The 72,089-nt window shown below is 40.3% G+C and overlaps 3 protein-coding genes across 5 annotated transcripts in view; 1 reads left to right on the top strand and 2 right to left on the bottom strand.

Moving 5' to 3' along the window:
- Nucleotides 1–133: 133 nt before the first annotated feature.
- LOC114352798 (coiled-coil domain-containing protein 22) lies at nt 134–8,889 on the bottom strand. Its single transcript, XM_028304537.1, has 8 exons — nt 8,691–8,889; nt 8,394–8,565; nt 8,029–8,302; nt 7,669–7,934; nt 6,861–7,088; nt 6,432–6,571; nt 5,933–6,098; nt 134–384 (listed from the first exon to the last, which is right to left on the bottom strand). The coding sequence occupies exons 1-8, from the start codon at nt 8,738–8,740 to the stop codon at nt 157–159; spliced, it is 1,524 nt and encodes a 507-aa protein (XP_028160338.1). The 5' UTR covers nt 8,741–8,889; the 3' UTR covers nt 134–156.
- A 9,904-nt stretch (nt 8,890–18,793) lies between these two features.
- LOC114352794 (adenomatous polyposis coli protein) lies at nt 18,794–64,939 on the top strand. Its single transcript, XM_028304526.1, is given in 17 exon segments — nt 18,794–19,196; nt 40,859–41,233; nt 43,275–44,684; nt 44,768–46,718; nt 47,619–47,791; nt 47,861–47,873; nt 50,544–51,316; nt 51,985–52,079; nt 52,165–52,220; nt 52,301–52,566; nt 53,158–53,226; nt 53,308–53,387; nt 54,737–54,849; nt 56,194–56,408; nt 56,974–57,083; nt 58,256–61,008; nt 61,011–64,939. Coding segments are annotated over 16 exon segments (10,293 nt in total). The 5' UTR covers nt 18,794–19,196; nt 40,859–40,936; the 3' UTR covers nt 62,930–64,939.
- A 6,424-nt stretch (nt 64,940–71,363) lies between these two features.
- Nucleotides 71,364–72,089, bottom strand: part of LOC114352791 (zinc finger protein 883) — an 8,544-nt gene continuing 7,818 nt past the window's right edge. For all 3 annotated transcript variants that reach the window (XM_028304519.1, XM_028304518.1, XM_028304521.1), the window contains exon 9: nt 71,364–71,652. In XM_028304519.1, coding sequence (XP_028160320.1) covers nt 71,447–71,652 — 206 coding nt within the window. In that variant the 3' untranslated portion in view covers nt 71,364–71,446. The remainder of the gene's footprint in view (nt 71,653–72,089) is intronic.

Genomic DNA, 72,089 nt, shown 5'->3' with positions numbered 1-72,089 from the left:
GTGGCTACGCCCATGGTGATGGTACTTAAAAAAAATGTTTAGATGGTCATCACTCATCCATTATCATTTCCATAAGTTGGGCACGCTCTTTACGGGACACCCTGTATGATACATAAAGAAATATACACAAATGTTTAAATGTCTAATTGGATATATTTAAGTTAAAACAGACTCCTGTTGCATTTTTGTCAGATCAAGGTGAATTTTCTTTAGGGTGTCTTCAGCTTTCTTGGCCTTTTCTGTTTTAATATTATCTTCCAAATCCACTATTTCCCGTGCAATTGTACCAGTGTCGTTAACTAGCGATACAATTGTACTACATTCGGAATGTAATAAGGCTAACAGTTTGTATGCTTTCTTTGCTTGGTCATCTTTTTTCGCATCCTGAAAAATAGAAATGATTAACTAGTTAGTCACATTGGCGGATGTGGGGTTCGCACTCGAAATTGCATTCATTGGCGTATCTATACGCCCATGATTGCATTAAATCAAACTATTTCAATATTTTCTCGGCTTTACTCGAATTTATTTTAGCCGGCGCGCTGCCCATCAATCTTAATTTCGTTTTTTCATTTCTAACGATTAATAACTAGCATGCAAACCAAAACGGCGCGATGTCGCACCCACCCAAACCAGACCCAGATGTAACAACACCATTGATTGATAAAATAACTGAATAAATAAATAAAAAGAAAGTAAAGTAACATAAAAGTGTAGTAGCAAGTCTAAATGCTTAAGTGGCCCCGAGACGATCAATCGCGATTGTCAATTGACATTGATCGTTTACAAAAGGCATTGAAGCGATTGTCAATTGAATTTACGTAATTGAAGCAAATTGATGATAATTTTAATTGAAGCCCAATTGACAGGGTCATTGAAGCTAATATTGATCGTTTCGCTGAGCAATTGACAATCGTTTCCGTCAATTGGAACGTAAATACATTGACAATCGCAATTGATCGTCTCGGGCTGCTTCACAGTTACTAAATTCAAATATTTTTACATAAGTACATTTTTTTTTTTTTTTTTTCTCTGTGATCATTTGCAATCAGTCCCAAGACTATGAGCAAATCTGTTCCTTGATGCTGTCATGCGGAGTGGCTTCCCATTGGAAGCATCAACTCATCTGCTGCCCAGATCTACTGGCGATCCTCTAGCTCCAGGATATGATGACGTTTCAGTCGTCTCACATACTGGTCCATGGTAAGTTGGCGAGCAAGTTCGTTAGGATGATGGATTAACCGCTCTTTGTACTTAATTGCCATACTCCGAATTTCCTCCTTTATTGTTTTCATTTCAAGGTGCTCGTGGATTTCGTTGTTGGTAATGTACCATGGTACTTGTGCAATTGTTCTCAAGATCTTGTTTTGTTGGCGCTGGAGTATACTTATGTTAGAATCGCTTGCGCTGCCCCATAGTTGCAAACCATAAGTCCATATGGGCTTAAGGATAACTTTGTATATTAGGAGTTTGTTGTCCAAGGAGAGTCGCGAGTTCCTTCCTAGCATCCAGTATAGGCTGTTGTACTTCAGCTGAAGCTCCTGCTTCTTACATTTGATGTGGTGCCTCCAGGTTAGTCTACGATCAATGTGTAAGCCAAGATATCTAACATGGTCACTGTGGGGTAGAGTACATTGGCCCAACTTTACAGGTGGACAGTCTCCTCTTTTTAGGGCGAATGTCACCTGCACTGACTTAGCAGCACTAGCCTTGATTTTCCATTTTTGGAGCCATTCGTTTACATTGTTGAGGCTTTTCTGTAAGTTCTCTGATGCCAGTTCTGGATCTTTATTACTTGCTAATATAGCGGTGTCGTCTGCAAAAGTAGCTGTAGTTATCCCCGGCGTCAGCGGTAAGTCCGCTGTGAACAGCGTGTAGAGCATGGGGCCGAGAACAGAACCTTGTGGCACCCCGGCGTCAATCTCTTGGAACTCAGAGGTGGCGTCACCCTCTTTCACATAAAATATGCGATCTAACTTTTTTATATGTATAAACTGAGCTGAATATACTTTTTACTGACATTCCAACTCTACCTCCAAGCCCAATTTGTACCCTGCAATCGTATTGTAGGACCAAAAACGTTCGAATAGCAACAGATTCCCACCCGGTCGGAATAGAAGAAACAATGGGGTAAAGTTCCAAATTTATGCAAAATACCAGCGAGATAAATTATGCAAATTGTTGTTCTGCATGAAAATGGAGTAGTGGCAAGTTGGCGGGACATAGTACAATGAGGTACACCAGCTCACTACACAATGGAGGTACAAAATTGCTACTATGCTGCTGTAAATGCTTCAGTCTAGTTGCATACCAAGAGCTATTGCATAGTAAGCTTAGCTCGCATAGCTACTGTAATTTCCCATGGTGTTTTTAAGTATGATTTGCAAAAAACCATGAAAAACACCTATGCAACCGAAGTTATAACTTAGCTTAGAATAGGTGAACAATATTAACGAATTTTAACGTGGATTTGGTTTCTCACTAACAATTTATTAAGCTTTTATGTAGTGTAGGTAGGTATGTAACATGCATAAAATTAGGATTTTACATTAAAATAGGATTTAAAGATATTTTTAAATACTTAAATTATGAGTCTCGTATAATAATAAATAACGTGAATTATAGATAGAGTCCTATTTTGTTAAAATAACTCTTAACTGCATAAAATACTACGATGTTTGCAGTTTTGGCTCTCAGAGGGTTTTAGTATGTAAACTAGCGTTCTTATTTTAACTGTATTCTTTCGCATGCGCTACATTATGTGTTCATTATGATTTAAACGTTGCTAGAACTATGCTAATTGCCGTGTAAATTGATCATCGTGCTGGAATGAAGTTATTTTTTAACATCAAATTTAATATGGGAGTCTGATCGCATGTTCAGTCAGGCTATACAGTTTTGTTGCAAAATAACCTCTATTACACCGTCTTAAGATGCCACTGTGTTTATTTTGATGATGCTGTCGTTCATTAACATCACTTATTGCATTTGCAGTTTTTTGATCTAAAGTATCATTATTTATACATTTTCTGAGGTTTTAAAAATCAGGTTATTTTAAATATGAGACTTTATGTAAAACCACAACACATCAAAGTATAATTAATGTTTTTTGGCGATGGGGCAGCATGGTTCTGAATGGAGGCCACGTACCGGAAAGCGCAACGTAGGACTTCCACCCACAAGGTGGACCGACGACCTCATAAAGGTAGCGGGAAGGCACTGGATGCAGGCTGCCACCATCGGCCATTGTGGAAATCATTGGGGAGGCCTATCTTCAGCAGTGGTGAATGACGATTTGTAAGAACTATTTATTACGAGGGCTGCACTAAAAGTATCGGGAATGGAATATTTCCACTGTTCCAGTCATATTAAAATCTATTTAATTGCAAACTCCAGGGTTTTAAAAATCGTATACCATTTATTTATTTAAAAAAAGATTCTCNGCGATCTTCGAGGTAAGATTTAAATATGGGAAAGTATGAGTGAGAAATATTCTGCTTGATCTTACATAGTAGACCTTTATGCCAGACCTTGTCAAATGCCTGCTGGATATCCAAGAACGCTGAAGAGCAGTATTCTTTGTGTTCTAGGGACTTTCTTATGGCGTCACATACTCTGTGGGCTTGTTCTACTGTGCCATGGCGTTCTCTGAAGCCGAATTGGTGATCTGGTATCACTTTGCGCTCCAAGAGGCTTGGCATAATTCTGCGAAGTATTATCTTCTCCATTACCTTCGACAGAGTAGGCAACAGACTGATTGGTCGATATGATGTTTTTTCGGTTATCACTTTGCCAGGCTTGTATATCATGATGATTTCCGAGACCTTCCACGCACCCGGAAAGTACCCTATTCGTAGCATAGCGTTGAAGATGATGGTGATGAAGACAATAGCCTTTCTCGGCAGTTCCAGCAATACCTCTTTAGTTATAAGGTCGTAGCCAGGTGCTTTTTTACTATCCAGGCGTTTAATGGTTTTTATGACTTCCGCGGGGGAAACAGGTCTAGGGGGAAGGTCCATTTGGAAGTCTTGCTCTAGGATGTGGTCAGCGAATTGTTCCGGTGAGTCGTCTAGTGTTGCGTTTGGTTTGAAGACACTTTTTAGATGGTCCGCAAACAAGTCTGCTTTGTCTTGGTTTGTTCTGGCCCAGTCGTTTTCCCTTTTTATTGGGGTCCTTGGTACGTTAGGTCTGTCACAAGAGCGGGTAATTTTCCAGAGCGAGTAATTGGTGGCTTTAGTAGCTGATAAAGACTCCAATTTCGCTTGCATTGTTAAGTCATTAACATTCTTTATAGTTTCCTTCAATTCTGCTATTGCTTTATTAAGGACGGCTTTGTCTTGCGGATGACGGCTCTGCTGCCAAACTCTGCGTAGTCTGCGTTTCTCCTGGATCATGGTCTTTATTTCCAGTGGTACGTTTGTGGGCGGGTTTCTATGTTCAGCAGTGGGTGTGCATCTCCACGCGGCAACTTGTATGAGATTGGTAAATTGCACTACTGCTGTTTCAATCTCTTCCGCTTCTTTGAGTCTGATGTTTAGGTTTAGGTTTTCCTCAATGTAATCCCTGAAGGAGCTCCAATCAGAGTGCCGGTTGTATAACAATGGGGGTCTCTCGACTTCAATTATAGTTGAGCTGATAGTAAGTAAGACTGGGTTGTGATCAGATGACCCATCAGCACATGACTCGATCTTCATATACTGTTTGGAGAGTCCTTTTGTAAGAAAGAAGTCGAGTATGTCCGGGATTCGATTGTGATCAGCTGGCCAGTTGGTAGGTTCCGATGGGGCCACTATACTTAAGTGGTTTTTATCGATGCTCAGCTTTAGCTGTCTTCCCCTCGTTGTTATGAGTCTTGAGCCCCAATAGATGTGTTTGGAGTTCCAATCGCCTCCTGCTATGAAACGATTGCCTAGACTTGAGAAGAAGTGAGAGAACAGATCTGAGTCTATTCGATGTTTTGGTGGACAATATACAGATGAGACATTGAAGTATCCACATCTGTCCTGTATCGCAACTGTAGTGGCCTGTATTTGCTCGGTTTTATATTCAGGCATTAGGTAGTGCTTTATTTTGTCTCTAATAATTATAGCTGATCCTGCATGGCCTGTGCCGTCTGGGTGGTTTGTAATATATGTCTGAAACCCCTTGATTTTGACACTGGTCTTGTCCGTGCAATGTGCCTCTGATATTAGGACTATGTCTAGTTTGTGCTCAGCCATTAGCACCTCGAGCTCATCTTTATTGGGTGAGAGTCCATTTATGTTCCAAGTCGCCAGTCTTAGCCCAAGGCCTGCTAACCTTGTAGTTTGGTTATGAGCGTAGTCATGAGGCTCATAAGAGCACTCATTTGTTGTAAGATTAAGTCGAATTTCTCGTTTTGTTTGGTGAGGAGAGTTTCCAACACTGATTGATTTTGGTTAATGTTAAGTATAGAATTTTCTGTGGTTACTTTGTCTGGCTCGTTTCTAGTGACTTTGGCGTATGTGAGTGGTTCGTTTCCTTTACCAGTGGAGGAATGTTGATGGGCAATATTACTTCGAGAAGTTGTGTCTCGAATCGTGTTATCCTTTGCAGTAGTACGTCTATCAACTCTTCGAAGGCCATATTTGTTGATTTTTCTGGCAAGTATTTCTTTGTACACCTCACATCCTTTATAGTTTGCCGGGTGTGAGCCTTGGCACAGAGCACATTGGGCTGGTGTATTTCTATCGCGCTTTGGACAGTCTGAGGTTTTATGTGCTTGTGCGCATTTCACGCAACGAAAGGGTCTCATGCAATAATTTTTTGTGTGCCCATATTGCTGGCACCGTTGGCACTGTACGACTGAATTTTTCTTCTTGGGATCTTCTATGGTTACAGTTTGGTGGTAGATGTATTTAATTTCTTTAGCTGCCTTATTATACATAAGTACATAACAAAATAATGTTCTCACCCTGAACAATGTTTCATCTGCGATAGAGAAACATCTATCCAATTGACCTTCAAGTGAATTGATTTCTTTTTGAAGTTGCCTGGTATCTTCGAGAATCTTTTTTATTTCCATGTTTTGTTTATCAACATTACTAATTATTTCTAATATTCTCTTTGTATATATGGACCTGAAAAGGTAATCAAAAGACTAATTACTGATATAAGCGCGATAATACAATATAAGAAACCAAATAATATTGTAGCTCAATTATGTAATACTAGCTTTTGCTCGCGGCTTCACCCGCGTGAAATTTTGTTTGTCAGAGATTGTCATAAAAAATTAAAGCCTATATTATTATGTTATTCTGGGTTATAAACAATAATACTGTAAATTTTCATCAAAATCCGTTCAGTAGTTTTTGCGTGAAAGAGCAACAAACATTCAGACATCCATACAAACTTTCGCATTTATAATATTAGTAGGATGTGACTCCTTTGATGCTAATAGGTATGTTTTTTACCTTTTGTTTCCTCCTTTGCATTTTTCATAGCTTTTCTTTAACTGATTTCTTATCTCTTCATTGTGTTGATATTCATCTTTAATAGCTTTTGCTTCTTCCTTTAGATTCAACAACACTTTCTTGCATTTAGTTCTCTCTGACTGAAAATGATTGAATAATACATTTGAATTAGTTTCCTGTTGTTCCAGAAATTATTAGCTACAGCAAATTATGTGATAGGCATTGTATTCATAAGTGCCATAATATTGGTCTAGACTAAATAAAATATTTTTGATTTTGATTTCAGCCTGGCAATTTATCTACCCAAACTATTAAATGAAAGTGGGCATTGATTTGCTTTTTATGCAAAAAAGGAAGGACTAGATATTAAAAAAAAACAAACTTAAAGTAACTATTTAAATTATTTCAATTACAAAGCAAGTCTCTTACCTCTGATGTAGTCATACTCTTATTAATTTTGTCTATATCAACCTTCAGAGATAAATTCTTTGAAGTAAGTTCTTCACTCTTCTTATGCAGACTACAAATATTATTTTGAACTTTCTCTATAACATTATTAACAGAATCAGTATTTTCAATATCATTGATTCCAATACTTTCTAAAATATTTTGCACATTTTTCATTTCAGTTTCAACTTTCTCACATGATTTTTGAACCTGTAAGATGATTTAGGTATCATTGAATGGGACAGATGTGTTATGTACAGTGTATTAAAGTAAATACAAATAGATGATTTGCTTTAATATTCTCTTATGTATGATAAATTGAATCAATCCATTTTTAAGTTAAGGAATTTAGGGCCAATCACAGGGTTAATGCTAAAACCTCTCCTTGCTACTTGTGTGCGCCTCCGATAATTCACCTTAAAACTTTAACCTCTTACCTACGGGAGGCACCTATAGTTGCCAAGTCAAAAGTCACTTCTTAATACGGGTGGCATCTATTGTTATTTTGGCAAAGCCAATACTAAATCACGGTTTACGACAAAAATACAATAAAATTGCAAATTAAGTGTAAAATGCGCTTGTAATTATGAAATTACATTAGTTGCAGAATAGAATATTCCAAATTTCAATACCGTTAGTCTCATACTTTTTAAAATATTTTGATGTAAAGTGGAGCAAACAAATTTATAGGTTAAAATACCCCGTATTGAGAGGCGATTTTGGTTTCCAAGGGCCCGTAGGTAAAGGGTTAAATGATCAATATGAAATATGATACAAAAATTTAACTAACCTGTGAATATTCAACATCCATAACATTTCGATCACTTTCCAAAGTGTCTAGTTTTTGACGTAAAACAATAACTTCTTCCTGAAGTTCTTTGAGGCTTTTATGTATTTCATAATCTTCGACATTGGCTTCTTTTGAAGGGTCAGGATCAGTTTCCCGTAGTTCACATTTGGTTTCAGTGTTCAAATACTTTTCTTTAATTTTAAAAAGACTTTTCATTAAATGTTCTTCATTGACCTCTATATCACCATATTTTTTAATTTGTTGGTCTAAATAAAAAAATAAATTATAAATAAATTAGGTGATTTATCAGACAATAGTTAAATATTCTATGATATAAACAAAATTAAACATAAAACATACCTGAGGTATTATTGCAAGCTATGGAGTCTCCAATAGATTTTTGAGTATTAACATTACAACATGGTGGTATCCAAATAGTATTTAGCTCTTCATTAATTTTATTACTGATTTCTTGTAAAAATAATTGTTTCTTGTTAGTGGATGCAGTTCTGGTTGAAGTCTGTGTGCCTTCATTGGGTAATCTTTCTATTAGGAACATAAACACTTGCCTTAAATCAGCTTCATTGGAGTACAAGAATGTCTGATACCCAACCTCATTTTTGTATCCTAAGTCCTAGAAGTTGGAAAATATGTTTTGTATTCATTGAAAATATATTCTGTGCAGATGATTCAAAGGTCTTGGTGAGTCACTAATAATACATTACCTTGCAAATGGATGCAATTTGCGATGCAACTTCTATCCTGTGTGATATACCAGATGGTAATTTCGTTGGTATTTTTAAGTTATGATTTATTTCACTTAAACATCTTGAAGCAGATTCAATTATAATTTCAACAGGAAGTTCACATATACTTTTGTTTTCTTCCCCAATATTTCTGGAAGGTTAAAGCAGATAGGTACTTATTTCTATAAAGCTTGTACTAGCCACTGGTATTATCAAATAAATTAATATGGATATTATGGCGTATTTGTTCCAGAATATTAAAAATAACTAACTTACATGTTTAACTGACGAAGAAAATGGAGAATTATTGAATCGACTTCCTCCATAATGTTCAATGTTGTATTGCACAAATTTAAATAAATAAATCACATTAAAGTAGTACCAAACCACTGCTGGGACTGATAAAAATATTAAAAAGATTTTTTTAATGAAAAAATTCAATTGAAATGTTGACGTCTAAATTGCGCCTGACACATCATCACATTATTATTCGGGCTAGGCAGGAGATTTACAAAGAATGTTGAGGTGGGTTTTTTCTCTGGACCATATCTGGAATTAATAATTTCCCCAACCACAGTGTTCCCACTTTTTTCAATTTCTTCCTTTATCTCGCTTATAGGTGTTGTGTGATGTAGATTTCGAATGACAATACGGCAGAGTCGTTCTTCCTTTTTATTGAATGTGTGACCAATTAAGCCACTTTCACGGAATTTGGTGATGATCCTCTTGTAGGCCTCCGTATCTAAGGTGTTGATTCTCAGCTGGTTTCTGTTTGTGATCCGATATGTAAATGAGCTTTTATCTGCAACGGTCTCCACGAGTTCAGTTAATTTGTTGACGTCTTCTATACCATACAATATTATTGGTGGAGGCTTGCTAGGTTTTTTTTCCACTGTTTTCTTGGTTTCAGTCGGTTCTTCAGTTAGGTCAATTGGTAATTGGCTGAACATGTTGCTAGTAGTTATGCTCTCCGGAGAGTCGCTAACTTTTTTCCGTTTTGGATTTCTGCCTGGTACTCTCTGCCAAGATGGTGGGCTCACAGTACCTTGCTGGCTTGATGGGTGTTGCGTGGCTGTGTCTCTCAGTGGTTCTGCCACGGATTGTATTTCTGGGGGTTTACTTCCCATGGAATTGCTTCTAGGCCTAGTGATAAACAGACTGCGGTGAAAGGCCTGCTGAGTAAATTTTTTGCTGCCAGTAGCATTCACTGTAATGGAAGCCTGGTCGCCTACTTCCATTAAGTCTTCGGTAGCTAATTTCACACTCTCCGGCCCGGGTACCAGAGAGCGCCGGGGGTTAGCCGGTTCGCATGACATACTATCTCGCTCATTATTCGACATTTCCATAAAAAAAAGGGGGGGTTTGGGAGATAACACGTATACTACTTTCCCAAGGTAGTATTGCAGCTATTTTAGGGGGCTTTTAACTTCCCTAGGTCTGCTGAGGCCCTAACAGGTTAATTGACCGCTGCCTGTGACTCGGCGTTGTTACTCGTTTGGCACCACCCGGGGAACACGTGTAGGGTGGCCTAGGACAGGTGGTGACTCCTACGGACGCGAGCAACCTCATCCTCATGCGGTCCATCTAGAACTTACAGACGACAGCACATCAGACAACACATTTTTGTTGCAAAGTCGCCCCTTTCACAACCCCGTAAGATACCAGTGTTTACCTTGATTGATGTGCTGTTGTCTGTACCTTAACGAACCGCGGGGTAGCTATGTCTTAAATAACTACTAACGAATTTAATTCTGTTGTCCGCAGGCGGGGGCCGACGGCGTAGGCGCAGCTCGGTGAGCGCGCCCCGCTCCCCGCCCCCTCCCTGGCAAATAAACCAGTAAGTACTTACTATACTAATGATTTGTGGGATCCAGTAGGGAATTTAGTGCAATGATTTGTATGGCGGGAGGCGCCTGGATGCGAGCGGCGCAAGACCGGTCTTTGTGGAAATCCTTGGGGGAGGCCTTTGTCCAGCAGTGGACGTCTTTCGGCTAAACCAACGAACGATTTGTATGGAGACCCCTCCACTTTGGTATAGGTGAAGCGCGGCAGAAGAGAACTTGCCGTTCCCCCTCCCCCTGCTACCACAGGGGGGCTCCCGATGGCTACCGACGGAAATCCACTCAGGAGCACCCAAAAAACTACTGTTGCAAAAATGAGCCTTCTATACCAATCATCATCATCATACCAAAGTGGAGGGGTTCTTGCACTAAATTCCCTACTAATCGATTCCAACTTATCACCGTAAATGGGAAGACTCAGGGTCATCATCAACAAGTGGAGGCACTTTCCCATGGCCATAACGAACGGTTATAAACTGACTGAACGAAGGGAGAGAGGAAGGGGATCGTGTCTCCTCTGACAAGTTGCACTTGCGCCTCATTTTTTCACTACAAATTCTTTTAATTATTCGTCCATGTCCCTATGACACGACTCCCCTTCTAAGGCTACACTTGGCTGGACTTCAATGTTTTAGGCCCTGGATCAGGAAGTCGAAGCTTAACTTCGAACTCTTTCTAATGTTCTTCTGATTAATTTCGTTGCGGGTCCAATGGCAGTTTAACTTTCCTCCGGGACAAACTTGACCTTCACTGGTTGGGTTTTTATTGGCGGTCAAGCTGTAGAACCTGGCTACACAGGAGTTGCAGCGGTGGGAAAGAGAAGTAAGAATAGTCCCGTCTACACGTTCTTTAACTCTTCGTCAATGTCCCTATGACGCAACTCACCCTTCTAGGGCAGCACTCAGCTTGGCTTCATTTTTTTAGACCCTGGATCAGGTTGCAGCTGTCGACTGCTAGACATAGGTCTTGCCTTCAAAACTCCCCATTTCACCCTGTCCTCGGTTTGTCGCATTAAACTTACTCCAAGTGACGACTTGTGACCTTTCACAAGTCGTCACTATACCAAGCTGGAGGACGACCTAAATACCTAGCTTAGAAGCGTTTTCTGATCAAACCTCTTGGAATAGGTTCATAGGTTTTTTTTTGTTTTAAAAAGATTATTAGCAATTTGTTTTTATACAAATATTTGAGCGTCTCCTTTTCAAAATACCGGCCCATTTTTACCTAGTAAAATGAAATATAATTTTCCTCTAGGTAACTCTCAAGGGAGGTGTCGTCTGCGCTTCAAGTTATCCCGGCGAAGATCAAATGGAACCCACGCAGAGTTTTCGTTTAAAAGGTAAGATTCTTATATCTCTAGTAGTTGGGTATTCAATTTAGTAATCGCTTCGATAAATGCCTAACGCCCGTATTCACAAACGATGCTTACTTAAGTGAAGCACCAAATCGAACGCACAGCGTCAAATAGAGCTCTGTGATTGGTTCGTGTGTGACCCTGTGCGTCCAAGCGCACTGTGAGACCTCATAGTAATGTTTGTGAATACGGGCGTAACTTTCTAGAGTAGTACAAAACCGTAGACGTATGCCAAATAATATGACGTTCTGCGTCAAATCCATATTTTATTCATAGACCAGCTATCTCTATAAGAGTAGGCGCACATCGTTGATTTTTAGTTGGCCGATAGTTGTGCCCGATTTTAAATTGTATGAAGAATCGGCCAAATCGAATCGGCGTAGTGTGCGCACTCCCATACATGCCCATACTGATCAACTGCCCGACTAAACTATCGGCCGACGAAAAATCAACGGTGTGCGCCTACTCTAAAAAGACTAATAATTCACCAAGCCAATTTATTTTAACAACAGTGTCATTGTAATCTAATGAGAGAAACGTAAATTACAAGCAGGTTTAGTTAAACATGCGGGTAATTTTAATTCTAGGAACTTTAATGCCTATTCCCATTTACCATTTTATTTGTGAATCATCCTCAGGCCAGGTCGTAACACAATGCAATTAGAGGTTTTTAACATTTAACTAAACAAAATCCTACAATAATTAATAGGAGTAACTTTTGGCAGAAAGGTAGACTTGCCCTTTCCGTTAGCGTCAAAAGTTATTAAAAGCAAAAGGGAACAAAACTAAGCGTCATTAAACGCCCAAAACGCATCCTGGAAACCACGGGAACCTATGTTTCTACAACTCCAGAGTTTATTTCTTAAGCTATATTCGACTCTACTGCCTATGTGATAAAGCAGCTGTCTCGGTCTGTGTGGGTGGATCAATACGGGCAAGGCATGGGGTTCGATCCCGACTCACGCACACTAGTGGAAACATTTTCCCTTGGCGCGTGAATTTTATGGTTTTTGGTGCATTCGACTCGGGTTTGGAACTCGGGACGCCGACGTCTGGTATTCAAACTATGGCAATGATATTTTTGCATTGCATTTTATAGCCAGTGTATATTGAATATTGATGTTACCCAGGTCGAGAGTTATGGCTTATAAGCACCTTAAAACATTTTTGTCTTTAAATTGTTAATCTCGTAGTTTTAGGGCGTTTCTCAATCCTCCAGAACCATCCTTGGTAAATGTCTTGTCCGTGCACAACATATAAGGTGCATAGTTGATGTGATGTCCTAATGCGCTCATTAGGACTGTGAGCATTTTAACCCCGCTAGGTTAAAATGCTCACAGTCATTATAAGGGCTCACTTTTTCTGCTTACGCGTCTCAAATATGCAACCGCCATATTAATCGCCACGAGCTTCTTCTAGATACATGCTACATTATTCTGAAGAATAACCACAATATAATCTTAAGAACCCTAAATATTTTCTTATTCCACCTAAAACCTGTCGGAAACACGACTAATTGGCTAAACTTACACGCCCGCATTTCATTACAGATGTCACGCGAAGTAGCGCTCGTATCGTAATCAGCAGCGATGTGTCAAACGACGCGTATTACATGGACATTCGTAACCTAAAAAAAATGTATTAACTTAGGATAAACAAGTTTTAATTTATACAAGACGCAGTTCCGAAAAACATGTGGAAACACGAAAAATATATTTTTTTGCAATTCAGTTTTCATATTCATGTGACAAACTGGTATATTATCGGATACTTAGTTACAATTAAGTAACTATTTTTTAAACAAGTCATAATTAGCACCCTTTCATGTAGCCAGGAATTCATATCTGGCTGTAAAACTTTAACATCACTACGAATTTGTGCAGGTAAAAAGTCTTTAGAAGAAACAAAAGGTTTCATAATTCGAGATTGTGTTAAAACATGCAATATACGGGGTCGGGGGGACCCCGCGGCCCCGCTGGAGATAATTTTAATAACTTCACGGATAGTAAAAGGGAATATTATATCCCTATACTATATTCTTATCATCTACCTTTAAACCAGCGGAGATGAAATGACGCACAAGTAATGCGTGTAATGATATCGAAAGCTTGCGATAGGATCCTTTTATGGATACAGCCGAGGTAAATATTTCTTTCGTGCGCTGTAGCTAGAAGCCTTGAACTTCGTATAGTCATAAATAACTTGTGACATGGAATTCCATTGAGTTACAAGAATCGCAAGTTCATTTATCTATGTAAACCCTTTTTCGCAATTTAGCTCTAAGGCCCAGAACAGACGGTGAAACGCAACTGCAACGAAACTGCAACTGCTAGTTACTTTGAGTTGCATCTAAGTTTCTGCCATAGCGTCCGTTGAGAAACCACACATGACGCGACCAGTTTGAAACTTTCAGTTTCATTCATCAAAATTATCAGAAAGTTGCAGTTGCGTTTCACCGTCTGTTCTGGGCCTTACTCATTTTTATGGTTGTTTTGTCTATTAATGTTTATTTTTGTTTTCATTTTCAATTATTTTCCCAACATTCGACCTTTCAGCTGTCATATTTTCCCCAAAGATAAAACAAATACGCGTGACCCTTTTGCCGTATCCCCGGAGTCACGTGCTAGCTCTCCTGCTCAGACCCCATTGTGATTTGTTTCACGTGTCGATGCCACGAGGCCGCGACAAACGGTTCCCATATATCGAATGGGGTGCTAATGACAGGATCGATAACATAATACACATTATTCTCTTTTCATATTCATTTGCCAAGTTTATTCGTAAACTACAGAAGGTATTAGCGATTAAAAGGTGATAGAAAGGATACTCAAACGAAGAATCAAGCTTTGATTGAATTTCAGTCAATGTTAAACTTGAAATTGAATCTAGTGCATTCTCCTTATGGCCCGTATTCTAGAATGACGCTCAAGTATGAAATCCTCATAAATGTTATAAGCACTTACAGGGCAGATATGTACCATCCTAGACTCCCACTCAACACCAGGTGCAATTGTGGTCAAATACCTACTTTTTTTTATCTTTTTTTATGCATAAAAAAAGTTTGATTTCAATATTTAGACCAAACCTATTGAATAACATGGACTTAAATCGCCGATCGCCATTGCTAAAATTAACATGTCGTCTATGAATCAGTTCATACAATACAAGAATTAAAACTGACCGACAATTTCGCGGACTTCCTGTAGATTTAATGGAGTGGCCTAATAGATATGCATCTTGTATTCAATCAAGCAATGCGCTAGATACATTTGATTTGCCAACCAATAGTCTGCGACGTAATACTTGTCAGTCTTAACGTGCTCTTTTAAGGCATAATACTTCAGTATTTTATCATTTATGGGCCTTTAATATTGCTATTTGCAAACCATTTACTGTTTTGTACAAAATCAACAGCACGTCTAGACGCATTTATCCGACTGAATACAAAACGGCGATAAAATGAGTTACATGGCAGCTTGTATCTGTAAATTAGAAGCAATGAATACAGAATAAGTTAGAAACTGCAAGACCCCACCTCATAAATAATGCCCTCAGAAAGTGTCCCGTCAAATAATGTGTAACGAAGTTATCTGCACTGACGTTAATAACTCGGGGCGAAAGAATCAGAAGGGAGGGAACCTCAATAATCTTCGTGTAATCCCTGTCTCCTTTAAGATTGACTTTAACAAATCATGGAATTGATTAAGCTTTTCACGCCTTGCTTGTTGGGCTTAGTTAATTTGAAAAAAATCTATTTCTGGATGATTTGACAGAAAATATGACTAATTCCTCTATTCCAAGTAGATATCCTATGAATTGTATATTTTATGGATGATATCATCCTTGCTGAAAACACTTTGTGTCTGGCTGGACTGGATGAAAGTAATTTCGCTCTTTAATATTTAAAGTTCGATTCGTATCGAAATTGAGCCTTAGTTCTTTCCCTTTAAGGGCGTCCTGGAAATTCTTGCTTCGGATCGATACATCGGCATATTAAGCTTAACAATTATAGCTTGATTTTAGAGCTTCCACCGGTATTCTTAAAGTCCATTTTACGACTACTATACTACACGTGTGCAATGTTCACGTGAAATGGGCGAGTGCATACAACTTTATGCGGCTTCGGGTATTCTGCTCGATAGACCGGCGACTCGTATACTTGATAAGAAGGTAGGTCACATGTTAGGCGGAAAGATAATTGAATAACCCAGCTCAGAACTAAAATTTGATTATTAAAGATGGCAACTTGACTTTTAAGATAATTTCGGCGATAACTCGATTATGCGGAGTTTACGTTGGTGGTTATTTTGTCGTGTTTAATTTCTCCCAATCTTTGGGACTTAGGATATTACTTATTCAGTTTTTTACTGCGAGTAGAACGCAATCATGATATCAATACGTCCTCCTTTTGTTTATTCCTTGTTGCTTAAATCTGTAACTACTTATCCGATAATCTTCGTTCAAGTTCTTAAAGTTTGCGTATCATGAATAATTTCTTCCAGAATTTAAACATGCCCCCACTGGTTTCGAGTCCACTGCACCGTACGGTCATAATAATGACAAACGTCTCAATTCGGAAGCGTACGGATGTTCACGGTTATCGCCACCAACGTGAACTTAGATAGGAAACTGGAGACATACTACTGAATCATTCGAACTGAATTCTTGCACGAAAATACATCGTGTGTAGAATATATTTCTACTTTTTGTCTCACGCATAAAGATTCAGGAAAAATCGTGAAAAGAAAGTTTAAAGAAAGTTCAAAGTTAATATTTTTATACCCTTTTTTATCGATATCATCCATATTTATTTTGAGTGAATTACGTGCCATTCGCAACTGGGACAACACTAATTGCCTTTAAGTAGTCAAAGCAAAATATGAAGAATTCATAAAAAGGAAAGGCATAAACAGAATTATTTCACGTATTCGTATGCCATTAGGAATTCGAATTCTTTAAAGATAGGTTCTGCATCAACTGCACAAGTTATATCTCTTACCATCACGAGTTCACGACGTCCAGTTTTCGTCTTCCGTTCTTAATATTTTCGCAATTCGTATTCGTCGGTGACCGCTTCCTTCGTGGTTACGTGACCAGCGTACTTAATACTTGGACACTTGACTGATGCATGTACTCGATCATTTATAGATTGAAGACCAATTATGACGATGCTCTATCATACATANTTAAATTTCAATATTATTTACGAACAGCGCTATTCATAGTATAGCCTGACCAGGAACATAAAAACCCTCGCCATGTTGCGGAAAACTAATGGTACTAATTTCTTTTAATGGCAACAGTAACTGAAAACTTCATTGTCATGTCACCTTGCATGTCAGTCTATTGCTGTCAAAGTGTAAACAAACTTTATTTTAAATGTGCGCAATTGATTTTGTGAATTAAATTGCTAAAATCTTTTTATGGTCGTGAAAGAAAAGTGGTTTACAATTTGTTAAAGTGTTTGTCGAAGAGAAATACTAAGGGTTCGGACAATATTTTCATTGAATAATGTTTCCGACAAAGGTTGTCAAATTGACTGACATGTTTATCGCATAGTACAGTCCACTATGAAAATTAGCTGTGGTTTGTTTCAACTACCTATTTTAAAAAATTTTGTCACTTTCTAAGTGTTGAATTTTATGGAATTGGGAAAGAAGTACCGAGTTTGAAGCGTTCATGAGCAGACATTGCAGTTGAATATTCAAGTTCTGAATTTGATTATTGATGAATAATAAAATAAATCATACTAACTCGATTGATGGTTTCATTTAATTTATTTAAACCAGGTTACCTATAATAATATGTTTTCGTTAATTTATGAAAATATCAAATTAGCCCGTAATCCTGAATCCTGATACATAAAGTTAGCCTATTAATTTAACACAGGTACGACTGTACTCAGTGTTGCACTATCAAATGCAATTGACGCGCCTCTATGCCAGGGTTTTTATGTTCCTGGTCAGGCTATACATGTAATATTTAGTTACTAATTTACTAATGATGTCGATAGATGGCGTTTGACAGCTTTGCCTTCATGAATATTTACGAATCTCAAAAATGTTTGTCAGGCGCAAGAAGATTTTAAGCAATGACGATAGATGGCGCTTTTCAACGTCTTATGAAAATCCCAAATATTTTACAGGACCCTATTTTTTTCCAAAATAAAATTTAGCCTATGTTACTCGTGAGTAATGTAGCTTTCGAATGGTGAAAGAATTTTTAAAATCGGTCCAGTAGTTTTTGAGCCTATCCATTACAACTAAACAAACAAACAAACAAACAAACAAACAAACAAAGTTTTCCTCTTTATAATATTAGTGTAGATTATTTATAATCGAACCTTTTGTGTAACGTAATCCATTCGGATTGTTTATCTCTTTTGTGAAAATCGCTAGGATCTTTGTTAATTATTTTAATAAATACCTACCAATTCTATGTAAGACCACTTATGTACCTGGAGTTACGCAAATAAAAAAAATTGATTTGATTATCCTAAGTATAATTAACAGAAGGCTAACCTGGATTACCTTGAGCTTATTGATTCGAGCACAACAATCTAACGCCTACACATGTTTAATGATCAGATAATGTTCAGCGATAACTCGTGAGAACTGCATAAACAGCTAAAAACCTCCAAGAGAATAAGCTTCAGCCAAAAATGGGTATTTCCACAGTAATTGAAATCAAAACAAGTCAATTAGCAATAGCTTCTAAAGTGACTGTTAGGTTCATTTATAAATTGCTTCGTCATAAATGCTGGACTGCATTTGCCCAGCGGAGCGATGGCCGTGTTCATATTAGCAGCTATACTGGCGAGCTAACAAAGTGAGTTTAATGAAAGCGCCCGGTAACAGCTCTCCGCAGGAAACAACGCCCTCTGTGTCGTTTACACCCCCATTCACTTCACGGCGACCGCGCCTCATCCCTAACGTTCGTTCTGCCATCAACATTCCACCTAAAGTCACCCCAATGCGAAGCGCATACGGCTCAAATTTATCCAATCACCCGACCCATATGATGTTATCGAATCAACCGGCAATTGTTTGACGAAGGAAATCGACTCGATGGAAATTAAACCTTACGGAAAAGGGATTGAAGTCGACGTTTCAGTCGAGTCTGCGCGCAAATACGCAGCCTCCCCTAGGGTTGGCACGGTCGATCCTTCCAGTCGCCTCGCTGGCGTAGCCCGGGCACGTTCCTACACCCGATCGAACTAAAACAAAAATAAAACGGAACAAGAAATAAACCACCACCTCCTTCCTCGTGCAAGGAGACCGGTGGCGCTTAGCAAAATAATTTCGCGTCCTTAACTTAAGTGGTTAATTTCGTCGAAAAACTTTGTGTTAATTTTTAATGACAGAAATTCCTCTGTTCGTGGATACTGTCGGACTGTCCAGGAAGTGATATATCAACAATGGTGTTCCCAGTGGTTTTACTAGCATTTTAAGTTAAATTCCAACAGTGACGTATCACCGCTTCCGTTTTCACGAATTTTCTGCAAACGTTCGGATCGTGCTTAGTTTTCCGGCTTAGTAAATAGGTATTTACAGTATTATTATATTAACAGGAGGCTTTTATAAAGAGGTATTGTTTGGAAATTTTGATGTATTGGATATCGTCGTGTGTTCGCTTGTAGTTAGGTACGCAATATGCAAAACCGCTTTTGTCTTTGTGAGACAATCAAGCTTTGAACTGCAAGATCCTATGAGTGAACATTGCAGTTACAGTACAATGCACAATATAGAGGATTATGTAAAAGGAAAGGAGGCGGTCCTAAGAACGAACCTTGCTGAATTTCTTTACAAGATTTATTGGATCATTCCATTAACGACGGAAGCTAAATTTAATCTATTATCATTAGCTGCTGCTGTTATATGATAATCTATTATTGTGAAAGTTGCTTCCATTACTCATTCTGACGTAATGCCGTCATCCTTGATAACAAAACGTCTTAGAGGGGATGACGTCACGTGCAAATTCTTCAATTGTTTCAGTACATCAATTTAGTTATGGGTAGTCAGCACGATGCACACAATCAAGCTATTATTAGATATCCTGTTGGTCCCTAGGTTCTGAACGCTAGGCTAATCTGTTGCGGCCTTGAGATTATCTCATGGGTCACTGCCAACAGGTCTGCCGGACGTGTTAGTGTGTTCGTGATCTTCATCTGCATTCCTCCTGCCGTGCAGCCTGTGGAGGCGGGTTGTCAATACCGCCATGTTTACAGTCGCAATGCGCAAGTCTGCCAGTGGCACGGTGGCTCGACCCTGGCTTCTCGCCAGATTGTCAGCTGTTACGGGTTATTTTACATTCAAGCAACAATGACTTGATGACCGAAGGCAATGTTAAGTTGAACGCGATACTATTTTTTTATCTCTACTTTGATTTATCACTGTGTGATTGAGCTTATCAATGTGTAAACCTCGCTTCGAAGATAATGTTTTGTTTGTAAAATATATCCCGGCGTATTTTCCGGATTGCTTACTGTCAAAACATATTAATAAACACTGACACTTTCCTTCCTCTGCGGAAAGAAAATATCAAATGTACTATTCTTTATCACACTAGTGACAATTTAGTGTTATTGTTATTAATAAAACAATCAACATTTTAGTCTAAATACTCGTGAACTGCACTTACTACATTTCTTTGAATAACTTTTGGCAGTATCATATTCCTATACCTATTTGAAATTTGACAACCTCAAATATTACGTTGCTACTTGGGTATTTTACAAAAAAATTGTAAATTTTCTTTTTTAAAATAGACTTGTTAGTTTTTACAGTCTGCATTTTACCATTCTTATTTCAGTTTACATAGTACCTACAATTTTATAAAAGCCTTATCCAACTACATTTTACTCAAAGTTGCTTCATTTCCGACGATGGCACTTGTCGTTTCTGCCAACATGTTTATCTGGTAAACATTTTTGCTTCCTGAAATTGCATCACTCCGAAAATGGAACCGAGATAGGTTATTTGGGAAATGGGGTGGATCTTGCCACTGACACGCGCTCCCCAACAAAATTCCAGATTTATTCTTCGCTAAAAATGTTATCAGCTGAAATATGGTTTCTTCATCAACAATCTAGCCCACTTTTCATCAAAACTGTTGGCTTTTAATGAAATTTATTCTATGGCTGAAAATAAGCCTTTTGCAATCCTTACCATATTTCCCATGTGCATGTAATTTATCGCTTGAATACCATATCCGTCTTAATTATCAAGATGTCCAACTCTGTAATAGCTTGGCTGTCCATTAGCATGGTTGCATTTCCCTGCAATTTACTTGCAAGTTTGCAGCCTTCTTAACTTGTCTGCACTAGTTGGAGACCATCGCCTTCTAGACCATTCGTTACATCAATAAATTGTCTCATGTCCCTTAATACTTTACCAAGAAACCCTGCCCTGCCCAGCAATCGTTCGCTTGGCGCTGTGTTAAACCTGTTGGTTAATTCCGCGGTGAATTTCACCGCAACACTCGTATATTCTGGTGCGCATCAGCATTTCGCTCGAGTCGCAGCGTGGCGCCATGAATCGTTCGCCAGCAGACGACGTGACTAACGTGTCTGCACATTTTAAACTCCGTTTTGATACCTGTATTTTGCACGGGCACGGAACTCTTAATAGTTTATGCTTATTTTACTTTTAACGCTGGTCAAGCTTAGATTAACATTAAAATGGTATCGAAGCCCTCATCTCTTCGGAAAATTAATTTCCTGCCTCATTATAATTATTTTGGATGAACCATTCGGGATTTTAAATTAATCATAGATTTGCTTTCATAAGCAAACTGTATAATCTACTGTTAGAAATAATTGAATGGAACCCTAAACTTCCCCTACGCAATTTAATCTTAAATTATATTGTGAAACGTTTGAATATATTTTTTCAAAAGTAATAATCCTCTGTCCTTTATTTGCAACGAATATGTGGTGGTTGGTTGAATGTGATACTTACTGCAACTTTCCAGCTTTATTAAACCAATCGTGGTAATGCACGTCCATTAGACGCCACCCCAGGCGTCTGCTCGAATGCTTTACTAAATGGCTGCTTTTGCCTGTTTGGCTTGCGTGCGATTTATTGATTCAGACAATTCATACTGATCGAAATGTTCTTTTCGAAATGCTCACCCCTCATAGATTGGAGAATTTAGTGTCCCTCCCTAAATACACTTTTGATGGACACGTCTTTTGCCCAAAGCCGTATTGATTTGGGGCTATGTTTGTTTAAAAGCTTTGCTCTTTCTGTAGTAAGGATTAGCAGCTTCATTCAACAATTCACGACGCGACATTTTTCTAATAACTGCCGAATGAAAGGTATCATAAAAATTCAATATTTTCGGCGTCAATAGATTCTTCTTCGAGCTTGCGTGTGTCGCATACTCATCAAACATGCTCTGTTTCGTCTCATATCGAATGCAATCGGATCAGACGATCGATTCACGACGTATATCAATAATGTGGAACATTGTTGAACAAATCTAGCGTCGTGTTCTCTTACTGTCAGCCGGCATTCAGAGCGGAACTTTGTCGTGGCAACCTCGATGTGCGACAGACTTTACTACCACTCTCCGATTGCTTGTGGTAGATTGGTTTTGGTTTACTAATAAAGCTATATTTTTCTATTGTCTTCCATTTCCATCATCATCACTTTCCCTTCGCCAGTGAAGTTTCAAATAATGTTAACTTATACTGGTGGTCGATAAAAGTCAATTTTCGCTGACTGGTTTGAAACGTATTAGATATGCTAATGATTTGGTTTTAGATTTTGTAGTCTCATTAAGTTCTTTGAAACTAAGGTTATCATTACATCCAGATCAATTCCAATGGTCAGAAACTAATTAGGCGTGTCAAACAATTAAATAATGACATAATCTCAAGATTGACATATCAGATATTAAACACTTAGGTATGTTTGTGGTGAAATTAGGGTGAACGCACTACAAATCGATTGCGCGTCTATTACGATTCATTAATCGATGGAGGTGGACACTCGATTGCGCGCACGTCGTTGCAGCGTGCGATCATTATGCTGATTATGCGCTTTCTTGCGTGATGCGTCGCTGCACGCTCCGATGTGCTGTGCTGTTGTCTGCTATCACTGTGTTGTGTATTGACCTTTATTACAGCACTGAAGAAAGTTGGTATAGCCCTGTATTTTATGGGAATCGATTAAAAATTGATATTTTAAACTTCAAAGCTAATTGAAAACAAAATATTTTTTTAAACTGTATCAAATCAGAAAACTCGCCGCTAAGTTCTTAGAATGATATTATTAAACAAATAGAATATTGCAATGATTAGTATGCAGATAAACAAACATTATGAATTTGAATAATAAATGTAATTGAATTTCTAACTACAGCAAAAAAATTGAGATCTGATTTGCACTTGATTTCAAATCAGGCAAGTATCTACTCGCAACTGAACAANAACAACCATTGAAAGAAACGGAGATTTATTTTCTCATTTCTCAATCCCGTCAGAATCTATTTACGTCAAATTTTAACCAAATGCGGTTGAAATGAACTCATCGATCATCTTGCACCGAAACAATATCCCACCAGTGTCTGGTGTCGGTGTTGTGTGTCGACGCAGCGCGCGCGCCGCCTCAGTGCGTATGCGCCAGTCTCCGCAACACGCGGCCGCGCACACCGGCTCCGTCCCGCGCGTTTTCAAATACCGAACGCGTTCTTTTTTCAAATTTCAATTTCAAACTTTATAAACTTTTAGTTTTTGTTTTTATTATTATTTTAAACTATGTGCTGTTATCACCAGTGACAAATTAGTGCTTGTGAACTTTTTGCATTGCAAAAATAGGGGTTAATCGAATAAATTATCAGTTTATCGGCGGAATGCGTAGAAATCGTTTCGCACCACCGATTCGGCGCAAGAGCAGCATGGAGGACTGACCGTCCAGTGGGTACATCAGTCAATTTCAGGCCTCAGCGCCTTTGTTTTACGCAGACTGCACCAGCCTATTGGTACCGTTATAATTACGTTTGTTTGTATTTTTTCACTTTACGTTAAGCTGTAAAATCGACTGATTTATGAATGGAAACACGTAGCCTTCAGTGTTTAAAATAGTACCAATGAAACTGTTTTTTTAGCTAGATCGAATTTACTATCTATCGCCGATTTGATGATGATTCAATGTAAATACACAGAGCACAGTTACTGAATCTCTGCCAAAAGCTCTAAGAAACTAAGAAGGAGCTTTTGGGATTGATATAATTTCAGCACTTGTACATCTTCATGACGTAAATAAATTACCTAATCCACATGAAAGAAATGTTTGGTGTCATGGCCACATTCACTAATATTCGGGTAATTGTAGTTAATTGACCAATTATCAATTACCTGCACCTTACTTTTGTTGGTTACACTAAAATCTTCTGTTTCTGTAACGTCTATATTTTTGGGCAATATATTTACACCACAGAGACACCAGCTGTTCTCACAACTACTAAGTGGGAGACGCTTTTTTGGCACAAAACCTATTATTAGATCACCAATCTGTTTAGATATAATTAAATAGAATATTATAGCCTTATTTTGATGGACTGGACTACCGTATTAACCGTTATACAGGAGCTGCAGTGGTGAAAATACTCCTGTGCTTGTTTTCTATTTAATTTCATTTTCGTTTCAAATATCCATTGTCTAGTAATCAACGTAACTGTTAACTAACTTGACTTAACTAACACGAGTGTCGCTTAATGCACTCAGTTGTAGCACTTAAAGCAATTGTAAATCTCAGCACCTTTACTCAAAAGAAATCCGGAAACGTGCTCAAAGCTGTTCCAACAAGAAAAGACACTCCGTCAAATTAACTCGTCTGTTTTACTGCCGGATGTTTACTATAACTACTTTTACTGTATTGTTTATTTCCAACACTCCCCTTACATGACGCTTACGCCTTTAGGATAAAGTTGAAAATCGCATTCTTAAAACACCAGCTAATTCTGAAACTCCAAATCCATGGTCTTTAAGTCTAACGGAGAAGGTGTATAATGCATTTGTTTCACTAAAAATTTGTTCAGAAAAGTTCAGTTCCTAAACCCCGGGCAGTTAGTCAATTTTTTTAATCGATGCATTTCTAAATCGGTCAAGACGTGAACAGAGTTTTTGTTCGCTGCGATTTATTCTTGGACTAATTTTGATGGGTGGTCGTTATTTTAAACAGTGGTTGTCACAACAGTAACTAAGTTAGTAATTTGAACGTATGTTTAGAAATAACCTACTGGAGTTGTTTGAGACAGCATTGTGCTGTTAATAAGAAAGAGATGATCCGTTCTAAGTTATAAAATGCAAACGTAAATAAAAAACATTGTTATTAAAGACAGTCAGATTATCAGATATTTAGAAAACTTAGTATCACGATGACTAGATAACTTAAGCTTGTGTGGCACCCATATTAATGTACAATTACTAAGTTTCTTAAAATAGCTAGTACCTAAGCTACCAAATAAAATAGCTCTAAGTTCTGACAGATTAAAATAAAACATAATTTTAAACACATAAAAATAGCAAAAGAATTGATGAAGATATCTTATTATGAGACATCAGAAATGATCAAAGTAATCGATAGACAACAATACATCTTATAACACCTGCACGCTTCAAAGCCCGTTGTAAATAACGTTTTATTTATTGCTCGGTGACCGACCAACCGAGTTAAATGCAATTTATTACCACTTTTAACTTCCTAATTAGCTAATAATCTATTAATTTAATTTACATGTAGAAATGCCAAATGCAACTATAATTATTGGAAGTGCACACGCACTTATAATGAACTAGCGGCCGCCCGCGACTTCGCCCGCGTGGAATTTTGTCTGTCACAGAAAACTTTATCGCGCGCGTCTCTGTTTCAAAAAATTGGATTAAAACTATCCTATGTCCTTTCCCGGGACTCAAACTATCTCTATGCCAAATTTCATCAAAATCGGTTCAGTTGTTTAGGCGTGAAAGCAAGACAGACAGAGTTACATTCGCATTTATAATATTAGTATAGATTTTCTACGTACACATCATCAAAGAACATCAACTGCTGAATATAGGCCTCCCCCAATAATTGCACAATTTATTATCCTTATGCTTCTTACATTTCTTATATTCGGCGATGTTGTTAAACAGAATTCAGTTTTTTCGGCGTAGTACGAAAATAAACAAGCCTCTCGTCAAATTGCGAATTTTGCCGAACATGCGTTCTTTGTCAGTCATCATCATCAGATCATTTAGTCTCCAATGCAGGAGAACGACCTTCTCTCGCAGTATTTTTTTTTTATGTGATAGGAGGCAAACGAGCAGACGGATCACCTGATGGTAAGTGATTACCGTCGCCCATAGACACCCGCAGACCCAGGGGCGTTACAGGTGCGTTGCCGGCCTTTAAGATAAAGATGAAGTATGTGAATATACCTTTAGAGATCAGCATCACTTACAAATCTCAAGCTATTTAATGACGAAGCAATTTCAACGTTGCAAGTCCGAAATATCTCAGCGTTCCCACGTCTTTCTTCGGTTATTTTCACACATATTGCCATGTTACACATCTTTATAAATGCGAAAGTTAACTTGTATATTTATTAGTTTGCAATATCAATACATGTTTTCATTGAACTAATCTCATCTTTCTCACCTAGTACAGTCAGTAAATAGTTTGTGACACCCAAAGTGACCAAAAACCTTATTTCAGTTGTGAAAAAGACGTAGCAAACTTTTTGGCTACTTTGAGTGTACCTGAAAAGCAATTATCGTAGTATGTTAATGTGCCCGTTGTCCCCGATTCCTTGAAGGTGTGGCCGCGGAATACCAAACAAGCTGCGGGTTCAATGCCTGGCTCGTGCAAATATTTGTTAATCAACGTCACGATGCTTTGATCAAGCGATTGTCTTCGGTTGGAAAATCAAAGGCCTTTAGATCTTAAGTTGGTGTGAGATTACTAGCTTCTTACAGATAGTCTTTGAAGGGTGCCCTACGGCCCAAGATACGGTCTGAACTAATCTAAAACATTACTTCTTACCAAAAGCATTATGAATTTTCATATCTCTGAAACTTGATAAAAAAGAGAATCCCAAACAATCTCATCGCCCATTTCACCAGATTTTGTTTGCAGTTAAACCTACTTAACCTATTATTCTTCTCCAAGATCCTAAACACTTTCACATTCATAATACTCCTCAAAAGAATCCTTTGAAATATAAACTAACTTGGCAGGTCCTTATTCCCTTTGTGACTCATGTTATTCATTATCTTGAAAGCTTCGAATATTGAAAGATAAATATTGTATTCATTCCAAAATATATTCAAGTGAAATGTGACCTTTGAACTTTGCGCAACCTCCCGCAAATTCCAGAAGGCATTGTGATAAAATTCCATGACGGGACCGACATTTCGATGACACAACTTTATGTCCATTCCTTGAATACTGACACAATTAAGTTCACCTTTATTGCTGATAAAATAACAGCTGTTGAATTTTCGAAGGTTTTTGCAGAAATGTTTTCACAAAGTATTAATTACCAAAGGGCTGTTCTGCAACTCTTTCTAGTATGCTTTTATAGTTCTAATCAGGGTCATTGTAAGCTGCCACATGTTTTGATATCGCTCATTTACAAGTATTAACCACCAGAGGCAGCCATCAAACCTAGTTAACGTTACGTTATATTAATCATCATCATCATTTCAGCCATAGGACGTCCACTGCTGAACATAGAGCTCCCCCAATGATTTCCACAACGTTATATTTATAACAAGCCTGCAATATAAAGTTAACTTTGAATATAATGTGAGTTTTGAGTCACTAAGGCCATTTTAAAACCTTCTTTGACAATTATGATAATGGGTAGAATGAACTGTTTATTAAAGTGACAGGAGGGCGCGATGCATAGCAATTAAGCAATGTCTACACGGTAAACGCTGCAACGGTGTTACTTGATGAAGAATGTGTAAATAGTCACTACAAGAGCCTATCTCGGAATGCTCGCCACTGACGGGCATTTGGCTCGACCGTTACCGCGGAATCTTAGAGTAGGCGCACACCGTTGATTTTCAGTTGGCCGATAGTTGTACCCGATTTTAAATTGTATGAAGAATCGGCCAAATTGAATCGGCGTAGTGTGCGCACTCCCATACATGCCCATACTGATCAACTACCCGACTGAACTATCGGCCGACGAAAAATCAACGGTGTGCGCCTACTCTTAAGAGCACTATACTTTCCAGTCTTAAAAGTTTTCTAAAGCCAGTGATATCTTGATTTATTAGTGCATTTCTCTTTACATCACCCGGTGAAATCGACGTTTCTGTGTTGCAGCTGAAAGCCGCTAAGAAACCCGAGCAGATAGCATTAAGGTTAATATCTCGCAAACTATAGCAATAAGACTACGATAGGTAACGACCGGCATGCCGCTGTATGCGCACGCGTCTATGGTCTATTGTTGACATGACAGCGCAGTACAAACAAAACGAGATATTACTGTACTTGTCAGTTGTCAAGTGCGTGACTATAAAACTGTAAATGTATCTTCTAATGCACTCTCAATGGCAACAGACTAAAATACATTTTGTTCCTCTGTTCTAAATCTGTAGAATAAAAGTGCGAAATTTTGCAAAATGATAAGTAAAGCACACATTCCTCAAGGTAGACCTTGCAGTTGCATATCATTTGTGATATCACATGCTACTAAATATTTACAATTTACATAATACATATTTGATACTTATTTTATACAGCACATCTGTATTACTTCCTGTATTCAGAGTATTTAAAAAGTTTCCATTTCCTATTTTATTGTAACATCATAATTTTAAATTAAATTACTGTCATAAAACATATTATCATTTTGCCAATTACTAACAATCAAACATGAGAATTCCTGAATGTTTGAATTTTACCAGACGACTAGTCGCTATTTAAAATGTATGTAACATAGTAGAAAATTGTACCGTTTAGCAAAACCTTCAATATCTATTACGTGTAAATCACAATATAATGTATACTATGCATGCAAATGTATGGGAAGCCGTAACGTGAAGACTTATGACGTTCGCAAACCGTTTCAAGCTGAAAGGAAATATGCACTAGCTAGAGTCGTGTAGAGCGGAATATTTAATCGATACTATTATAAATGCGGACGTTATACTGTTTATAATACGGTTATGGTTACTAAGTAAATTATAATTATTGTCTCCAACGCTGCAACGTTACAATTTTCATTTTTTGGAAATTTATTATTAAGATATGGGATGTAAAAGCCTGAAATAAAGACTATTTATTATTATTATTATTATTTATTCGTTTTGTTATGAGTTTCCAAACAATTTTAATGAAAATTAGTCACAGGTATAATATGATAAAGTTTCGACAACATTCTGAATGAAATTACACCACACCATGTTACTGCAGATTCATAATTGGGTGTTAATGTTTGTTATTATGTCTGTTTCTAAATGAATGCAATTTTTTACTGGCATGGACTAACCAGGTATGATGATGGGGTGATCCACATAAAAATCATATCAAATCTACCTTGATGGGGAAAACAACGGACCGTAAAAATGGAGGTATAGTAGAAGGTGAAAGGGGGATGAAGTTAATGATCCTGAAAAGATAACAAGGAAAAAAGGTTACACGATGGCTAAAAAAGTGTATTGAAGAAAATGCAAGTGTTTTCGAAACTATTTCTAACAATGTTACATTCCAGGTTTAGTATAGGTACGTTTAGTTAAATAATTCCACAATTATATCATCATAGTGAAACACTTCAATTATGATAACTAAGTGAAATGCACAATGAGTTGTCTGTCTCAGTTTATGTGCGTGCCAAATGTTTCGTCAGACGCGGACTTTCTTCGTCGGTGGAAAGTAAACGCATCACGGTCTTGACCTACGTCTGAAAATATAGTAATTACCGACTTATTACCGGGGGCAATGACCGGCGGTAGGTAAACTTATTTAGATTATGACTCATGGGCCCGTAGTTACAATACGTGCTTAGTCTTGATTTTACCTTTACTGGATAATTTACACATTGGACTTGCTCTGTTTGAACTTTATGGCATTAATAATAGCTTTAGAATTAAATTGAACCTTATTGTTGATAAAATTAATAAAATTATGAAACAGCTTCACATGGCAGCTACGCTGGTGAGATAAGTTGCACTTCTCTATAACATAAGACACATTTTATTGTACCTCACTCACTATCTCGATGAATAAAATAATATTTGATACTCTAGTAGGTACAAAACTACACTCAAGATCAGATTCAAGATTGTGTACATAATTAATCTAAATATTCAAATGTGTCCTGTGATTAAATTTTTACCAATGCTGGAGTTTAAATCAAAATTTTAATTTGTTTTAACCTCAAACTGAACTAAGATATTGGCCTTAAATTAAATACCCTTCTCAAGATTGAATGATAGTGATACGGGTCATATTGCCTGGTCTCCGAGTTGTGGCAACTAGTGAGCAGCGTCAATTGCCCGTACTACAGTTAATTGTCTGTACACAATTAACAGGATAAGTAGGTACATTGCGGTTGGAGTAATGGTGATAACTAGCTCAATGCTATTGTACATAATTGTCATGTTTATATCTTGCGTTCCCGTACACTGCTATTTTCTATCACTCTGTTAAGGTTCACCCTCTGGTGTCAAGTTCCATAGGACAGGATTATCAGTTATTGCTCAGCAATTAACTATTTCTTGTTAATTAGGGCCGGAAGACGTAGTGTGGTCAGGCCTTACTAATAGATGGACCGACGATCTGGTGAAGATTGATGCGGGCACGTGATTTAGCTGAAACAAACGAATAAACTATTGCTATTACGGAATCTGAAAACAAGTCTCAACAAAGATTTTTTTATTATTTCCCTTCTCTTGCGAAGTTGCGCGTGTGGGTGATAATTGCACATTGAAGCAACCGAAACGCGCGTTTTCTACCAACGCTTGACATATACGAATTCGAGTCGTGAAACAAATTAGAGTCCATTAACCTTGACAGAAGCTACCCGAACAATACTGGAAACAGAAAAATTCAACATAATGTGACTTACAAACGTAGGTAATTTTGTCATTTTTGTCTCTTTATTTTCTTTTCTTGTCTTGTCTAAAAGCATTGAAACTTGCATTTTTCTCTATTATCTTGAAAAAATTGATTGCCTAAGGTGGTACCCACGACTCTTCGCTTGCCAGGCGACTGCTCTGACCTCTGAGAGAGCATTGCAATTTAAAAAAAAATCACGATTCTTTTTACTGATGTTACCGCTAAGTTTTCAGGATAATTATTGCCTAATTCAATTTTGTAACCATCCAATCTGTCCATTAATCAAGTGTGGCTCATATTCACGTTTTCATATCAAATAATAACGCTTATAAAGTCCATTAGAGCAGAACTTTTAAAAGCCCGCCAACAATCAGGCACAATCAGGCGCCGGTGAATCACGCGCAGGTGATCGCGGCAAATGGCGGCCGCGCGTCTGCCCTGCGCGTGCGCTGACTCATTATTATCTTAGTTGGACGGCTATAGATCACTAGAACACTTTTCTAGGACACACATATGATTATCCATATAGGAATTGAGCACAATAATGACCCTCTTGAGACTTCTCCATAATCTTCTTTATTCTTTACATAAATAACTGCAGAGTTCTCGAAAATCAATCACAGACTTCTAGGGAAGTGAAGAACGATATTTCTCTAGAACTAGCATAAAGATTTATCTGCAGGGAACTCAAAATCTATCAGTAAAGAGAAAAGCTGTGATCTGGCTCTCAAGTCTTAGATTACTCGAGTTTAAATAAAATGTACAATAATATCTTTTGGTTTATAAATATAAACCAATGTTATTATGCAAAAATAAAAGCAATTATTCTCAACAGTGACAAGACAAGATTAATATTATACATGAAGTGATAAATATTCTGTTTTAATAAATCAATCTTGCCTGTCGACAAGCTCATTGAAATCCAGTGTAAGAAAATAAATATTTAGTATCGTTACTTCTGCTTAGTAATGATTTAAAGAAGCAGTGATTACTGATAATATAATAATTTATTTCTTCTTATGTCTCATTGTCGTATAAGCTTGTAGCTGCTTATCATTCAGCAAAGTCGCCGCTTGTATCAGAATTCAGAAAGTAGCTGTGGCCAGTATATCGTCGATGTAAAGTGTGTCACGACTCAAGCCATCAGATTAGAGCAATTGTCTTGGCGCTGTTAGCGTGATAGATAAGCCGGGGGGACTGGAGTGATGGGAGGCCTAGATCTATCGCGGAATATCAGGTCTAACTAGCCCTATTTTAAATTGTGATTTAGATCTTTCTCCACAAGTCCAGAACATAAACCAACAGCTAGATTTTACCCTCAATATGAACAAAATGGTTACGTAAATATAAAGGAATGCTTACATTATCTCATCTGTCTGTACAGATGTTTAAGCAAAAATGATTCTGGTAATTTGTCAAATTCATAAAGTAAAAATTCTAAGAAGAATGTCTGACTCAATTCGTATAACAATGGTGATACTGTTCAGTCTTTTGCTCACAAACTCATTAATACTTCTACATAAATGGTAAACCACTCTCTTGAATGCATGTTTTGATGTTTGCACATTCGTCATGATACAGGTATTACTGGCATTGTTTAAAATACTCAGTGTTTTACTCGTATATACTTCTGTAAATATTCATGAACTACTGTAAAGAATTCATGTCTCGAACACAGAGATATGTCAATACTTTATTCACTGTAATTAGACCTTAATCCTAATAGAAACAATATCTTCTAAATTACTACTTTCATCATCGCTAGCACCATGATCTCGCCCAACATTGCTGCAACGCCTGTCTGTCCTGTGTCTGCCGACCTTTCCGATTACATCACGAGCCACTTACCTGGAGTGAGTCAGCCAGTCAGTGGGCGAGCGCGACCGGTTTCAGCTCGCTCTTTTTGTGCCAGGAATATGCACATGCACTCGAAATTGTGACATTGAAAAGTAGTTACAAACTTCAACGCTGCGAAAACACGTCCAGAAATTATCTGAAGAGTTGAAAACCCGTCTGTTATTTCTCTTATAACTCGGACTGTCAATTGTATGTCTGCGATTCTGAAACGAGTTAATTAAACAATTCATTAAATCAAACATTTCAGATGCTTGTGTTCACAACATCCAACAACATCACACGAACGTTCATTGGGGAACTTGAGATGCCTGTCTCAGATATTATCATTATCCGCTGCATTTTTTTATGCTGACATAATAACTTAACTTTCACTGATCGATATAACCAATTCTACGGAACGAATTGTTTTAGATCGCTCGCATTTGAAAAATTATAGCAATTTATTTCAATTGTCTGTAATCTTGCTTTGTCTAATTTAATGGGATAGAAAATAGTTTTATATGACATTAGCAGCTCTGTTACTACTTTCCTGTTTTACTTAAACTAACATTTAGCCCGAATAGCATAATAGCCCTTTAATCCGTTCCATTTAGTTAATGGCGTAACGTCAAAGTTCCTCTAATCTTGGCCACCCACACTGGGAATTTCATCTCCCATTTAAACGCTTTTGGTATCCTGCTGCAGCATTACATTGTTGTTGTCTGCCTACGCGGCTAATTTATATTCAACATTGAAATCTTCGATGCCATATTGGAAGCTTGCGCCGCCTGTTGTCTTTTTATTGATATTTGCATATCAATGTTACGACTGACAACCAATCGACAGGCTTTGTTTTGAAAATAAAAACGACTGTAAAGTACACTACTCTGTTATACCGCTGTCCGCTGAGCAATAGTGACTGATCAGCTTTTCATGCAATAAATTTTGTTTTCGTTCAGGTAGTCCATTAAGGCAATATCTTCAACCACTTCCGAAGGCCCGTCAGCCAGGTCACCGTTTCCTTCCTGACTTCACGCCTCATCATGATCACCATCAAAGCTCTTGACCTCTTCTAGCGGGAAATTGCCAAACACTTCCCCTCTACGAAACATGCGGAGTCACGGGTTGAAATCTTTAATAGCGCTAAGGTTAATTCGGTGGAAAATATCCTTGGGAAATGCCTTAGGTTACCTCCCATTGATGAGATAAGATTTACCATAGATTTGCATTTAAAAATTGTCTTCTGATTACATGGTTTTACAAATATTTGCTATTGCTTTAAGTAAACTGCAGTTTCTCATTACATTTACAGATAATGGAAACGTATGTTTTTGCAGTATGTTCGTAATGAATGGCATGTGTAAGTAATACGGAACCAATGTATTATGTTTGACAAAACTTCCTGTACCATGTATTCACAAGAGCAATGTAATTTATAAATTAAATGCAACCCTCGTGGGAATCGCGTGATGAACCGTCATTGTTGTATAAACTGAATATGCCAAAAAAATGATATTTATCAATGTAACGACTCATTGTGACTGCATAATGTATGTACTCCAGATTCAGAAGTCACCTGACGCAACCGAATGGAATCCAATGCTTGGTATTTGTCTATGCTTACGTAAGCACAAACTGATCTATGGCTCCGAACAACTGGCGAGAGGTCGTGATGTATATCACCACTCTCACTTTCCTATCGCATCTGCAAATTGCAATTATCTCGAGACGAACTCATTTATTCGTCTGCTAGCTTGCGTTTTACGTTTTTTGTTATGTATTGTTTTCTAATAGAGTTTTTTGCATCACATTTACGTTTTACAGCATCACTGTCATGTCGCGTTGATTAATGTTTATAATTGGCTCTCGCATTTTTTATCTTGACAATTTAATGTAAAAACAACTTAATAGAAATGATGAATTTATTTACTTTCGTTTTTTACCGGCATGTTATTTTGATATTAATCTGACATTAAAAGCTGTTTTTTTTTACAGTTAAAAACGCGAACGTGAGATAGTTCCTACATTGCTAGCATAGATTCTTGCGTGGGAAGTGTTTTTTATGCATTTGTTTTTAGTAGTAACCGTAGTACTATTTATTTGATGTCGTCAGTTGCGGAACCATTCATAAAGTTTCTGAAACAAAAACTGCTTCACGATGTGTAATGTTGACATGTTCAGAAACCAGAACAGTATTATTCAATATCTTTAGGTGGAAGTTCACGACAAAAACCCAAATAAAGTCATTACTCACGTGTATTACGTGTGCTCATTGTTGTTTTTAACTCAATTATGTATTGTGTGGCACATTCTGTTCCTTCATTTGTTTTCGTAACTCTATGTTATGTCTTATTAGGTAAGGCGTGTGACGTTAATTTTCCCTAGTACGCTCAGTTTTTACAACTCTTTTAATCTTACAACACGTTTGTTTTAATGGTCTCTGCGATATGCGTACGTTGTAATTATTCTAATGCACGTTGGCTCGTCACTGTATGAAGTCACTTTCTATTACATTTTTCGTTCCGCGGCGTTTTTTCCCTTTCGTGTCGCCTAGCTAATTAATAGTAATTGCATTCGTTACCATTTCCACAGCTGTTACGTAATTAGGTTCAACGATCTTATTGTTAGTGACACGCTCTTCATTCCTCATGTTTATCTCTTTGTTTTGTTCTCCCTTCGTTTGTTGTTATTTACTTTACGATCCTTATCAATATTTAGAAGGAATTTTTTGATGGTAGCATAATAAATAATTGCTCTATATTTTTGCTCGTGTTATCATGCACGAGCTTAAAATGTTACGTGAAATTTTATCATCGCATTCTTTTGCTTTCGGCCATCGATAGCCTCGTATCAAACTCGTAAAATTTAATTACTGCGCATACTCGGACCAACATATCATCGCCGTAACTCGTNTAATTCTTCTGACGCTAGTTACTGGTATAAGAGTCGTATACTTTTATTTATATCCAGGGCCATTCAGTTTTATTAGATTTTGTTAATCTACATTACATTATCTCTGACCATGTGGTATTTAGCACGTGCGAAACGATTTGTCACTCCAAATACCAACTTGTCGGTGGAATGTTCGTGTGTCGCGTCCCATTTCTCTCGGTCGGTATCAAGCTATTAATTATCTTGTCTTCTCTTTAAATCCAAACGATCATAACAATGTTAGTGATCTGATGGATTCGCAATCATTACCGCAGAATTATATACCAGTAAATCACTAAGTTTAATCTATTTGGACTAGAAGAATTTTGTAGCGTTTGAAAGGCTTCTAGCGTTGACGTCTAACGTTACGTCGTAATATTACTTACAATGTTTAGTAATTAATAAGTTAGAAGCGTTAATTTTATCGTTTTAGATTCAAATCTTATCCAACAGTTTTAACTAACTTTTAGTATCGATCGCAATTTCAATTACATAAAGCTAAGTGCGTTATACAAAACTTGATTGAAACTTTTGATCGGTTTTGGGCAGAAACTCTCTGAGAACATTAATGAGTTTTGAGCGTTGTTTTGTGCCAAATACGGCCCAATTTTTTTCGTAAATACTGCTAAATTCTCCAAAATTCGGTCACGTATCATATACTCCGTATCTTTTTTCAATTCCAATACAGTAGAAGATAATTTTTGTCGTGCACGGTGCATCCCGAGCGCCGCCAAGGCCGGCTGTCGCCAAGAATGCGATCGGTGCCGCATTGCAGCTCGATGCACTGACCCGCGCGGCATCATACGCGTATGCGGACGGCAAATGATGCAGCGAAATTTTCTCCCAGTAGATTCCATGACAACATTGTGGATTTTGTACGTCCAAATTCTTTTCTACAATTTTTATTGTTTGCAATTCGTGTCTATAAAATAACTGATGAACTTGATTGTGCGGTTTCTTTCATCTTTGAGAAACTATGCGTATTGTTTGCATGTAACATATCAATATTACAGTTTGAACCTGTTTTGCAAGGTCCTGAGAATTCAAGTTGTGTTCGTTCGTAGTAGGTAATTTAATTTAAAAAATACAGACAAGTATTATACCCCGGAGAACGAAAAAGAATAAAATTGTGTAATCAAATATTTTCATTGAATTTAACCGATTGAGTCCCAGGCGGCATTAATTAATGTCATAACAATTGATTATCTATTGTGTCTAGATTCGCGGAGCTTGAAGGATTAATCAATATTGACATGTATTCCAAAAAACAATTTGCATGACGGAGTTTCTTCTTCATCTAACAACACCAGCACGGTGCTCTATTATGTCACTCATTGTTACGATTGATTCACGCAAGCTTATACCATCACATCACCATGCAATTCACTTTCCCCTCACGAGCTATAAGTACAATGCCTGCTCAATCACAATGGTGACCTAACCGACAAGGTTCTTCTACACATGCGTGAAAGATACTTGAGCGAATCCGCGCGCGAAACGTCCATATGTAAAACATTATGTCCATGAATCTCTCAAAAACGAAACGTCCTGTTGGTGATCATTCCAATGGAGAAACGACTGTCAGAAAACGCTTGCAGAAAGCCATTTGTGCGGCACGGACACCAGCCAGCCCGAATGGATGTTTGCGCGAAAGACAAAGTCGGCAACAAAGCTTGCCTAAACTAAAAACTTATCAGTCTTTCGCGCAAGTGTCCGGATACGACCTGACAAGGTGCCCATGATCATTCTTCACTCCTGTCACTACATACTTCACGTGCAATAATTTGCTGTCGCCTTAAAGGTCTTCGTGTCAACATTATCCAAATCCTTGGTTAAGGACGTAATTATCTCCGAATATGGACAAGCTTTGTAAACAACTCGTGAATGTTTATTGCGTTAAATAATAGCGTTATTTATAAGTAAGGTCGATTTTAAACCAAGTTCAGCCATATTTAACAATTTCATTTCCATTTATAAGTCTATCCGTTTTAACTTTCCTTGGTTGGATGCCAAAGTGCAAGCTGCATTGTTTTCTGTTCTTTTATTCGAACTTAATTGATACCTATTTCATTTTACGCTGCAGAAAGTGCCTTATTGTTTCGCTTGTGAGACTGAAATTGGTTTTCTGTATTGGTTCGGCTTCGTTATTGAACGTCTATTTCTTTAATGTATTTATTTAACTGAATGAAATTTTCTATGATTGGCTGTGTATAGTGCCTATAAAATATGTAATAAACATATTTCGTCTTCTTACTGTCAAATTGCATCACACAACCCTTTTTTGTAATTACGTACTGGTGACAAATAAGTATGATCTTTTAGATGAGTCTCCGATGAAACATTTGTAAGCGATCAACAGATAAAGTGTAATAAAATGTTGAGATTTCTTTGAAGTTTATCGCTCCTAATTAACAAGATTACCCAATTCTTCTGCCCTTCACATAATTTCTCACAAATTGGACTTAACAAAGATGTTGTATTAACTAATATCGCATGGTGGCTGAGCACAATATGCCATCCATCACCATGACGCCGCGTCTCACTCCAGTTGCGCTGACAGCCGGGTGCTTCGCGAATTCCATGCACTTTCACTGTAAGTGCCGGCTTTGCTTTCGTACGGCTAATGGCTGGAGATGGCTTGTTTCTGCTTTTATAATGGCCGGTTTGGATTCGAGTAATTTTTGCCGCCACATCGGTAAAATCTTTAGTAGTAGGTAGTACAGTCAGCGTCAAAAAGTTTGTGGCACCCAAAGTGGGCAAAAAGTTGACAACACAAGCGTAACAAACGCCCGTATTCACAAACATTATTTAGAGGTCTCACAGTGCGCGTGGACGCACAGGGTCATACACGAACCAATCACAGAGCTCTATTCAACGCTGTGCGTTTGATTTGCTGCGTCACTTAAGCAAGCATCGTTTGTGAATACGGGTGTAAGACGTGTTGCGAACGTTTTGGCTACTTTGGATGTCATGAACTATTTGACGCTGACTATACCTACCGTTGTTTGGTCTCGCTTTTTATGCATCGATAAAAGTGTGCGTAATTTCTCAAATGTGTGTTGAGCTTCGTTTCTATCAGCCTTCATGCTTCATAACCAAAAGTATCTGGTAGTTAACCTATTTGTCTGGTGTTTGAAGCTCAGTGACGTCAGTACTTTGGTAGTGTCTGCCAGACAATGTTATGCTATCTACACCGCGGTCATGAAATCTGTTTTGTGTACTTATCTCTTAACTAGGTATTAATAAGTTAAGATATGAAAACACGACATAAGAGTCTTAATTTCTCTACCATGCTGTTTACTTTGGGATTATTGGAAATAACGATCCAGTGTTACATAAGTTCCTCTATCCACAGTAATCCTTATGAATCTCTACAGCGCCGAGGTTATCCATAATACCATAAAGCGATCACGTCCTGAACGGTTCAGTTAGCGCGTTCAAAAACATAACTCTATTTATACCGACGAACTTCCTGCACAACAAGGGTTTTGTCACCGCTCCAAAACCGTCCTCCCAACAAAAATGAGATATTACTCCGTTAGAAATAGTCCACGTAACCACATTTTTCTTATTCGAATTTAACAAGACAATCGCACGAAAGTCGAATACAAAGTAAAGCTGAAACATAATAAATCAAAAAGTTTTAGCAGCTGATAATTTTGACGATAAAAGCAGAAAAGACATGTGCCGTATATTCTTGTTCGCACGCGATATCTTTTTCTATGTGATACTATTTTGGCTTAACATGAACATTTTAGCGAAGCGCAGTAAAGCATAGTAAATCTAGTATAATTTTTCCAGATTATTTCTTTTAACGTTCTCTAGAAAACCGAATAGCGTGGGTAGCTAACTTAATCCCACACATCTGTCGTAATATAGTAGGGAAGCCGATGCAATACCCAAGCCCACTTAAAACTTCGTGGCAGCATAGTTGCACGCCATCCAACTGTCCGTAAAAGCTGTGAAAGCATCACTTACATACAGCCAACCGCGGCTGCGGTCAGGATGTCCTAAATCCGGAACGACCTACTGTGGACCTACGCCGCACCCGCGCCGCGGAGCGTACGTAAACGTAACCTTTTCATACCTACCTCATATTTGCGTAACAGTTCAATGACACTAACATCACTAACACTAGAGCCCGTCTAAGGCGACCTAATTGGTAGCGCCACACACGATTATTACACTCGATGAAGACGTTGCTGACTCATTTTCGTTGTCCCTAATTCATCTGTGCTATCTTTATCTAGCTCAATCTATTCTACGTTAATGACACAATCATTGCGGTCTACAAATGCAAACTAATTTCGCTGGAATATTGTTGTTAAATGAAAACTGTTCCGACGTTAAGAAGCTTCAAAGTCAAGAGCAAGAGGGCCATCGAAACGTCGTCAAAGTGCCCTCGCGATGCGGGTCAAGAGACCTGAAATAACTAGACGGAGCATAAAAGACGCGCCACCTTTGACTTTGCGGCACGTCCCGCGGCTAAGTTTACAAACTAACCCTTCTATATCTGATACCAGTCTATTTTATCTATATTATAAAAGAAAGTCGTGTTAGTTACTCCACTTATAACTCAAGATCGGCTGAACCGATTTAGCTGAAAATTGTCAGGGAGGTAGTTTAGAGCCAGGAGAAGGACATAGGATACTTTTTATCCCGTTATTTATTGCCATTAAGGCGGAACAAAGTTCGCCGGGTCAGCTAGTATCACATAAAAATACCTAACCTTGTACACGTCCAGTAAGTTATTATTTATATCAGACGCGTTTACGATGAGCGTCGTGTGTAATGATGTATTTCGGTCTTACTCTGCAATAGCCGGGTAACGTGTTCACCATGTGGCGCGGGTCTTAATTCCCCCAGTTATGCAACATGTGACATGTCTTTTGTACCAACTTTCGACTTGTTTTATTTACAATTGCTTTAAAACAAACTTTTCTCATGAATGCGTCAGCGCCGCTAACGTCTACTGCACTAACGTTTTCATTCATAAATTTCGGATAAGCGCCGTCTGCTTATTATTTTTTAAAAGCTCAGTAAAAATTTAAACTCATAATATTTCGCAATTTTTCACTAGCCACTGGCATTGTTCCAAAAGGAGAATAGTTACTGCGTGTAATAAATTTAAAATTCGTATCACCCGTAAGAACCCTTCGGCCGGTGTAACTAAATATAATTTTGTTTATTGCCGACCTATTTTTCAATGTATTCTAGAGCAAGATAATATAAAGCGATCTGGGGTTTATTTTCGCAACGCTTTAGGTTCTTACGGTTTGTTTGTTGCAAAAACAGCTGCGCTAGATCAAAACAGTTCACTGCAACGAATTGTGACGGTATCCAATACACCTACGTGCATATTGCCTACTTTGAGTACGGTTTGGCCTCCACTGCTAGCGTCTAATTTCACTCAATTCACAGTTAACCAGCTTCTAGCAACCAAAACACAAAACAATGCAAACAAATCGCCTATTTTAATAAAGCAATCAGTGCAACAAGATGAGTTCTCGGGATTATTACAAAGTGACGTACACAAGCAAAGACTCTGAGCGTCCCAAGATGTCCACACTGGACTGTGTCCTCGACAACGACACAGAGTTCAACGCGAACCAGTTCAAACTTTACGATGACTTCACCACCGATCTGCGGATGAACTTTAACCCCATCAGGAATAACTTCCAAGAGCTAGCTAGGAAGGAGGCCAGGAGGAGGATCGGCGACCCCAATGACTCCGGTGTGGACATGGAAAACGGGAACCCTCTTGATGACGTTACCGCCTCTAATGATAGCGATTTGGTAAGTCTAGTGTGTAATTAGGGACATATAACTGTATTACTCCAGAGTAGACAACGTACAGAAGAAATGTTTGGTTGTTTATTCTTGTAATATTTTTTCGCTTAGGCGCGAGCGATTGCTTACTAGTGATGGGTCCTGGTTGGAAATTACGTCATCCCTGATGACACACAACTTTGGTTGACCAGAACATTCGAATTTTGTTCTCTCCCTAAAACGTCGCCTCGGTACATCCATATGACCTATGCCAAGAGAGCCCATAATAATATAGTTTTTTCTCTGTAATTTCTTACTCTGTGGTAATAATATTTATTATAGCTACGAAGCTGTTAGGATTCTGTTCTACATTTAAATTGAGCTATTTAGATATTCGCTACGGTCATTTAACGTTCGAAATAATATTTATATCCAAGTGTAATCACTTTCGAAAGTTTCTTATTAAATAGTTAATTAACAACTGCCGCCATGTTTTTAACTGATAGCAATCTGCTTTACTAATAATTGTTTCTAGTTGTTTCGAAGTATGATTCTGTATCGATATTTTGATGAAATTGTACTGCTAGATTAAGCTTGTGTATTATGTAATGTACATAAGTACTAGCTTGTGTTTGCATTTCGAAGGACCAATTTGTTTGTGAAACATCATGTGCAATGCAACTCGTAGCGTTATGAGCCTATGTATATTCAGAGCTTAATTCAGGCGTCTCAACTCTCAAGTTTGGGGGCGTCAACCTTCGTGAAGGTGACGTGAAATGCAGATCTGATAAAACGAATGGGCATGACTAAAGTCCCCCAGACGGCCTATTGTTTGTGACCGCCGGCCATTGTCCATTCAGCACGGGAATCGGCTGTTTCCGAATAATTGTTCCACGTGAAGGAAATTAACGAATAAGTACCGATCGTTACATAAAATCGAATGCATTGGACTAAATGATAATATTGTAATTGAATAACTAAACGCTTATTTGGTTAACGAGATGTTTAACATTAGTCGGACTTGACTGATTCTGTTATCGTGTAAACAACTTGTCTCATTATTATTGTCTAGTGACAGACAATAGTGGTAATGACTTCTAATTTGTATACATAATTCGAGGTGCTTATTGTCACGTATTCATTATTTTTGTCTTGAGTCTCGTTAAAGCTGTGTGGCTATGTGCGATTAGGCAATCCCCCATCGGATCAATGAGGTAATAAAAACTTATCAGTTCTTGTCTGAGTTAGTTTGGAAAAAGTTTCAGCAGAATTTATAAGTTCAATTTCTACTCGTAGTAAAACAAAAGAGGCAATGTTAGTTTAATAGTTCATATAAGTTTAATAACATCGTCAAAATAATCGGTATAGTTCCCCTCGCAGCTTTAGCCTCGTTTAATCAATCCCATGTCACGGGCACATGTGTCATGCGGCTCACACATCCACGGGGACCGGCTAATGAACGGGGCGATGACTTACGTAATGTTCGTAACACATTGTACTACTGACTCATACAGAGCGTGCTTTTCTCGGCCTGCAATTAAAATAATTGTTAACCGTGAGCAAACTAAAATTATATTCAATTTTCCACTTACAGAATTAGAATTGAGTTTTGTAAGAATAGATGTAAATTATTTCCAAAAACGTTGCCTAGCCGTCGAAGAATGTATATGATTTCCTCCGATTCAGCTTTTTCCTGAAAACAATGACTCATTTGGTGACAATGTTGTCATATTAGAATGCACAGCTTGACACCGCTACAAGGTACTTGAATCATGATATTATGTAACGGCATATTTAAAAAACAAACCCAATCGCAACGAATACGCGGCAATTGGCACTGTGCACATTATCTGGACAATTATGAATTAATTTTGTTTTAACAGGCACAGAGACAGTAATAATAACATGCATGTGTTACCGGCCAGCCTTGACCGGGCGATTAACTACGCTTGCTCATTTCGGGCACTCGTCTCTAGTTGATTACCTCACGACACTCACAGTCCTTAACCTTGACTCCGTTGACCATAAACGACCAACCTTTAAATTGCTTTCTCCCCGCTTGTTGCAGTTGGAGAACGAAGTGATGGTTGATCCCTGGAGCAGTATGGACTCATCGAATTCGCCGTTAACTGACTCCGGACCCTCCGCCAGCGAAGACTGCACCCCATCCACCTCGAGCGAACCTCCCCGCGGGCCCCTGGATGCCTCTCCGCTGTCCCCTGATGCGCGCCGCTTACAGAACCCAAAAGATGCCAAACCCTCAACGAAACATGTCCCTCCAAAAAGTACAGACAAGGCGCGCTCTCGGGACCTCACCCTTGAGCTGGAGACCCTGGAGCCTGACCCTCTCCCACGCCGGCCGCACTTCCTCGACGAAGACTACCAGCCGCCGTCCAAATCGAACATCGAATGCCGCATTCCCAAACCGCACTTCCTCGACCATTCGCCCTCGCCCGACGAGTTTGACGAACGCAGCGACATAACCAATCCGAATTTCTTAGACGATGAAGTCGATGGCGATGATAATTTAGCACAAAAGAAAGTCGGCGCTCTCCCGAAGAGGCCGGCCAAACCTCAAACCTCTACTTATTCCTCTCACGAAGATCGCCCACATAGGACAAGTTATAGAAGCACCTTGCACTATGGGTTGGAGAGTGTGGCGCGTTCCAGTGAGCGTGACAAAAGGGCTTCCCAACTCTACCGGGGGACCTGGCCAGGGGAACGCGACGTCTGGACAGGTCACGATTCGTCGAGCGTTCGAAGCTTCTCCAGCAACGGCTCAAACGATTGTCCTAGACCGTCATCCAATTTAGACAATAAGATGGACTGCGTATTTTCACTGATTTCTCTTTTGAGTTTGTCGCCCGAAAACAACGCAGATTTGAGTGCACCCCTTTTAGACATGAGTCGGTCAGTAGAAAGCTGCATCGCGATGAGACAAGCCGGTTGTATACCGTTACTGGTGCAGCTGATTCATTCTAAGGTGGCAAGGGACACGCGAGACCGCGCCGCGAAAGCGTTAAGAAATATTATTCACACGCAAACAGATGACAAAGCGGGTAGACGAGAGGCGAGAGTTTGGCGATTACTAGAACAAGTTAGAGAATACTGTTACGTTTTAGAAGACGTCGTCGAAGCTAGGAAAGAGGGTAAGGAGGTTATAGAGGATGATGCGACGAAGCATCCGAGTCAAAGCGTGGCCGCTTTGATGAAGCTATCTTTCGATGAAGAACATAGGCATGTTGTGTGCCAGTTAGGCGGACTACAAGCACTCGCCGCCCTGGTGAGCGGCGACCAGGCGGCGCACGGGAGCAGAACTGATGATAACACGTGCCTGACGATGAGGAAATATGCCGGAATGACCTTGACCAACCTAACATTTGGCGACGGAAACAACAAATCGTTGCTCTGTTCGTTTAAGGACTTTATGTTGGCGTTGGTAGAACAACTTGAATCACCAAATGATGACATGCGACAGGTATGTAATGTTGAATAACACTTGTCATAATATTTTGTTTTGTATAATATCTTGCATATGATAATAATATTGTTTGTTTACAGGTTACAGCGGCAGTACTAAGGAATCTTTCATGGAGAGCAGACACCAACAGCAAGCAAGTGCTGCGAGAGGTGGGAGCTGTCAAAGGTTTGACCAAAGCTGCGATGACCTGTCAGAAGGAGGCGACTCTCAAATCGGTATTATCAGCTCTATGGAACTTGACAGCTCATTGTTCAATGAACAAAGTAGCATTATGTTCTGTCGACGGAGCCCTAGGGTTCCTAGTCGACATGCTCAGCTACAACTCCCCAACGAAAACGCTGGCGATCGTGGAGAATGCGGGGGGCATCATGAGGAATGTCTCCAGCCACATCGCGGTCAGAGAAGATTACAGACAAATTCTCCGGGAGAGAAATTGCCTTAGTGTCTTACTGCAGCATCTGAAGTCCCCGAGCTTGACGGTAGTTAGCAATTCGTGCGGCACTCTTTGGAATTTATCCGCCAGGTGCCCGCAGGACCAGGAGTTCCTCTGGGACCACGGAGCGGTCCCGATGCTCCGCAGCCTCATCCACTCCAAACACAAAATGATAGCCATGGGCTCGAGTGCCGCTTTGAAAAACCTACTGAATTCGAAGCCGGGGAAAACGCACATTATCTCCCTCGATACGACGGCGCGAAGTATGAACTTGCCCGCTCTGCCGACCCTCGGCGCGCGGAAACAGAAGGCGCTGGAACAGGAGCTAGATCAGAACTTAGCCGAGACTTGTGACAACATAGAACCGGCCACGTCCCCTTCCACCACCAATAGAGACGAGAAGAATCTGTTTACGGCGACAGAGAGACAGATCGCTATGAATCTCGAAAGACACAGAATGACATCTAGTTCACCGCTCATGGGCACGCTCACGTCACAAATATCTCTCAGCCACAGTGCACACTTAGCGAGTTATCTAAGCTGCAGTAATACACTGCTGAAAGGCGCTCTAGTTACGCGGTCCAGCGGAGGCAGCTCCAACAACGTTAACAGATCGGACAGCAAAGACTCCGTGACCAGCACTCATTCAGACTCCGTCTTTGAAAGGGTCATGCGAACGGGCAAAGTCCCCGTGCCAACGCCGAGAAGTAAAGACTTGATGAAGGTCGAGACGGGCAGCGAAGCGTTTAAGGTGTCTTCGAAGCCGCTCGCCAAAGACGGCAGCTTCCTTCGGTACCCCGCCCAGCCGCCCATCCCTCCGCCCAGAAGTACGACCGAGTTGAGACCCAACTTTACAGAATCTGGTTATGACGTCGACCAAGATTCTTGCGACCAACCAGTCGACTACAGCAGGAAGTACTCTGAGACGAAGGTGACCGAAGCGGAGCCTTTAGAAAAGCCAAAAACTTCAAAGAAGTATTGCAAGAAGGACAGTCCGAATACCTTTGGAGATTACCAGGAGACAGATCTGGACCAGCCCACGGACTATTCTCTGCGGTACGCGGAGCATCAGTCCGAGACCGGTTCGGACCTGTCGGAACCGCCGGAGCCTTCGGACACCATCAAACACTTCGCCACCGAGGGCACTCCTTACGAAACTCCAATCATATTCTCAACCGCGACATCTATGTCTGACCTTCGCGTGATCGGCAAAGACGGGAAGCCGAAAACTCCTAGTACAAAAGAAAACCCAGAGGCGATGACTCATTCAGATGAGAAGGACACATGTTCGATCGAAGACCCGCCTCGGCATGACAATGACTTAGCGGCCACCACTCCTCAGGCGTCAATGACCGAATCTGATCAGAAACGGGGAGTGTTTGATACGAAGTTCAGTTCAGGCATGATCAGTCCTGAGAAGCCCGTGAACTACTGCGATGAGGGCACTCCAGGGTATTTCTCTAGAGTGAGTTCGTTGAGTAGTGTGGGCGAGCCGACTGAAGAGGATTGCTTGGCTAAGAAGAACGCCATGGCCACCATTAATGTCGAGCCGAGTCCTGAAGAACCAAACATTAACAGCTCTGCTAAGGACAAAGAAGGTAAAGCATCATTTTTATATCACATTATTTAATTGGTATAAATGCAACAAATAAAAAACAGATTGATTTCAATCTTTCTGTTGCACAACAATGAATAACTATATTCCGCTCTCACTTGTGCATAACTATACTAATTGTTCGACATTTGCTGGAGTTAAATGTGAATTTAACTTCATTCGACTGTATGATTATAGTTACATATTAAATGTTACGATTTAATAAACTGCGTAACATTTAAATGGATGATAAACAATTTGGCCATTGATTAATATATATTATTAGTTATTAGATCAAGTTTAGTGCTGGGATTGACATTGCAGGCGTAATAAAAAATTGCAATAGAAATTCTTTACACTGGAAAGCACTTAGTCTTCTTGGCTGAATGAACCAATGTCACACGCTTATGAAATCCGATACCGTATCTGTGACGAAGAATACGGAATAGAATAAAAGCCGAGTTTTTTTTTATCCACAGCGAGAAAGCTCTTGACCTTCGCCTAATTCAAATTCATTTCTTCAGCAAGTAGGTTTATAAAAAGTCTTTTACACTAATAGAAATAGGCTAGTATCCTAAAAAAAATATTTTAGTCCGTCTTTTTTAATATCAAAAAATATTGGACACGTATATTTTTAATTGTCAATCAAATAAATAATTACAAAGTTACGGTGCATTGAAGTTCCTTGCAACGTCACGAAGTGCTGCACTTTTAAGCACTCATTGACGGGTCTCTTCTTTTGAACATTGGCGCGCTTTATCTCTATAAACTTTTATTAGTTTGAAAAAGTGAGAAATACGTGTTGAGTACTTTTTGATAAGTTAACTGACGGACTAATTAGAACTTGCTTTTTTACCCAGGAAACATCCCTATTGACTGTAAAGATGTCTTTATTATTCTCCAGGCTCAAAAGCGGTAACGTTCGCCCGCGAGCCGGTATCCGTAGCGGCGTCCGGTGGAGGCTCGCCGCGCTTCGTGCAGGAGACGCCGCTGATGTTCTCGCGGTCCAGCTCGCTTGGATCGCTGCCCGACTGTTCGCATGACGACCAGGGATCCGTGCTGTCGGAATTCAGGTGTGTAATTACTTCTGTTACCTTACTAATGTGTCATTCAGGAAAATAATTTGCTTAAACCATCTTTGTACAGTCAGCGTCACATGGTTAGTGATACACAAAATAGTCAAAAAGTTCGCAAAAGCATCTTTGCTACAATTGTAATAAGGTTGTGTTGTTAACTTTTTGGTCACTAACACACTCCTGTACGCGGCCATCATAGGACCAATCGTAGTGCAAATCCTTGGGGGTCTTTTTTACAATAGACATTCTATGATTGTAACGAACTCTTTCCCCGTTGAATCAACTCTCACTGATACATTGATGCAAAGACGATGATCGGTTTAAATATAGAAATTCAACAACTCACAGGTTTAAATATGTTTTAGATTCGATTCACAATACTCGCCTTGAACTTGCTTCCAAAGCTCAAACCCATGCAATAATAATTATGTAGGTCTTGTAAGTCTGATGCAAACTTTATAGTGGCTCGGAACATCGCACGAGTCGCTGCGCAATACATAATATTAGCCAGCAGGGCGAAGAAACCTGCGCGCACCTGCACTCTCAGCTGATAACCGAGCCGCCATTACGTTTGAATCGGAATGTACCAATTTGACATCTTTCTTTAATTCATTGTTCGTTCGTTTCAGCCAAATGACGTCCACTGCTGGACAAAAGTCTCCTCCAAGGTTTTCCACAATGCACGGTCATGCGCTGCCCGCATCCAAGCTCTTCTCGCGACCTTTACCAGATCTTCGGTCCACCTAGTAGGAGGCCTGCCCACGCTACGTCTTCCAGCCCGTGGTTGCCACTCGAGAACTTTCCTGCTCCAACGGCCATCGTCTCTACGAGCTGTGTGCCCCGCCCACGGCACTTGATTTTAGCAATTCTGCGAGCTATGTCGGTTACTTTGGTTCTCCTCATTTCTGATTCGATCACAGTCTACGATCAAAGTCAAAGTCAAAATTTCTTTATTTGTTTAGACTAATAAATAGTTCTTACAAATCGTCATATGCTCTTAAGGAGCCTCTACATGTCTCATAATCTTTTTACCCTACCAGCGCTTCGAGACCAACATTTGGCAAGTGCTGAGAAGAAGCGCCGCAACAAACTCAGTCACCACTGTCTGCCGGTTAATATAAATAAATAGAAATAGTAGTAGTAGGTACATTCGATTCAGGAGCAGTTCACTGAATTTACCATGCATTCTTGTATGGTGTATCATAAGAATGGGTATACAAGATTGCGTGGTATATTAAACAAGGTAGTGACGTGCTAATATCTAGACTTTACAAAATAGTGTAATAAACCAAACTTACTATGACATGTATACCTCTAAACTCAGTCTGAACTGAGTTACGAGCATTAGAAGTTTGATGATTTTCATACTAGATTTGCTTTTTGCGCGCAAAGTTTTGTAAGAAATTGCAACAAAATAGTGAGATTATATGTGTAAACAAACAATACCATCCATTAAGGGCTCCAGACATCAATGTGGAGCAAAATCAGCGCAATAAAAAAATAGCGCAATATTTTGTTGCAATTTCTTACAAAACTTGCGCGCAAAAAGCAAATCTAGTATGTAAAATCATCAAACTTCTAACGCTCGTAACTCAGTTCAGACTGAGTTTAGAGGTATACATGTCATAGTAAGTTTGGTTTATTACGCTATTTTGTAATCAAAAAACAAAGTTTAGTCAATGGCCGCGCGAAAAAAAAAAGACGCCACCTTCCATACAAAATCTGGTATTGCCATTTCTGTCTTGTCAGGGACCACTTTTTTTTTCAAAATCTTATGAAAGGGGAGGTCGATTTCTCGCCCACTGTGCGCCGTTTGCGTTGTGTTGACTCGACTCATCACGTCACGTCACTTGTTTATTACGATGTTTTCGCGGACCACTTGGAATGCCTCCAGGGACCACCGGTTAAAAACCACTGGTTTAGAGAGTAACCATTGCAACATTTTTAATTTGTACACCGCAAAGGTATATAACGACATGTTGATACCATTTTAAATGCTAACTTAACACTTATGTACACATGTTTGAACAAATAAATTTATCTTTATCTAACATCTAGTCCCGAAATAATTAAAATTGTACCGGACAACTGATATAAAACGCACATAATACTTTTAAGAGAAATCTGTAAAATGGTTGTGGCAATAGTTAGCTTAAGGTCCTGCTGCCCTGAGCCACAGACGAATGTCCAATTTCATGATAATAAATAACTCGCAGCTCCGTTTCAATGGCCCCGAAGGACGCCGTCGGGTTTTGAAAGATAGGCTCCGCCCACATAACCTACGGGTTGTCCCCATCACCTGCTCCCCTCAACTTTTATAAATCTTTTCATGTGTTAACACAACATGTAACGTAAACGTGAAATGATAAAATGTTGAGCAAATTCAGCCAAAATTGTATCTTGAATTTGTTCTGCTAAATATAACTCCATTTGTCACCAAAACTAAATGAGTAGCCTTGACAACTGATACTTTTTCAAAACCAAAGATCGAAGCTCGCAGATCTACACTCGCGAGCAAAAATATGGAATCACCCTATTTGTTTCGAGCGATCACAAAAACTAAATGACTAATAGAAGGCAAATAAAAATGGCACCATTTTAAAGGTAATATTATAAACTTTAAATTAATACCACAGATACATACATAGTCATTCAGTTTTTAAGTTCGCTCGGTACAAAACACAAGGGGGTGATTCCATATTTTTGCTCGTAAGTATAGTATGACAATGACATTGGCATATTTTGTCCACCAGAGCCGGGCCAAATGGCGTCGGTGTTCGAGGAGCGCGTATCCCGGTTCGTGGTGGAACACACGCCGGCCGCCTTCTCCGCCGCCACCAGCCTCAGCAGCCTCACCATCGACACCGAGCCCCGGGACAAGGTCAGCCCGCGAGCCGCTCGTGCGAGCCCCACGCTAGTGTCCCGGGTCGTGGCGGAACACACGCCGGCCGCCTTCTCCGCCGCCACCAGCCTCAGCAGCCTCACCATCGACACCGAGCCCCGGGACAAGGTCAGCCCGCGAGCCGCTCGTGCGAGCCCCACGCTAGTGTCCCGGGTCGTGGCGGAACACACGCCGGCCGCCTTCTCCGCCGCCACCAGCCTCAGCAGCCTCACCATCGACACCGAGCCCCGGGACAAGGTCAGCCCGCGAGCCGCTCGTGCGAGCCCCACGCTAGTGTCCCGGGTCGTGGCGGAACACACGCCGGCCGCCTTCTCCGCCGCCACCAGCCTCAGCAGCCTCACCATCGACACCGAGCCCCGGGACAAGGTCAGCCCGCGAGCCGCTCGTGCGAGCCCCACGCTAGTGTCCCGGGTCGTGGCGGAACACACGCCGGCCGCCTTCTCCGCCGCCACCAGCCTCAGCAGCCTCACCATCGACACCGAGCCCCGGGACAAGGTCAGCCCGCGAGCCGCTCGTGCGAGCCCCACGCTAGTGTCCCGGGTCGTGGCGGAACACACGCCGGCCGCCTTCTCCGCCGCCACCAGCCTCAGCAGCCTCACCATCGACACCGAGCCCCGGGACAAGGTCAGCCCGCGAGCCGCTCGTGCGAGCCCCACGCTAGTGTCCCGGGTCGTGGCGGAACACACGCCGGCCGCCTTCTCCGCGCCTTCTAAGCGACAAAGCTTATTAGGGACCCCAACGCTAGTCTTTCGAGCGTCATGGTCTTTCCAGCGCCCGCGCAATGTTGACGCAGCGCTAGCTCATGCCAATGCAGCGTTTTTTCGGACAAGTAATGCAACCCACTCACTCCGCTATTGCATTAGTTGTTCGGCAGCCAATCTGACGCTGATCCAGCTTCGCATCGACGCTGCGCAGGCGAGGCGAAACGATGATGCTTGAAAAACGCTAGTGTCGAACATCTACTGCTGGACAAAAGCCTGTTCCAAGGATTTCCACAAAGACCACTGAGCTGCCTTTATACCGTATCCAAGTTATTCTCGCGACCTGCACCAGATCGTCCGTCCATCAAGTGAGAGGCCTGCCAGTTTTACATCTTGTGGTCTATTGTCTACCCCAACAGCTATCAATACCTAATCCACTACCCCTGAAATTTAGCAATTTTGTGGACTATCTCGATTACGATTGGTACTCCTACGGATCTTCTCCCCATACATTTAATTGAATCCGTTCTTACGTTTTAATGAGAAAATAAACTGGACTCCAAGTTTAATTTTGACATGTTGTTTTTATAGACTTCCCTCCGATTGGTGGATGAGTGCCAGCCAAACCCTTCCGTGAGGCCGATAGACGACCAATTAGAATCGGACTCCGAGAGAGATGAAGTCAGGTACAAACTAAATTCACTAATTTTTACTACAAATGAACATAAAACTTCTATAGAATATAAACTCATCTGTATTTTTGTCTAACAGGGACCATGTCCATCATTTACCACCTTCAAGTTCCACTCCCAACGCTCCATATAAAGGTAAGAACTAACCTTATATTTTGTCTTCCATTTTAGGTTTTCAAAAGAACCAATAGCTAACAATGAACAAATCCTTGCAGGCTCTCAAACGCCAAGCGACGTGTGCAAAGTATACTTCACCGAAGACACTCCAGCGATCCTATCCAAAGCGGGCAGCAACTCCAATCTGTCCGCGCTATCCATCGACTCGGCGCCGTCCGGGTTGCGTCCGGCAGCGCTGGGTGCGTCCGACACTAGTCCGGACGCCAGGAACGCCGGACAAAATGAGCCGGACACCTCTGATAGCTCCAACTTGAGCGACGCGGGAGATTTGCTGGAGGAGTGCATTCAGAAAGGGATAGCCAAGGTATTTTGATATCATTTTCTTTGTATATGGTGTAACATGTAAATGGTGTATAGTTTCTGAAGCAGTGGTTATTAATCTGTTATTGTTTCACTGTATGTTTTCCGAACAAAATAAAATAAAATAAATAAAATATGTACTCTTGTTTATCGACTTTTCTCCGTTTGACAGAATTTAGCACTTCTCAGCGTTTTGTACCATTTGGAACGCCATCTCGTAACGGAGTCATTTAGAGATTTCGGAACGACATCTCTTTCATTTAGAGAGCCATTTATCACCGATATTATATTAATCGATCAACTAAGATACTTCACCATCATCATCATTACAGCCACAGGACGTCCACTGCTGAACATAGGCCTCCCCCAATGACTTCCACATCGCACGGTTGGTAGCGGCCTGCATCCAGCGCCTTCCTACTACCTTTATCAGGTCGTCGGTCCACCTTGTGGGTGGACGTCCCACGCTGCGTCTTCACCATCATCTCAGTAAAAATCTCTTGGTCCTTAGAAGACTGGGATTCATGTTCTGTGACAAGAATGGCCAATATTTCTAACAAGACTGTCATTTAAAAATTTACATCTTTATTTCCAGGTTGTGAAAAACAAGGGACCTCCATCCGACGTGTCTTCCGTTCCCTACACAGTGAGAGGCGACGTTTATGTAAGATCTACGTTTCGTTAACTTGTGATAACAGAATAAGATTGAGATGAGCGTAAATAAAATGTTATGTTTCTTCTGCAGCGCTCTCTGCCGCCATATTTGAGGTCTTCCACTGAAACTGTCAAGATGTCCCACGAGTTTGCCAGGAATATTCGTGATAGGTGAGTTTTTTTTTGTATGTATTCTTATATTTAAGCCACGATAGCCGAACGGTGAAGGGGTCGGACTGGCCGACTCGTGATCCGGGGAACGCGGGTTCGGTCCCCGCCGCCGCTCGACTATTGTGGTGAGCTCACTCGTGATACAGGCATATTTAGCTTAGTACGAGGGGCTAACGGGACTATTCTTCTTCTTATTCGTTACGCTCTTGGCAGAGCGGTCGTGGTCACGTTGAGGCGTTGTTGACATCGGTTGTAGAGGCGGATACAACTCTCCGCACGATCTCCCTCCATCTCTCTCTATTGGCAGACTGTCTGGTGCAGTCACATACGCCGTCTCCCACTGCTGCTTTCACTTGGTCGGTCCAGCGCATTGGTGACCTGCCACGCGATCGGGTTCCTTCGACTTTTCCCTGGACGACCAGTCGTTCTATGGAGTTGTCATCCCGCCTCAAGACATGTCCGAAGTATTGCAGTATGCGCGACTGTACTACGGTTGATAAACGCTGAGTGACACCAAGCTCCTGGAGTATGGACACATTGGTATGGTACGGAACTCTGTCCATGATCATCTTTCTTCAGCACCACATCTCTAAGGCATCTATTTTACTGTCGTCGTCTTTAACTGTCGGCCGTTTGGTGTAGTGGTTCAGAACGGACTACTATGCCGATAGGTCTCGGGTTCGATTCCCGGTCGGGCAGAAATTGAAATGATGAATTTTAATTTCTGTGACGGGTCTGGGTGTACATATGTATAATATGTATGTATTTAATAATAAAAAAAAGTATATAAGCAGTATATCCGTTAAACTAGCACCCATAACACAAGCATTGAGTTGCTTACTTTGGGGCTAGCTGGCGCTGTGTGAAATTGTCCAATATCATTTATTATATTTATTTATTTATCTATTTTACTCTTTTCCAAGTCGCGTACTGAACCGCTGAATACCGCGTAATGAATGCGGTGACTCACTTTTTTTTAAAGATAATAATAGTCCCGCTATTATTATCTTAAAAAAAAGTGAGTCACATTTTGACTTTACTATGACGTCATCAGGTTGCAAACTCAATCGATTGGCACTTTATGGAGCTATAATTGTTGACATTCCACCAGCTCGCACTAAGCGTTTCGATGACTCTTTTATAATGCGAACTGCTAGGGACTGGAATTCGTTGCCTGCTGCTGTCTTTCCCGAAAACTATACCGGGCCTCTTCAAGGCGAGAGTGAATAGGCACTTACAGGGCAGATATGTACCATCCTAGACTGCATCCCACTTAACATCAGGTGCGATTGTGGTCAAATACCTGCCTTGTCATGCATAAAAAAAAAAAGAATAATAATTGTTTCCAGCCGCAGCTGCAGTTCAGAGCGCGGTCCCGTTGCCAGCCCGCCGCCACTACCTCCTCGGCCCGCGCCCGTGCCTGCTCCGCCGCGTCCGCCTGCACACGACCCGCTCGCTGCCGGTACGTACCAACTAAACGGACTTACTTATGCTTACAGTGTAATTATTTATCCGAGCATCTTCTCTGTAACTTGTCTTATGCTGGATTTCTATATTCAATCCTAATCCAAATCAGACGGATTTGGATTGGTTTTTCATGTTTGTACATTTTCATTTATTGTTTATAAGACTATTTAAACAATATTAAAGTGTAAATGCATCGAACATTTTGGAAATTTGATCTACAATTGAATTCAATTTGACAGTTGTAATCCGGATTTGCACAAGAATTGAATATGGGAAACGGGCGTTACTCTGTAACTTCTTGCCTAACGGCCGGTTCACACATGTCTCCGTTGTACTGTTCCGTTTTATCGTGTACGTTTTTTTTCGTCGATGGCGTATGTAGTTGTATGAGCGACAGTAATACATACATCGACGAAAAAAACGTACACCATAAAAAGGAACAGTAAAACGGAGACATGTGTGAACCGGCCGTTAGACAAGAAGTTACAGAGTAAGACAAGTTACAGAGAAGATGCTCGGATAAATACCACTAATATTATCCCTTAACCTGGCTCTGGTATCCACAGAGACCACATCAATTTGAACCTTATGCTGTGAAGTTACGGTTGAAAACCAATGACTTTTTTTGAACCTGGTTAAGGGTTAAATTAATCAATTTAATAATAACCCAGATACACGTAACGTAAAGCTAAATTAGAGCAAAAGAGATAGCAATATCGATAGAGAGCGTAAGCTGGGAAACCGCAATGTAAAATAGCGGTTTGGAAATGTGAGCGTTATATTACGCATGCTCGGACTCTTTTATTGAGCTAGAATTCTTTTTCCCTAAATACCCAAATTAACATGCTATGTGTAAGCTACAGTTTTCTCCTAAACTTCTTACTAAATACCAGCTCTATACAGGGTGATTTTTGTACCAGTATCCAAATTTTCAGGATCGACTCAGAATCAGTAACTTAATTGATTTACGTAAAGAAAACAAAATTTTTCTCCATATTTAATTATTTTCATCCGCTGCGCGCGGTTTCCAAATTGACTCACGTGGAAAATTTGCGTCGTTCATGGAAAAAAATGTACACACAGTTAACTGCAAAGCTAAGAGACATAATGGTGAGCGAAAATAAGCAATAACCTTTAAAACTTAGATATGGGCACCCGCGAATTAGACTTTCAATAATTATTTTTTTTGCGAAAAATACCACAATTAAAAATAATTACGATAAAGTTGTATTGTCAAATTGTTCTAACGAGCTTATTAAAAAAATTTGGATACTGATAACAAAGTCACCCTGTATAAACTTCCAAAGCATAAGTTCTAACACTTCTTTCTCTCCATCAGGTCGCAAGAACGCCGACCGCTCAGTGCGCTCGCGCGACCTCGGCGCGGAATCTGGTAGCTCACTAAGCTTAGAATCCTTTGGATCTACGGACCGCGAGTTATTTGAGGAAACCGTGCAAGCTGGGCTACCGGAGCGAGCGCGCCGCCCTGCACAACCACGAGACGGGTCTCTGAGCTCGCTGAGCAATGACTCCTTTGGATCTACTGACAAGGAGGTGAGTAGCTATTATCAGGGAACAAAAAATCCGAACTAGCAGCTCGCTAAGGTTTCCTGTCTGCTGGAATGGAGCGAGCATCTAATGAATAGATACGGAATGGAGTTGCAGTCTGAGCTTTTCATACGCGAAGTGAGGCCGCGGCGTGTCATTCGATATTCACGCTCTGCTCCACATCGCTTCCCTACTCCGGTACTTGGTTCTGTATGATTTTTTAAACCAGAGGGCCTAGTGTGAGTGAGCGCTCACTAGTAAGCGGTCAAAAAATGACATTAAATGTATGACGGTTGTACTTGTACAGCGCCTCTAGCGGAAAACGTTCAAAAACTAAAATTTTCATACATTTTTTGTAAACTCACACTCAGCCCACTGTTCGCAACTCAGGAAGTTTGATGAAAGATGGAGATTTTACCACGTTACATATTATGTGTTTCTTATTTATAAATAGCATTCATGACAAGCAACAATTCATTGATAAGCAACAAAACTTGAACAACTTTTCGCCCTGTCAATGCATAATAGACGCTACATCACAGACATTACAGCACAATTTACCTGTCGTCAGGTGTTCGAGCGCTGCGTACGCGCGGGCATGCGGCGCGGCCGGCCTCGAAGCGCCGAGCGGCGCCCGCCGCGCCCGCGGCTAGCGAGACACCGCGACCACGAGCGCGACAGGTATGTGATACTAGTTTATGGACTTTAAGTCGTAGCGATACGGTTCAAAGTAATTTGAGAAATTGTGTTTCTTTTATTTATCAAACTGTAAATTGTTAACCGTTTAGCCTAGTGATTCGCATGCCGAAATGTTGTTATGCCAAAAGCTCGAACGCCGCAAAATTCAAATATTTAACCTAAACGCAGACGCCGATAGTTGGGTCCAATTTTAATTTGTATGAAAATCAAATCGGTGTAATGTACGCACTTCCATACATGTCCATTGTCCATACTGATTAACAGCCCGACCCAACTATCGGCCAACTAAAAATCGGTGGTCTGCGGCTAGGTTTAAAGGTACGAGCATATTATTGATCTGAGTGTTTCTGTAAAAAAGTATGAAGTATGGTTATCCGTTATCTAGTATCCATTATGTCAGCTGTGCTTAATTTCGGACTAAATAAAACATCTAAAGATTATTCATCATCATCATCATTTCAGCCACAGGACGGCCATTACTGAACATAGGCCTCCCCCAAAGATTTCCATATCACCCGGTCAATAGCGGCATGCGTTTAGCTCCTTTTCGTTACCTTTATGAGGTCGTCGGTCCACCTTACGGATGGACGTCCAACGCTGCGTTTTCCAACACATGGCCTCCACTCCAGTAGCCTTATTCACGTAACAAATCTACAACGACTAAAAATTGCTGAGTTGCGATCCTGTCGAGTACTCGTTCTATCGAAATGACTTTTGAGAATACGGATTAAGAACTGTTTTTCAATAGGATGATTTCTAAACGTCAACGAGATTTTGACTGTGTCAAAAAACCTCGCTGCCCCATCGGTCGTCAATTCTGCGCACTATGTGCCCTGCCCGTTGCCATTTCAGCTCGCTAGTCCGTCAGGCTATGTCACCGACTTTTAGTTGGCCGATAGTGAGGTCGGGGCGTTAATCAGTATGGGACAAGATGAAAGTGCGCAAAGTAGAATCGAGCCCAACTATCGGCCTACTAAAAGTCGGTGGTCTGCGCCTATGCTAAAAGCGAGCTAAAGATTACTCATTTATGTAATTACGGGACTAAGCAGTGAACTCTAAACACAAGGGCTGCCACAATAGATCAAACCTGGTCGAGCTGGCTCAAATGAAGGCCCAAAAACCAATAATAATAAATAATAAATTTTCGTGTCCAGACGAGCCTCAGCCGACCGGGCCCTCCTCCGCGACGTGATCGAGCGCGGCGCGGCGGCGGGCCCCGCGCGCCACGCCCCCGCGCGCCCCGCCCCCGGCCCCGCCCCGCCGCCAAAAAACGGGGCCCCGCCGTCTGCGCCCCGCGCGCGCGCAGGCCGCGGCGCCCCCGCGCGCGCCACACCTGGCTGTGACACAGGTCAGACCACAACCTCTCTAGGGACTGACGTACACTCTCTAGGGACTGATGAACAGGACCCTGAAGCACCGGATGATTCAGCCGGACAAGATCGAGCTCCGGGTCCCGATGCGCTCTCTCTAGGGACTGACGTACACTCTCTAGGGACTGATGAACAGGACCCTGAAGCACCGGATGATTCAGCCGGACAAGATCGAGCTCCGGGTCCCGATGCGCTCTCTCTAGGGACTGACGTACACTCTCTAGGGACTGATGAACAGGACCCTGAAGCACCGGATGATTCAGCCGGACAAGATCGAGCTCCGGGTCCCGATGCGCTCTCTCTAGGGACTGACGTACACTCTCTAGGGACTGATGAACAGGACCCTGAAGCACCGGATGATTCAGCCGGACAAGATCGAGCTCCGGGTCCCGATGCGCTCTCTCTAGGGACTGACGTACACTCTCTAGGGACTGATGAACAGGACCCTGAAGCACCGGATGATTCAGCCGGACAAGATCGAGCTCCGGGTCCCGATGCGCTCTCTCTAGGGACTGACGTACACTCTCTAGGGACTGATGAACAGGACCCTGAAGCACCGGATGACTCAGCCGGACGAGATCAAGATCAAGGTCCCGATACGCTCTCTCTAGGGACTGACTCAGCACCCGGCGACCGCGGACAACAAGCTCCGGATGCAGTCACGGCCAGAATTGAGGACAACGATGAAGATCCAGAGACAGAATTCGGCACAGGTGATGTGGAAAACGGTGAGAACCTAAACCCAGATGGAACGTCCAACGGTGAACACGTAGTTGGATTGGAAACCGCTGAATCAGAAAATTTCGTCGCCTTAGCTGAAACGGAAGCTCCTGTGAATATGGACACGGAATGGGACGATGCTGCTCTGGATCTAGACGCTGCACTCGTGCTAGACGTCGATGACTCGGCTGACGAACACCACACAGCTGATGACGCTGAAACAAATGAGTATCTGTTCGATAACAACATGTCGCAGAGCACTCACGTTAGGAACGCAGAAGAAACATTCAAAATACACTCCGACGCCTATCACAGTATCCTGCAAATAACCGAAGACGAAAACGCAACACAATCTTCCAAGCCACAAAACCGGGTCCAACCTTTCCAGTACAACATTAGCCACGATGATAATTTCACAATAAACGTTACCGATACGAGTCCAATTTCTAAAACAAGTCAAATAGAAGACGCAGCAGATTTGCTCAAAATGTTAGAAGAAACTGGACCATCGAAGAGTTCGCTCGCCCCGTCCATAGACCCACTGTCGGCTTCCCGGGGATCCAACGAGTGCCTGGCCCCGAGATCCGCGAATACCACCCTAGAATCTCTCCCGGGAGACGATCTGGATAGATCTAATGAGTCCTATGCCGACGTCACAGATGGATCTTGGAGCGAACCCGGATCCCCTAAAGCTATCGACACGGGAACCCTAACCAGGAAAAAGAAGCACGAACCAGAGTGGGTCGATATAGGAGCAGGGAGCAAACTGCCGAAACCAGAAGACAAAAGTGCCGCAGACACGTGGAACGATGACACGTGCCCCGATGACGTCACCTTCCCTACGATCAGTGGGTCAGTGCACCTGATATCATCTATTCGGAGTGAAGTTGTGGATGTGAACACTACACTACCAGACCTCTTGGAGAAGAGTGAAGTAGTCAATATCTCACTCTCGCGTCCAGATTTGACTGAGAAGTTGGGTGGAGAGCATACTGAAGTTGAGGAATCGACAAGGATCACGCTCGATGACGTGGCTGAGCCGAGCTTCGCGTCGCTAGTCGATGATGGCGAACACAGGTTTGACTCGATCATATCCTCGGCCATAGAAAAAGAGGCAGCCAGACTCGCCGCCCAGTTAAAGTTCTCGCAATACGGCATGGAAAACAGTGTCACGTCGTTGACGTCACTGGACCTGGACAACGTTAGACCTCCATCCAACTTGGGCAGTCTCTTATCCCTAAGCGCTTCAGGACAATGGGAGGAAACAGCTCCGAATACCAAAAAGTCTCAAAAAAGTCGCAAGAAGTCCCTCCCTGTAGCATTCATGGTCAAACGCGCATTGAGCAATTCCATGCATCAAGGCAGCTCTGAACATTTAGATAGCAATCCCGTCAGCTTCCTAGACAATGTAAAACCTCCTTCGGAAATGGAAAACATAGACATGGAAGGCAGTATGGTATCAGTGTCGAGCATAGTATCAGAAGTGGCTGAGATGAGGGAGAAAACACCCGTCGTGTTTGACTTGAAGCAGCCAATACAAGACTTCCCGCTTTGCAACCCTTACGCAATCTTTCAGGACTTGGATAAAGTCAACCCTCCATCGCTATTTGACGAAATGGCTGAGTCTACGATAGAACTAGAGCCGACTACCGCTCACCAAGTTTACGACGACTGCATCTCGAATACTTTAAATGTTGTAACAGATATCCCTTCAGGGTCCGAAAACTGCACGCCTTTGCCTTCAGACATCAGCAGTGTCGAGTCGACACCGAAAAGACAAAGAGACCCGCACTATTTGACCCCAAAAGAAAAAGATACCACTCTAAAGATAGGTACCAAACTTACACTATTACGGATACCGTGACGGAAAGTGATATAGTTCTGGAAGTTGAAGAAGACTTCGTGACTTGGACCAAGTCGGAAAGTGACAGATCTGAGGAGTACGTCACTGCGTGTTCTGATTCTAAATCGAAGAGGAAAATTAGTGCGAAGCAGAGGAGGTTAGAGGACAGAGCTAGGTATCAGACTCAAACCGTTAATATTCAGAATATAATTGCTGAAACGTCGCAAATTAAAACACCCGACCCGCACATCGAGAGTCTGAAGCAGAGGCTGGCTGCCAAAAAGACCATGAAACAAAAACGCATAGAAGATGCAGAAAGATTTAGAACTAGAACTCTCAGTGAGGACATCCCGCCGTCTCCAACGTTCGTCACAAAAGACGCTAATTTCGAAAATCTCGAAACAACCACTGGCTACGACAGCCTGTCGTCCAACGAGTTGAATCATCAGCAGATTCTGGATGAGAGGCAGAGAGACGATGACGTGTTCTCGAGGGACGCGGACAGCGGCCACAACGAGGACGACTTCGAACTGAACTCCACCCAGATGCAAACCTACACGAAGAGCTTCAGAAACTATTTGCCAGTGATCGAAAGCCCGGCGGCGGTAGACATGTGCGTAGTTAACAATTTGAAAAATATTGAAATGACCGCATCGTACAGGCGCACTATGCAAGCGCAAGCCGAGAAGAATCAGCATCCGAGCAGCAGCGACTTCGCCAGTTACGAAGGCGACAGCAACTCCGAAGACCGAGCCCATTCGGAGTCGGACCAGGAGTCGGGCATGTCGCGGCCCAAACCCAAGATCATCAAGCCTAGCTCGAGAAGGGACGAGAGCTTAGATAGCAACGAATCTTTAGAAAAGGACGAAGCTCCCAAAGCTATCAGGGGCAGAAAGAAAGCGATGTATGTGTCCCCCTACCGACGAAACACTCCAGCCGCGAAGAAACCGGCCGCAGCGGCTCCTTCCAAACCCACTCCAAAGAATATCACACCTCCAAAGACGGCCACCAACGTCAAAGCTCATCCTAGTGCCAAAATACCGAACAGAACGCCCACTGCCTCCAGAACTCCGAGCGCTAACACTTCCCCGAAGAAATCTATACCGAACAGATCGCCGACCAAAATAGCTCAACAGAAGCCCGTGTCCGTTCCGCTGTCGACGCCGGCCAAGCCTCTGCCGCTGGAACGGCAGGGGACCTTCACCAAGGAGGAGAGCTCGGTGCCACCCAAGGACTTGCCCGTTCCGGACAAGAAGAGCACTGGGCCTCAGTACGGGAAAGCGACGTCTCCGACCAAGCCGACCGCTTCCAACACCTCCCCGTCTCGCTTACCGCAACTGAACCGGTTCTCGCGGCCGGCGGCGAAAGCCGCTGCGAGCAAGCCGGCGCCAAAAGCCACCGCCAAGAGGCCCGCGGAAACTCCCATGAAGAGCTCCCCGTCGAACCACAGCCTCCAGAGCAACGACAGCGGCAAAACCGTCACCCTGGCCTCGAGGAGCTCGCGGCAGGGGAGCACGTCGAGCGTCAACTCGGTTCAGTCGTCGAAAACGAACACCAAAGACGTGGAGAGTAAGATCGCGAGTTTGTGGAAGAGGGTGGAGCAAACTAAGAAGCAGCCGAGTAAGCCAGACAAGCGGGTATGGATCGAGAGCGACAAGCCGGAGACGCCGAAGCTGATCCGAAGCTCCACTTTTGAAGGGCAGCCTAAGCAGAGCACGGTAGCGAGCGCCCAGAAACAGAAGTCTGCTATCGGCATCCGCGTGTCGCAAATCCCTAGCTTGAGGCCCAAAGCAACACCCGCCCGCACCCCTGCCCCTGGCACAAGCGCTGCTAAAAAGCCGGCGAATACGCGGGTATTCGCCAGGAAACAAGTGAACGGCCAAGTAAATTCGTAAACGTTATGTTCTGACGGCAAGTGATTTTTTATGATGCAATATTCTGATGGACTTCAGCATGAAGTGATCTATCGAATTTAACTTTCGCAATGTTGTATCCTATAAAATACGATGATTGACTGATGTCTTCGCACGCTGAAACGTAATTCTTGTAGATTATGTAAAACGAATGATTGAGCAATTAACAGTTGATTTGTGATGCTGATTATTTTGTAATTTCCATGAAAAGTTTACAGATTGTTCGCTATTATTTGTTTGAAGAATGTTTATTGTGAAACCATGTTAGTGATTCCTTATGATTTTATTTTATAGTAGTTTTATTGTATATTTGTTGCATTTATTCATATAGGGACTAAAAATTATATATTTGTACCTACAACTAAAGTACGTAATCGTTTATTGACTGCAATTTTTAGTTTTTCTTAGAATATGATATAAAGACTTATCACATTTAACGAAGCCGGCATAATATTATTTTTATACACCTACAGATTGTTTAGTGATAAAATGATGTTTGATGTATTTTACAAACTGAACTGCGGATGGCGTCAGTGCTCCTTGTAGGTGAGAAATAACCAGCCATTGCTTAGTGCAATTATATAATTATAATACAAAAATAATTAAATTGTACACTTTAATGTAGGATGACTTTTATGAGATAAGGTGTTACAGGGATATTGTCGACGCCACCATATTATAATCTCACTAATGAACTCAATAGTTGGGTGAGCGGTTTTGTTATCTTTCGATATTGAAATTATAATATCGATGTCTACACAATATTCCTCTGGCTCATTGCAATGAAGCCATGCTTTTTATCGAAGTATTTTACTATTTCTCAGATGTAGATGTAATAAGTATATTTTTAAAGCTGAATTCAAAGACCATTTTAACAGACGCGTTTTCAAAAACCACAGCACAGCTAAGCTTGAATCGCCAAATATTGAAGGTGTTCGGGAAACGAAAGCTTCTACCGTGTCAAGTGACAAAACATTAGTACAATAAAGTCAATAAATCACCAACAATTTGAATCTTATCAAACCATACAGCAAAAAAACTTCGCATTTTACTACATACCATTTCAGTTGAGAAAATTGAATGTTTCTCGCTGAAATAACCAAGTAAAATGTCGCCCGCACATTTCATTGTAAATATTTCACACCACAATCGTAGTTTTTAAGGTTACCATATAAATACAATTTGTATATTTTTCATAATTATATTATAGCAAAGGAAATGTCACATCGCTTCTGAGTAAAACTGCGGGCATACCTGTGCGTATGTCACAATTTTTTACGTCTAGTCAAACTATGGATAAGCGGGATTCATAGAAAAATTTCGGCTAAGGAGAGTAATTTTTACAAAAAAGGATCGTATCGGTTGTTATACCAATCCATGTAATCGGTAGGTTTAGCTGGCTTCCTCTAGATAATACTTCCGAACATTCTAAGACTTTGTATTGTTTAATGTTGTAGATCCCACGAAACTTCCACTCCCCTAGCTTTATGTTAATGAGGATCAAAAGCATGTTCCCTTGAGAACGAGAGCAATACCCAATGTAATGTAGTACTTGGCGTGGAGAAACGTGTCCTAAGCAATTTTATTGTAACTTTATAATTAAGTATGTATTTAGCTTCAAATATTTCACGTTTAGAAAAGATTTTTTGTAACAGGTTTATTAGAATTATTGTAGTCTGTATAATGAATTACATCACATGTTAAGATTCTGTTGAATTATTTTATATACCCATGTATTTATTTTTTGAACTTTCGAGTACCTGTAGACCCTTCGGAGAATTGCGTGACGATAATCATCTATTATTTAATTTATGTATTGGGTTTTAAAATAATTCTGTATTTTGTTTATTTGACGTGTGTTGTTTCATTTGACTACTCTAAACACTGTAGTTCATCGCCATCCATATTTTCATGATAAAAGCCAGTTTAGTTAAATAAATATAATTAGTTGTAAGGTACCTAATTTGATGGTAATAAATGATACTTACCTCATTTTTGGAATTTTATTTTTATCCTATCATCCTTATAAGTTAACAATGTTCCTAACCTAACGACTTTTTAACTTACTCTCTTGGGAAGGAAAGGTGTAAAATAAAACCACCAAAATACATTCACATAGTAATATATCGTATTGTTTAAAGATCATGTAACACAATCAGATTTGAGTGGCATTCTACTTAGAACGGAACGTAACATGCATACATATTATTATTTTTATTCGTAATATCTTATATGTAAAACCTACTTCCCTTACAAATATCTGCTTTATAATAAGTAACGTACAAAATATAGGTATATAACGTGTAAACTGTAAAGTTGTATTATAACAAAAACTATAAGTAATTACTGTTACCCATGGAGGCATGTGGAGGTAGTTCGGTATTTAATACAATTAGTATATAACTGAGCTTATAAATATAAAAAAAGCTATCAAATTACGTATCCATTAATAGGCAATAATAAGCAAGCAGTCCCCCAAGAGATATTCTGTCCTTTCTAGGAAGACTGCTTTCTGATGCTTAGTGCGTAGTCTCTTTTCTAATCTGACAAGTTTGAGTAGGATTCGTGGTGGCGCTGCCTGGCGATAAATTACAAAACATCAATCCCCATCGCAGTCATTTATTTTCAAGTGATTTTTAAAAAGGTTGCACGATCCCAATGTAATTAATTACAAACCTATCACTGTTCAATGTTGACAGGACAGTTGTGCGTCCTTTACTTTTAACATGAAAAGAACCCGCAGTAAGCACTCTGGTGGAAACATTATAATTATTTCGACATGGGAGACCACGCCGTCACTGGTTACAAGGATATTGAGACTTGAAATCAAAAAGGCGCCTCTCGCTCACGCGTTATACTGTGAGAGTGAGAGCAGCAGTTTCGGTTTCCAAACTCATTACTTTGCGCGAGCGATACAATAAATATGTTTATAAAACGAAGACTTACTTTAAAAAAAATATTCCAGAAATACTCGAATGAGGAAACGTTTAACAGCAATTTCTATTTACAATAATTAGAAGCATGACGCACAAAAATACGTTTTCTTAAAAGTATACAATTCATTTCAAACATTGAAGCGAAAGCTGGTAAATTATCCTTCCCATCTAGCAGCTGCCTAAAACCTAACAATCGTCTTTTCGGTCGTCATTTCAAACATTATAATTATGCAAATTCGTCCATATTTCTTATGAAATAAAGCGGTGTCTACATTGTTTGATCACTGGGATTCCAAAATGATCTCCTTAATTCTTAGACCATCAGTGATTTAGGTCTCCTGCGCCTTCCCACACCGCAAACATAGTTTTTAGCATAACTTTAGGCCGTTAGGTTAATTTCTAGATCACTCCAAAATGCATTTGTTTACATTCGTTTTCTACTACTGATATTGATTAATAACCAACCAACCTGTAATTTTGATGGCAAGGATAATTTCGAGAAAAAAATCTATTTACATGTACCAAATTTTGCAATTAAGAAAATATTCGTCATACATTTAAAATATACGTTCCATAGATTTATTATGCATTTTAGAAGCGCTAAAATATTATGTTTCAATTAAAAGAAATTTAGATTACTATACGCAACATCGACCGGGTTTGGACATATTTTTTTGTATTTTTTTATTATTTTTTATTTATATTTTAGACACCGATATGATGTGATTTGAACTAACATGCCACTCACAAGTGCTTTTTAAATACACATACATCCTATTTCTAAAAAATACCATAAAATGTGGCACTAAATTTGATTTTAAAAGTAAAATTACTGTAAAAGCACAGTATTTCCGCCGCAGTACAGATAGATGTACAGTACATTTAACACTCATACGGATTTGATACATCACCTACTGTTACAAGAATATTAGACTTCAAAGATACAACTAAAGAGATAAAACCCGGTCAAAAATCTTATATTTTAAAGACAGTTTTAGATGGAAACTATGTTACACTTTGCGGGTATTGGGGTAGTATTATGCAACCATCTGCTATTTCGGATGATGTGAATCATTACTACTCGAGTTTATAACGCTTCCGTTAAAATAGAACCACAATACCCTGTGCTCGATTCTAACCTAACACCTAAAAGCTAGGGACAAATACGGTCGCAAAGGGCACAACGACAATATTTTTCTTCTACCACTATTCTATTACACTTAAATCCTGATGAGGTAAAATACAGCTCAATAACTGGCTGCATAATATAAATATTATTGATAAAACTGTATAATAAATATGATTTCTATACACAAATATACACTGTTAACTATGCATCTTAAAAACCATTTGTATATTAAAACTTCAAAAAATATCGTACCGATCGTTCCCTTTGCGACGAAATTTTACATCGAAATGGTATAATTTGAATTTATGATTATAGAAGCTTGAATAAGTACTATTTATTGATAAATGAAAGCCTCTGCAGAGGTTTACAACATAGTGTATGATTTAATTATGCTATTTAATTACTGTCATAAGCTCAATGTGCCGACAGCGATCGAATTAGTGTGCAGTAGCGACCTGTAGGTCGAGGGGCGCCACTATCGACATAGAACTACTGCACAGTAACACTGGGGGATCATCTATACTCGGATATTTTATTCGAATAAATAATTTGACATTTTAGTTGGGGACGACTACCGATAGTAATCGTCGATGTGGCAATATGAACCTTGATCAGTGGCAATTAATATGTCAAATTGTATATTCGAATAAAAATCGAGTTTAGCTAGCGTGAGTCGCGCCGTCCATCGATGGGACGGCGAATATAATTTCAACGTTAATTTTACAGCATGGAGTCTTCGGACTCTGCATGCGTCACCAACAGCAAACTGTCTCGAGGTCTGCGTCGCGACGGCCTGTACCGAGGTACGTGACGAGGCGCCAATTTTGCACTTTCGTTACATTATCGTGTCAAAGCCTATGATTGTTCGATAGCTACACCGTGGTCTATTACATTTGCTTTCGCGCATCTGACTTTATTCCGCATTATATCCCTGACTTATATGTCAAATTCAAGTTCATAGAACTTATAATACCTAACAGTCTTTGGATACGTTTATCACTAAGACCCTCGCCTCACCCTTGTAAATATCTCTCTCCAAAATATATTTCGGAGTTTATATTTCATATATCTTTCTTTTAAATATACATCGACATTTTAAAGACGTATTTTTTTTATCAATTTTCTTCGTTGAAGTAAAATTGTCTCGTATATGGTGGCTCGCACCTGGTAGATTTAGAACGCATATGGACACACCGGAATTTTTCGTTTTCTTAACTGTGCACTACTCTCTTAATACGTATCGTTACTGTACTTCCATATGCGTGAATGGTTGTCGTGTCCTCTCTGACGCGGCCGGCCCGCGCGCGACCACTTGCGACGTGCGCGTGCAATATATGCGTTAACGCAATTAATTGTCTATTGGTAGATATGAATTTCTGTTGTTAAAGCAGCCTTAACTGCACATGTAGGCCTTTTCGCCTGTCGCTTTCTAATATATCTACCAAAGTATCACAATGAGCTTCGTGCCATTCGTTGGCAAAAAGTCGCAAGTGTCGCCGGCTCGTATCCCGGTGGCGGGGCCGAATACAGCGCTGTGAGTGTACTGCCGCGATGTTACGTACACCAGAATCGGTACGACTTTAATCGTTTACATATTCCGAATTCCGTATATTTATACTCGATAAATAACTTTACCTTTGTACTCACTCGTTACGCTCACTAATCTTAAAACTAGATGTACATAAAAATATCACAGCACTATCGATTCTCTTACGCTAAAACCGGACGCTTGGCGTCGGCTTTCAATACAATAACAACAAAAGGAATCGAAATAGAAATGCAACATGCGGTGTCGCTGGACGCAACGTTGCGTTATTATGCGGATAAATATTATGTCTCAAAATTATTATTTTTTTGTTTTTATAAAGATCAAGTTTGTAAATTTTGAATTCTAGTTATATTGAGTTGAAAACTAGTATTATTCCTATTATTATGAACAAAACAAAATGACAACAATATAAAAATAATGTATAAAAACACTGCATTGACGTTCGCTTAGGATATGATGTCATCGTAGACAAATAGCGTTTTTATACGTTAATACCGGAGAATGAGTTTATATTTTCATTTTTTGAAGATATACAAAACAAACACTTATTGTGGACTTTATAATCACCAACTTATGCAAAATTTTAAAAGGCCAAATAGCCAGATCGTTGGAGATATTACGTCAAAATTAAAACTATCCAAAGGGCGTCCAACGACATCGTCGTAAGCGAAATTGAAATGCAAATTACTAAGTGCCGCAAATTACCGTTATTTACAAAGCTGTAGTCCACCGAAACTTAACTAACTTTGGGTCGATTCTTACAACAATCGAAAAATTCAGGAACAAAAACTCCTAAAACACTTAATCCAGAAAAGCCAGAAGTAATTTCATACCTTTTACAATTAGTTGTGACTAATACAAAGATCACACGCATTGTAAATCTAAACTGTCGTCAGCAATGTCGATCGTTTCATGGCACACGGACATTGCGTCGCTCCTGGGGGTCGATTTATGAATTTCATCGACTTTTTGAATTCGTATACGCAATACTAGCACACGTGTGAATCATTTCGAATGATAAAATCCTGTACTAAACTATTATAAACTGAACTTTCTAAAGAGAAAAACAATGAATAAGTTCTGTAGGGAATCAATGAACAAATACATGTATGACATTCCAAAATCGACTCCCTGGGTCCGTAAGACGAGATGCGATTCTATCACCGACCAACAATCGCTCGTGTATTGGATTTATATCTCGTGGTCGCATGACGTTTAAGTATATTTTCCCCTTCAAACGCTTCTATTATGTAGTCAGCCAAAAAATCTGTTTTAATATTAGTTGTTATTTGGTATTTATAACACAACAAAGACGATAATCGCTTGTATAACAATGTCAATGAAACTAACAGTGAACAAAAACTAAACTAACAAATTAATATAGGTGCAAAAAGTAACCTTATTGATATTGACAAGATATCTGAAACTAAAATTAATGCTACCAGTTTCTTGGCTGATCATAAACTAGAAGCCTTGTCTAGACCTGTTAGCTTTGATCTAAAATATTGGTTAAACCCTGTTGTTCGGGATATAAGAACATCGAATATTGATCCCTATGTCATAACATAAGTAATAGTCGAAGATATTTAGCAGATCACTAACAAATAGGAAATAACGTCAATAGAATCCTGCATCTCATCTTAGGATACTTGAATAACGAAGATAATAAGCAAAAAAACTATAATAAAAAAACTTAAGAAACTAAAGTGAGGTAGCAATATTATGAATATAATTACTCATCTAATGTTTGGTGGGATACATGTTAATAATGTATAAACAGTTACACTACAAAATAGCTCCTATGGATTACTGAGGTATAAAGTCGTTACTGTGTGAGGTAGACTTGTGGCCGGCAGGCGATTTCGACCATTTGGTACCGCTCTGCCGTTATACAAATACTATTATAACTATTTATCTCTAACTTTCATGTTAACAGTGAATAGGGAACGGACCGTGTAGACAGACATATATTTTTTCCATTTACACTTAAATCTATTTCTGGATTACACTGAACGAAAAGCTTAATATCTAAATATGGAAACTTTTTTTTTTGTATGAGTTCACACACATTCGTGTTACTCATTTTGTTATTTTGTTTTTTTTTTAGTAAATTACGAGTACGGTCAGCTTGCTTAGACAGTGACAGTGCAAGAAACAAAAATTACCACCTCGTCCTTATGATAGACTAATAAGGTTCAAATTAATATTGGAATCTATGACGTGATTATTGACAATAAAGTAGATCGTACACTATTCAATAAATTTATTATACTCTGTGACATCATTTTTTTATTTTTACTTGATACTGACTAAACGTGCCAACCGTACGAAAGCCATAATGGGGTACCACACGCAAAGCTTATTCCAGATGGCGCCAAAAGCGGTCCGGGCATATCACACTATTGATTACGTGCAAAAATACAAACTTGGGGGCTTACGGAACTGAATAATATTAATTTCTCACTTCTTTCCTAACAAAGTTTTTGGGAATAGACGATTATTACGATTAAAACTGACTGGTATTGAACACAGGAAGTGAATTGGAATAAAATCAAGAAGTCGTTCGGCAATATCAACAAAACGTTTGCGATGACAGTTATTTTATTTTATTTTATTTTTCTTTATTCAGAAAACCACAGCTCTTTATAATAATAATACAAACAGGTATTTTTGTTCTTACAGCCAATAATGGATTCTATATATTATTACAATCTCGTAAAAAAACAGTCAAAGGGGCAAAAAAAAAGAAACATAGGCTTGCATGCTGGTTGTGTGTGTGTATGTGTGTGTGTGTGTGTTAACATTCAGATGCGCCACCTGGCGGCAAATTTCGCGCGGATCCCCATTAAAAACAGCACTACACGGTCCGTTAATTTTACAAACATTTAATAGATATCGGCGTTCATCACCTCTGCTAAATCCGCGTAGGCCAGGTCGGCGTAGGCGCAGTCGGCGAGTTTGGTGAGGACTGGCGGCCAACGCGGCTGAGTCACCAGCTGTGGCGGCGCGTGCGGTAGGCAGTGCTCGTCGAGAGGAACCAGTTCTGGGCCGTATTCGCACGGCACGCTGGCGGGGAGCGGCACTGGGGTGGCTGGAAACAAGGTGCGAATAAGCAATCGAGTGTTTGGCCGCCAAGTAAAGTCCGGCCGCCGAGCAGATAGAATTTGGTCCAATGACCTCAAACTACTAGGATATTGCTTGCGTATATTGCGTAATTATGTTGCTATCGCGCTCGAACACTCACGGCGGCATAGCGTGTCGCACAGTCGCAACAGCAATATAATTAAGCGCGAGTGATAAGGATGGGTAGCTTGGGGTCATTGGACGAAATTCTATCTGCTTGGCGACCGGACTTTAGCAAGGACGAGCCTAATATAGACTCCGCGCAAACGCACAGCCACCGGTGTATGTCACGCGCCACGTCCTTTAGTACGCAAACGAAAGTAGTGGATGATTGCCACGAGTGAGTGGTCGATAGCTGCCTCTAGTGGGCAATGGCGACCACTAGTAGTCGGTGACCACTACAAT

This window comes from Ostrinia furnacalis, unplaced genomic scaffold, assembly GCF_004193835.3.
Source record: "Ostrinia furnacalis isolate ACB-3 unplaced genomic scaffold, ASM419383v2 OfSCF1453, whole genome shotgun sequence".
Lineage (NCBI taxonomy): Eukaryota > Metazoa > Arthropoda > Insecta > Lepidoptera > Crambidae > Ostrinia > Ostrinia furnacalis.
The sequence above is the reverse complement of the archived record's forward strand: the minus strand, read 5'-3'. Positions and strand labels throughout refer to the sequence as shown.

What these genes read in the sequence shown, in the direction of transcription:
- LOC114352798 (XM_028304537.1), bottom strand. Translation starts at nt 8,740, where the DNA reads ATGGAGGAAGTCGATTCAATAATTCTCCATTTTCTTCGTCAGTTAAAC. An exon ending in AAATTGCATCCATTTGCAAG is followed by an intron (nt 8,303 to 8,393) that starts GTAATGTATTAT and finishes TCCAACTTCTAG; the next exon opens with GACTTAGGATACAAAAATGA. An exon ending in CAGATGAAACATTGTTCAGG is followed by an intron (nt 385 to 5,932) that starts GTGAGAACATTA and finishes TCTATTTTTCAG; the next exon opens with GATGCGAAAAAAGATGACCA.